General features: G+C 34.4%; 2 protein-coding genes, 1 non-coding gene and 3 pseudogenes across 3 annotated transcripts; 1 reads left to right on the top strand and 5 right to left on the bottom strand.

The window, feature by feature from the left end:
• Positions 1–3,993: 3,993 nt before the first annotated feature.
• Positions 3,994–8,419, bottom strand: LOC121391091 (annotated as a pseudogene).
• Positions 8,420–8,759: 340 nt separating this feature from the next.
• LOC121391092 lies at positions 8,760–10,588 on the top strand (annotated as a pseudogene).
• An 8,340-nt stretch (positions 10,589–18,928) lies between these two features.
• On the bottom strand, positions 18,929–21,870 carry LOC121391093 (annotated as a pseudogene).
• A 3,058-nt stretch (positions 21,871–24,928) lies between these two features.
• On the bottom strand, positions 24,929–25,012 carry Trnas-uga. The gene has a single exon. It is a non-coding gene; the product is annotated as a tRNA-Ser (tRNA).
• Positions 25,013–28,785: 3,773 nt separating this feature from the next.
• On the bottom strand, positions 28,786–44,388 carry LOC121391094 (ankyrin-3-like). The gene is given in 8 exon segments (XM_041522841.1): positions 28,786–28,900; positions 28,902–29,029; positions 31,090–31,286; positions 37,219–37,399; positions 37,672–37,941; positions 38,064–38,237; positions 43,642–43,860; positions 44,233–44,388. Coding segments are annotated over 8 exon segments (1,440 nt in total).
• Positions 44,389–46,129: 1,741 nt separating this feature from the next.
• Positions 46,130–51,281, bottom strand: LOC121391095 (ankyrin repeat domain-containing protein 29-like). Its single transcript, XM_041522842.1, is given in 5 exon segments — positions 46,130–46,701; positions 47,094–47,100; positions 47,103–47,698; positions 48,009–48,161; positions 51,113–51,281. Coding segments are annotated over 5 exon segments (1,497 nt in total).
• Positions 51,282–52,888: the final 1,607 nt, after the last annotated feature.

Below are 52,888 nucleotides of genomic sequence, written 5' to 3' on the forward strand. Positions count from 1 at the left end.
GAGTTCAAACTACTATAATGATTACATTTACCTTTAGTGTATAAAAATATACAAAATATGGCAAAAATGCCAACTCATCATCAGAATAATTAACATCACGAGGGAAAGTAATCTTTTGATTGATAATATTCAATCCATAATGATAAAATCTCCCATTAGTAGTACCATTGAGGAGCTCCTAATAATAACAGTTAATATAATTATAACAATAATATTATTGAGTTACCTTCCTGCTGTGAGGTAGTCTTCTTTTTTTTGTTATTTTATAAGCTGATAATAAACCAGTAAGTATTTCAAGAGAATTTAATCCATGTTCGTCAGCCCATGATTGGTTCAAGTTGAGTACCTCAGGTGACCACACACCCCAACGGGTTGAGTGGTTAGTGACATCCACTAATGTATAGTTATTAGCTTTGATGTAACCTTATATGGAAGATATATGTGTATAGTTAATACATAATAATACATAAGAGTATACATGAAGTATGTTTTTACTTACCAATAATACTGTCTATATTTTTGCTACATCATCCTTTTCTTGTTGTGTTGTGGCAACAAGATCATAAACTATTGTGTATGCAAATATATGACCTACAATCTGAGAGAGAGAGAGAGAGAGAGAGAGAGAGCGGGAGGAAGGGAGGGAGAGGAGAGAGATAGATACTAACTATAAAATGTCACAAATAATCTTACTTCATCAGAGCTGTATCTCCCTTCCACGACCAACCAGGACGACTGGTAGACACATGCCACTCATCACCTGTACTAACATTTCCCCTTACTACAGACCGAGCAGGCAACCCATCGACACCAGTCACCTCAACTAAAAACTTCAGTCTTCATATAATGACCATGCATTATGCCAAGCTCTCATATCTCTATGACTTGATATCGAAATGCTTCAGCAGCTAAGACCCACGATGTCCATAGTCCATCATTATCAGTAGAACAAGGCTCACAAGTAGATGATGTGAAATAGCAAGTGGACAATCAGCAACCAAACCTGTTATAAAAATAGTACATCATCATATTAGGTAATGTACCGTAAACGTCAAAATTTTTGAGATAGTTATAATTTCGTGGTTGAGTGACATCGCAAAAATTAGACTCGCAAATAATTAATAATTAATAATCAAGTTTTCACGGTTGACACAAAACGCAAAATTATGAGTTCGGGAAAATTTTACGCACAAAAAGTTTGAGTGGCGAAAAAATTTGACATTTACAGTACTATTTAAAGTGATATATTAGGACCATATTGAACTCCATCAGCATTACATTAAAGCATAGAATTACAAATAGATATGATATGTGAACATAGAAAATACCTAACCCGCAACAAATTTAGACGCTTGCGTATAAATTGTTGCTATGCAGCCTCTTAAAAAGAAAGCTATTAAATTCATCTGTATAGAGATCACTGATTGACCTTCATGAATACCAAATAAATTGACTTCCTGCTCAAGATGGATCGTAGGTTTCTACACAAGCATTTGTTCAAAAATTCACTTGTCGCTTAGGTACCATTTTCGTAATAATCATATGTTTTAGTTACTCTAAAAGTAAAGTACATAGCTGTTTACCTGGAATCAAGGTTCTATCAAAGGGGGTTACCTCTCTCCAAGGTTTTCTATAATCATATGCAGTAAAGTGGTTGTTACCTGTTTCTCTGTTCTTTTTCTGCTGATAATGATCTGCCTTCTTTTAGTCTCCATTTCTTCTCTCCTAAGTACAGCTAGTCCTTCCTCAGTCATCAACAAAAAATATCAAGGCCAATATTAGCTATATCTAACACACTCTCTCCTGGGAGCCAACGTGGACCATAATGATAGGTAAGTAAAATGAGAGGTACCCACGTCAAATAGACTGTATCCTTTTTCTGTACCTATCCATAGAAGTGCCATTAGAAGACGATAAGTGGTGAAAGAATGGCTGAGTTAGGGGTGGAGACAAGGGAGTGAACCGTGAGAAATGAGAGATAAAATATGATGATAAGGTAACCTTCTAAGGCCCCAGGCGATCAATGTATAATTAATATTCAATCGACTTAATGATACTTGTTACCGATGTAGAGTTCTCCAGTTGGAACAAATGTCAATGTAACAGGTTGTCCATCAACCACACCCCCTAAACCACGCCCCCACACAGACACCCATTCAAACCACCACAGTGGCCATCATAGAAATGATCTTTTTCTTCAGTAGTTACAACCAATAAATCCAAAACCAGGACCATCTGCTGTACCAATAGATACATCTTGTCCAGTACTTATAAACTGATGTCTTGCAGATATTGGAATGAGTCATTGGGGGTTATAAGAAGGCGTGGCTATTCAAGCCCCACCCCTTTGGTCCACTAATCCAGCTCGCCAAGCTATTGAGAGAATAGTACCTTTGACTTCTGATACAAAATTAATAGCAGTGTCATTCTCATCAGCGTGGGTGGAGCCTTATATCAAGGCTATACAATCCATCATTAGTACCAATCAGAGATATTTGTTAGAGAGAGAAACTGCAGCTGTTAAGACTTGCTCACATTCTTGAGTTATCCCAAGTTACTGAAACATCACAACTGAAACAAGAGAGATGTCAAAAAATAACTTTAAATATAATGTTCATAATAATATGTGTATTTTACCTCCTTTATACAATAAATGCCATAGTGGTTGTAACATGGGTCAGTTAAAGAAGGTATGTGTATTAAAGTACCCATATTAGTACATTACATATGTACTAATACAAATACATCTATTATACATACAAATGCACAATGTGTTTATTGTATGGCACATCAAACAATGTATGGACATGTTGTTAAACATGTGTTTCACTTACTAGTCTAGAGCTGAATGAGTGCAATTCAACAACACAATCTCTTCATTAACAATATAAACAGATTATCTTGATCCAACATCGCTAGTCTGCTAGAATTAGTAATATTTTAAATCTAAATAGTCGCTGATATTCATGTAATGGACCTGTGTGAAGATGTTTTTCCAAAACCATTATAAAATAAAGATTTGTTGTGCAAGAAGCCACACCCCTTCTGTACCATCTACTCGACCTGTCACAACTTGTTGATAGTTTGTGAGATAGTCAGTGTAACACAACACCGTCAGCAAACTCATTGTCAGCGTAAGTCCATTTCTTGTGTGATCCCATTCAGTGTATGGATTGTCGTAAAAATGAATTGGAGGTGGTGCCTTTTGTGATGCAGGCTATAAGGAAAAAGATGTGCTAACAACTAACACTTTAAAACTACAATTCTCAACATTAGATTTTCTTTAATTCAACACTTCACACCTGTCTCTACTATAATATTGACCATTTCTTTTTGTCTGTCCATCATCTATCCATCAATAATCTATTAATCTATTAAAATTTTACTCACTATATTGGTTTAGTGGGAGGTAATTCGTGCACTAAATACAATTTCATTTGGCACCATAATAGCTACATAGAGTGCAGACACAAGGACACACACGAGAAGATACATAACAACGAATAATTTACAAAGTACAGCTACCAGTTACTTTAATATTACTTAAACAACAGCCTTCAATTCCAACACTCATCGTCCAATTTATCTTCATCTCTCCCTCGTTGTTTAAACTTCAGAAAAGAAGAAGGATGAGATGCCAGCCATTTTCGATATAACATAGCCCGCTCCCAGAGCGTTGTATCCTTGGTAACAGTAACTGTTCCGGATTGTATTTATGTCCGTGTCTTCAAAACTCGTCGTCTCCGCTATATCTCCAATATGTACAAACTCTTCTTGTGGGTTTCCCCTTCTTCTAGAAGCTGGAAAAACTCTAGCAGCCTCCTGCAAAGCAATTGAATCCGCCATGATACGGAGCTTGATGAAATAACGGCGTGGTTACATTTATGGGTGTGGCTCACTTATTTTGAGTTTTGATAATTAATATAAATAACAACAATAATTAACTTTATTATCAAGACTTATGGCTTCTATAAAATTTAGTTATTAGTTGGTTTATTTTGAGTCTTCTAAATTTTTGCGGTTTTCTCGTTTGATGGTTTCCTCATAAGATGTGACAATGTTTTGATATTCTATTGATAAATCTGACAGCTCTGGTAACTATATGTCAAAAACATTAAGAGAATTATAATGACTCATGTAAAATATTATTTTTTTAAATTTATTATAGTATGCAATAAATGAGAGTTGACCTCAGGTAGTGCAAACTATTCTATTAATATGATAATCTATTTAGCCTGGCAATTATTGGCAGGCTTTGATACAAACCAGTGTCTAAATCATTATATCCAGGAATGTCAAGTCAGATAGTTTCTCAGTTATAATAGACTATTCCAAAAATCAGAGTAGGGAACAAAACTGTTTCTAATATAATAATATTATTATAATAATTACCTGATAATTTTGAGCTAAATACACACCACATAGACCTCCTAAACTAAGTCCTACCTATATTAATTGAAATAAAAAAGACCATTATTCTTAGCACAACACTATCTTACCAACCAATGAACTAAACCCAGGCTTCACCATAGTTTATCTCAATAAACGGACATACACGGAGACGTGTCTAAAACTTGTATAGAAATGTAATGGGAAAAATTTTTCCGTATACTAAGCGGGCAGTGAACGAAAATATCCTGAACTTTTCCTTTTTTTTTCAGATCCGTACACGTGTTGCCAAATGTATGCATCAAGATTTCACTGGTTTCTCAACCAAATATATTCCTGTTATTAAGAGATATGGTAACAAAATTTATTCTAAACCAACTGTCCATCCTTTTTTATTATTACAGGTAGTAGCTCTGGCTAAAGACGATTGAAATTGAGCGAAATAAAATATTGAGAATCAATCGACTATGATCCACAATTAGAAGCTGCAAGACTAAATCAATTAATAAACTGTTTGATGTAGGTGTGTTAACTTTGTATGTCCTCCCACAGTACTGATTGCCACTAGATGTAGTGCACTGTGAGTGGCAGGATCAGTTAGGATCCCCCGACATTTACAAACTGCTGCAGAGCACTTTTATCTTTTTCCAGGATCTTTATTGTACATCTTTTCGACCTCTACGTGGATTTATGGGGTGTGACTTATAGAAGAGTGGATGTGGTGGTCAATCAAGGAAATAATCTGTACCCACGGCAGGTCAATTAAATTAATGTCTTGTATTACTTAAGAACTATGTCATACATCTAGGTATTAGATCCACCCACTGTAGTATTACCTTCATTGTTAGAACGGGTGTGGTCAGTCTAAGAGTAAACCCCTGTATTGGACATTAATAATGATAATCCTGAGGGGACATATCTATATAATACATAAATTAGAATTATTACATTGATGATGTAATTTTGAACCAAACCCTTTAATTACTTGTTAAAATAATACTACTATTTTAGTGGAAATATTCCTGTCAATGGCCCTTATTAGCCGGTCACACTTTCTCTCTCTTATCTCCCTCCTCTTCCTCTTAAGGGACAGGAGTACATAGAATTGTCTTTTTCTCTTTTTCTCATAATGAGCCTCTACCAATTACACCCATTAACGCATACAGGATCATGGTAAGTATGACAGTCACATGATTTCAAGACCAAGTCATGTGATTAATCTTGATTACCTCATTATAGGTTAGATCAACGACATTAGCATGCATCAATTTTCTCTCTTCATTCTGATCTTTCTCCTTTAACTTTTGCTTCTTTCAAACATTATGGGATGAAACAGTTCGTTGTTTATGGATACATTAGGTAAGGGATAAACTCAGAGATATAGCTGTACTCTCCCTCTCAAATACACACACACACATAAGGTGTTCCTGAACCAGTTTACCGAAATGGAAAAGCTACCTACGTCTCGTCAGTTGGTACAGAAAGCAATAAAAGAAGCCCGTAAAAATCGTTTCAAAGATTTACTAACTATAAGTCATTTATTGAAAACAAACGTACATTAATAATTGGTCATTAGTTTCTGTGATATAATTTATAATGTTGGTGATAGGGTTGTCGTCATGGTAACCCATTTACTCAACTATCTGTTACAGTTTTTTCATCCTAGTTATATTATAAAAATAAATAACTTTATAATTTATAACTTACTACTTTGGATGCCGATATCTTCACAGTTACCTTTCTCCATTTTGTCTAACAACTTTATTAGAAATAGGGTCTCTCCTCTTCGTTAGTACTAGCTATTTTAATCTCTTCTTTCTCACAGTGTGCTTTATTTCTTTTTATTTCACTTGCTTTGCTCTCTACTTTTTTTTCTCCAATTTGGAGGACAGCTCCTAACCTTAAACTAACCTTCTTGTACCTATTGACATAGCAGCACAATTATGTTAACATTAAATTAGAGCCTGTTAAGATTGCATTAACTACAAGTTATAATGGTGTTAAGAGATGCGTTAACAATGTGTTACCATTACCTCAGGGTCAGTATGTTGTTCAGTTGAATTTCTTGATTTGGTTTGAAAGAGCACAAATGTTTAGCAGCTGCTTTAGTTTTATTAATATTATAAAGAGCTATAGCATATTGAGATGAACTAGAGGATTGTCACTAAGGAAATAAATGGATGCATAAATTAATATATGGACATATAAAATAGATAACGGACACATTAAATAGTATGACTATAATATTCTTACTCATTTATTTCTATAGATTGTTCATATGCTTTAAGTGAATTATCTGTGTCTTGTAAATGTGCTAGACAAACTAAATAATAGATAGATACATGAAGATTATGAACAAATGATGACAGGTTTACCGCCTAATAGCATTAATATATCTGAATTTTTTGGCTGTAGTTGTTGACCTGCTCTTAGAAAATGAAATGCAGATGCATATCTATTCTTTATTAAGAAAACTAAATGAAGAGTAATAGTGGGAGGAGCTTGTTATGGTTGCTAGGATACTGAAACATTGCCAGGTGGACAAGACTAAATTATAAAGAATTTTCCACTCAAATGGAGCAAGATAGTTAGCTCGTTTCAGACAGCTAATAGCCTGTATAAAAATATTTCAATATTACAAAGTTGTTCACTGAATTAGAATACATTCTTACTGCTACGAGCTTCTTTTTGCCATAGAAACACAAACCAACATTGTTCCAAATGATGAGGTGATTCAGGACTAGTCTGAGCTGCTAATACGATATATTTGGATAATGCCACATCGTAATCACCATGTAACTGAATTATAGAACCAGCTGCTAAAATTGCCTGACATAATTAATTTAGAATGTAATTTTGTTCATTAAATAAACAGGTGTTACTTTGGTAATTGGTAGGGTCAAAGGTCAGTGCACTGCCAAGACACTCAAATGCTTTTTGGGATGCCCCCATCTAAATATAATTAATATATTACAATATAAGAGGAGTTGACTCTTTACCTCTAGATGTAGTAATCCTAATGTTGCTAATAATTCTGAGTCTTCAGGATAAGGTCTGATACAATAGATGATATTTTACTCTATAGCAGTATTAACTAAACTTTACTGCACGGACGATATATATCAGTTGCTTTAGGTAGATCTTCTAATAGGAGATAGACACGACCTAATTGTGTGTATGTAATAGACTGTGGACTATTTGTAGAAGCTTGTGAGAGAAAGTCTAAAGCCTAAAGAGCAAAGGAAAGAAAGTTCCCATTTATTTATTTGAATGACAATATCACCTTCTCATAATCCTTTAAATGGAATATAACATACTCCTTTATTGTGTATACCTCCTATTGTAATATAATAACTATTAATAACTGGAAAAGAACCACACCTACCCAATCATTTGGTTGTAAAGATTCCACTTCTACATAAGCATCTAGAGATGCTTTATATTGTCCAAGGAGAAATCTATATATAAAACATATAGTTACTATAGCACAAGCAATCCTGATTTCCATAGCAACAACAGTAGTCAGTGTCATGACAAACTTAGCAAGATATTCTTACAATGATCTTGCAACTTGTTTTTGTTTGATGTTGGCAGGATTATTTGGATTAAGATGAACAGCACGTTGGAAATGTTCGAGGGAGTCCTGGATGGAACCTTCTTGTCGCAAGATAAGACCTATATTATAATAGTATATAACCTGTATGAGAGGATGTCCCTATATTACCTTGTACATAAACTGCATTTCACAGAATCCATTTGTCTCTAATAATAACTCTCTGATCAATACCTGTAATGGGAAAATGTTAAGTTATATAGTATATTAGGATATTGGACCTTGCATGTCTCAAAATCTTTACGTATGTAATGAAGATGAAGAAGCCAATTCTTACGCTCAAATAATGGAATCTCTGGAGCTGCAAAATAAGGACAAATCAGCTCCACCCACTTACGATAAGTTTTAATTGGATACCTTTGCTCCCTGTAATAACTGTTCTTGTCTTCTGTTGATCCAGTGATCTCTTTTGTGCATGTTGTGGTGATTGTACTTCTCCTAAATTCTGGAGACCTTCCTCTCTGGTACCGAAGTAAGTGCAGTCTCTCTCTTCATTCATGTTTATTATTCAGATCACGTGAGCAAAGTATTGGAGCGGGAAAATTGGAAATATAAAAAGCGTTACACGTGGGGTACATTGTAGAATGGAGAAGACAGGGTTACAAGAGTTGTGTGAGGCATTGCCTCCATCTTCATCTTCTCTCGTAATGTAGAGGTCTATCAAAAATCCTTGCAGGTTTAGATTTTCTATACCATATTGTTTTTTCCCAGTGATGTCTTTTCTTCAGTACAATGTCATCATCAATATTGAAGACTCATGTTTAGAGAACTGTTACTTCAAAAAGGTGCTGTTTTTGGAGACTTTATAATGACAGAATTTTCAGACCCTATTTTACAAGAGCACATTTTATCTGTCTCAATAACAGATAATCCACCAGAACTTCAGGTACATCTACCATTTTGTACACACAACATTCTCTCTCCTCTCTCTCTCAGCTGATAAATTTCTCATCTATGCGATTGTTAATTCACATCTTTCAGTTAAATGAGGATGGACCAGCTCAAGAGGAGGTAGAGGGAAGAGAGTAATGTTTACAGCAGCTACACACTGGTTCCTACCAAAACAGTTGAGAAATGGATGAATGAATGGATGGATAGACAGAGACCAGATAGATAAATTGACACATAGAATATTATAATAGATTTTATATAGCTGAATTTCATGGATTATGGGAGAATTTAATTTATGACTTGGACATCAAACTCAAGGTAAATTATTGACTATACAAATATCATTATTGTATCTCATAGCTATTATGTTATGCAGAAACAACACTGCTCTTCTCAGACAAGTTAGAAAACACACACGCACACATATTTATTAAATGTTCTTCCTCCAAGAGGAGTAGATGCTAATATTATTTCATGGAACAGAGTAGTTCTTCTCCATGGTCAGTTTAGTCTATCATCTCTCCTATAAATCACTATATATAATTAGTCCTCCTGGTACTGGGAAAACTTCACTCTGTAAGGCATTAGCACAGAAGTTGTGCATAAGATTATCTGAAAGGTATTATATATATGTGTGTGTGTGTGTGTATTAATAATGTATTATATCAATGTATTAGGTATCCATATGGTCAACTGGTTGAGATTAATAGTCACAGTTATTCTCTAAATGGTTTTCAGAAGTAAAAAGAATATTTGTTAATTTATTTGTCTATCCCTCTAACGTATGCATCTATATGTCCACTAATTCATCATAATAGAGTGGTAAGTTGGTTCAAAAAATGTTCCTCAAAGATTCAAGAATTAATTGATGACCCTGACGCATTAGTGTGTGTACTTATTGATGAGGTCAATACAGTAAAGTCCCATGCTGACTGTTTATATCTCATTTTTTCAGGTTGAGAGTCTAACAGCTGCACGTACAGCTGCTATATCAGGTGCTGAACCCTCTGATGCTATCAGAGTTGTTAATGCCGTTGTTTAACAAAATTGATCAGATCAGACGTTATCCTAATGTGATTGTACTGACTACATCAAATGTAAACTGGTGCTATTGATCTTGCATTTGTAGACGTAAATAATAGAGTATAGATGTGAATGTACATAGAGTATACATGTAAGTAATGTTGGTTTCTGTCATAGAGCCGATATTAAACAATATATTGGAATGCCTTCAGTAGCTGCTATTTTTCAAATATATCATTCCTGTATTAAAGAGTTAATTAGAGTGGGAATCATTACACCTGTACAACAGACATTGGATTTGAGGTCAGTACTTACCACAGGTGACCTAGGATAGCTACCATTAATAAGCTCTAGACCAGTGAAGATCATACTTTTTAGAGCTCTTGAAGTGATGCGTTTTTGTTGAAAATGATGCCACAAGACTAAGTCTACAATTGAGAGATATTGCTCAACAAAGTCAAGGACTTAGTGGCAGAACTCTACGCAAAGTTACCATTTTTAGCTCATGCCCTTTATAGTCAGGTATACTACAGCAATAGTAGTATATATTGTAATGATAGTTATTCTATGTAGAGAAGAACTTTGTCTCTAGAGGAATTTCTAATTGCATTAAAGAAAGCTGTTTTTAAACAATTTTCAGAGAGAGAGGATCTTAAAAAGTGCTCATGTTAACCTTCTCTCTTATTTAGCCTTTCCTAGTTCGAATAAGTCCAATTAAATTGTGACTTTAAAAATTAATACATGTACAATAATTATTATCGCAATGAGTTTTAAACCCTTAATATACTCAGTTAATTACAGTACAGAGTATAGATTAATGCTATCATGCACCAAACAGCACAGAGGTTCTCAGGATACACATAAACTCTTACTCGAACAGCCATACGAACATTGTCACCACGGCAACTAATGATGTCTCCACCCACAGTAGAGCTAAGGTATGAAAACATATCATGACCATATTTGGAAGTTATCATTCCTACTTGAGACATGTTACGAATATCTTGTGTCCACAAGTATGAGCAAATTGAATGGGAAATCCTTTAAAGGTGTGGCCCTCAGGAACATATCGTCTTATAGCTTCTTGGAATTCCTCTACTCCCATATTTTTACCCTCTCGCCTTTCCAGTTCATATGAGGATAATGCAGGTCCTAACAGGTAACTGAGATTTAGTGTCCCATTGAGTCGGTAATCCACAATCCTAAGAAGGTACAATAATATATAAATTTATGATGTCTATTTGTAAGTGGTCTTTGCATGAAGTAAGAGTAACTGTTGTGTGCATACTTGTGGGTGTGGTCTACTTACCATTCGGTGTTGAGTAATCAAAGCTTGTAGTTCTTGTTCCAATCTGAGCTTATTAAATCTCCATTGAGTTTGACTTGATAAAATAGGAGGGATAGATTGATTCTGGTCCCTAAATAATCAACCATTAATTAAATAGTTATTGATAGTTATTAAATAATGTACATGTTTCCGTTCAATGATTGTTTGAAGAGCATCTCTGTTCAAGATTTCCACAGTGCTCTGTGATGTAAATCAAATTGACATGTTAATATATTATCTGATGGTTGAATATTAGCGTAAAACGAACAATGGTTAAAAACACATCCTATAGTACGATATGGATGTGTGGGCGGAGTCACAGCAGTCCCAGCCTGTATATCAGGATCATAAGCAGGATGAAAAAATCTAGTAAAATATATTGTAGTAATGTAATGTATTAGAAGTGTCTTTTGTGTCACCTTGCTCCTGTTAAACTCTCCCAGAAGACAACGGAGCCATCCATGTTACAAGTCATTACCCATGTATGTGCTAATCCTTTGACCTTTGTCCCCATACAAATATAGGCATTTAATCCATAACCCAATAATAGGGAACATAATAGGATAGCATGATCTTCACATGACTGAATAGGAAAAGGAAGGAATTCATATGTTTATCAATTTATCTACATTCTACTCTTACCCCAGATCCTGTAGCAAGTACACTATGGCGACTCCTCCAAGCATCCTCACCCACACTTTTCTCCTCCTACACTGACAACATTATGATACTTGATCAGACTCACAAACCTTGCAGCATGACGTGGACCGTCAAGCAATCGACCTACTCTCAATGGCTCAACAAAGTCACATACCAACTTGACTCTCTCCCTTCTCATTCTCTGCAAATATTTTCACTAATCTTTGTGAATGTTCTGTCTCATACTAATGTACTCCTGCCACCATTGTTTAGCATAAAGCAACAAAATAACCGTTTCTTCTCCTTGTTTTCTGATGCTCCAACTTCAACTGAGCTTCTACAATATCTTTATCAATACAACAACCTTTCCCCCGAGGGAACAACTCCACTGCAGATCAAGGACTCCTGGTGGTACCCGCCCATCCACTTTCAGTCCTGTTAAACTCAATTGATTTGGATATTCTGCCACTAGATGATCCCAGTACTGGACGCCAGTCAATTTCTGCTGTACCTACTAACTCAGTATCTCCTTGAGGTGATGTTTCAGTGAGTACCAATTTGTATGGGATCAGCTAATATCAACATATCAGGAGGTGTTTTACCCTCAGCTGAGTCCATAATTCCAACAAAATGGCTTCATTGAATTCTGGTTCACATGTGCATGGAACTGGTGCTGAATGGAAACGCTGACCACAAAAATGTATGTGTAATTTAAAAGTGGGGTGTGGCGGTGGGAGTGGCTCTGATTGAGACGTAAGGTGATCTATAAACGCTTTTCCTTCCTTGATTTGTAAATAAATATATTGCCCCAGGTTTACCTATGTAATAAATGTAGTAATTAATTAATATATTTAAAAGTAAATTACCATTTCTAGTGTGCTTTATAGAACTACTTTCTCCTTCAGTTTTAATTGGAGGACTTGATTGATGTCTTCTTCCTTTTTTTCAATTGAAGTCCTGCCATTACCTCATCCACTAAACCTTTATCTTCAAGTAGCTGCATGAGCAACTCTTCTCTTTGTTTCACCTCCTCCTCTCTCTATCTCACTCACACACTCCTTCAATTTCTCTTGTATTGGGTCAGAAATCACATGTGCTCTTATTAATTGTCGTAGATCACTTAGACCTTCTCCTGGTGACTCCATGTCTTGATTGTTTTGAGGTTCAAACAAACCGCTGGATTGAATGGGGGTGTGGTCATAAAGAGACCACCCCATTTCTTTAGCTTGCATTAAGATGGGGAATAAACAAGAAACATAAAAGTAAGAAGCACAAGAGTCATTCTTACAATATTGAAGAGAGAGGTAAATTGCTCCTTATCTGAATTAATATATAATATAAAATGTGTCTTTGCAATAATGCATGTACAGCCTCAGGCAGGTGAGAAAGTGCATTATTTAGAATGTGCAATGGCGGGTTACATTTAAAATTCAAAGCAATTTTTGTATACAGGAATTAGTGATGGAATGAAGGTCATTCTACGTGTTCCTCCACCAATGAGTAAAGACCAGTCTCTTCTCATAAAATATCCTTTAGAACAATAGCTCAGGCGCACCTTCAAACACAAGATGTTTCATAAATCACATCGAAGTAAAAAATCCAAGCAAAAAAAAATCGTCTCAGTCCATACCCACCTCCATTAGCGACAAATGTGTTACAAGCAGCTGGTTTAGTTGATATTAGTGATGATGAAGAGGATGCTGAGACTAGTATGGAATTTGATGCCCGCAGAGATTATCATCAATTGAGTGAAGCATTACCTCATTCGAGACACGCCCACAACACAATATTGCCTGAAGAAACTGAAGTCAATAGTAAAAGTCTCAAGTGGAAATTGATTTAGAAAAAATAACCCTTTCGAAACAGCCTTGTCATCATATGGAAGCCCTCATTCTCTAAAGGCACAAAAGACAATAGGAGAGTCCACACCCCATTCAATTAATACCTACAGAACTAACCACACCCCCATTTGTTCAAGCTTCTCCAACCATTCCTTTACATTCTGAAAAGAAACGGAAAAAGAAGAAGAAAAAACACAAACATCGTCGTCATCACGAAACTCCACCCACTTCATCAAAGGAGAACTTATTGAACCACATGAGAGAAAATGGAATGGGAGAAGCCAGTATCTCCTGCATCAATGGGACAAGCACCCTCCCATATGAAGTGGCATCTATTGAAGAACCACCAACTAAAATAACAATAACTGAAGAGACTCCATCTTATCTTGATGAAGATGAAATGACAAAGGACTCAGACTCATTCTCTCTGAAACCATCCTTCAATCTCAGTCCAAGTGGAAGTTTTTATGTAAGTTAATTTACTCTTTAATTACACAAATTTGTGAGGGGGAATTTAACTTGACCCCCCTCACGTGCTCCATAAAAACATCATAAACTTATATGTTTTTAAACACTTCATTAAGTAGTTAGGTGTGTGTTTTCAAATACCAGTTTAATGATGTCCTTTGAACAAAATGCTAGCAAATTGTTCATATAATTAAATAAAGAAAGAAATTAGGCTTCTCATAAATTACAAAAATGAACCAAAAATTATTATTTAATTATCTTTAGATCGTTCACTCTCCTTCATCGACATGTTCCATCCTCTCAACTAACAGGACTTAAGTTACCACGACAGCTCTTAAACTTTTTCTCAGACACCTTCACAGTCAAATATGTCGCAATGATCCAGAAGGTGTCTTCACTGAGCGGTCACAGATGAGATAGCTCCCCTGGCTATTCTCAAATCATTAAGCAACCAATGGATTTACAGACTATGGGTCATAAAATTGAGAATAGCGAATACCCAACTGTAAAAGAGTTCAAGGTACAGCTGGTAAATATGATGATGTATTAATATTATAGTTTATGTATTAGGAGGACTTTACATTAATGTGGTAACAATGCTATGACTTATAACTCACCAGAAACTCTATATTATCAATCTGCTAAGAAGCTACTTAATTTTGGACTGAGAATGATTCAAAAAGTAAAACTATTACTTCTTAAAACAATATCATTTCCTATACTATGTCCTTTTTAGGAAGTCTCCTTTCGTCCTGATATTCGTCATGGACTGATTCCTACGCTCTCATCTCCCCAACCTCCCTCTTCTGTGTCGACTACCAATCTTATTCACTGGATTATTCTAGTCCCTATATTTGTAAAATAGATATAATCTATTACAAAAACAACGACTAGTCCATCAATAAATGAAGATATGCATTAATTGATGTGGGTGGTGGTGGTGAGGTGAGTCAAGAGTGGGTGTGGCACTATATTAATGAGTGGACATTATATTAGTTTGACTATATTTGCATATTTATTATTTATATATTACCACACAGTCTCTCTCTCTCATCTCATAGACACAGACACAGAGATATTGAACCAGTAGTAGATCAATCTCATTTAACTCAAGTTCAAATTGGATTTGATACACATAATCCAATGTCTACCATGTTCCCAAAGTGGAGATCAACAAGTAGAAGAAGAAGAGGAGGATATACTTACTCAAGTTGATGAGGCTACAGAGATATTAAGAGAGACAATGATAGATCATGTACCAGCTGAAGTGAGACGTGTATTAGGATTAGGGGTTAAAAATAAGACTATCCTATCATTATATATTATTTAGTAGTAATATTGTTCAGTCATATTATGACAACAGTGTTAGATAGTATTTGTTCTATTGTGTATATATTAACACTACCACAATTGTATAGTAATTAGTAATACTGCTCTACTGTTACTAAATAGTGAGGTTGTTACTGTTAACATCCTTTCTGTACTTGTTATGTGTTTATTTTGTTTTTCTCATATAATAATTTTATTTATGTGTAGTTGAGTTTCTAAGTCAAGGTGAAGATGGTAAAACATCACTACATATTCTCAATCCTCACTCAGGTATAACAAACCTCTAATGTACATTAGTGAAGTCAGATCATTTTAGTCTCGTCATGTCCTGTAAATCTCCACATCATTATCAGAGAAAATACGTGCTGGTCAAAGTGCAAGTACTGTACTTAACAGTGAGCTTCCCGTGTTTTAAGCAACACCAGGTAGGGAAATGAGACACACAAAGATTACTATAATATATAGATTGTATGTGACCTTATCTCTACAGTTTTAGACACACTTAACTACATTTATTTAAAATATGTCTACTCTTTTGCTAGTATGATGTATAAGTGATAGACTTAATAGTAGGCATTATTTGTAACTTGGTATTAATGGTATGCTATCCAGTATTGGTTGACTGATCACTATGAGTATGTTATATGATATGATATAATTGAGGATGTAGTCCTTTTCTAAACAGTGACATGATAGTCTTAATATGGTGAGTAGTTTGTTGTTGTCTGCATTATGTAATATGTGTGTGCTGTAATTCCACTACTGTCGGGTAATTATCTTCCATGTCTTACAAATGAGTATGGTATATGATGTTTACTGCTAATGAATGAACTACTTAATATATGTAGGAGTTATCTCTTCCTAACTGTCTCTCTGTCTGTCTCTCTGTCTCTGTCCTCTCTCTCTGTCTCGCTCTCTGGCTCTCTCTCTCTGTCTCTCTCTCGTGTCTCTCTCGCTCTGTCTCTCTCTCTCTCTCTCTGTCTCTCTGTCTCTCTCTCCTTCTTCTCTCTGTCTCTGTCTCTCTCTCTCTCTCTCTCTCTCTGTCTCTCTGTCTGTCTCTGTCTCTCTCTGTCTCTCTCTCTCTCTCTCTCCCTCTCTGTTCTTTTTTCTCTTCTCTATCTTCTCTCTCTCTCTCTCTCTCTCTTTCTTTCCTCTCTCTTGCTCTCTAGTCACTCAGTATCATATGTATGGTCCATTTGGCATTTGCCACGCTGTTGCCACACTCCAAAAATGACTCCGCCTTCTTCTATCAACTTACGGCAGTGAACAAGGAGTCAGTTATGCTAATAGGTGAGTATAATAGAAGGGATGTCTCCCTCAATACATTGTCGTTTATTAGCTTGCAACAATTTGTGAAACGGATGTGGTAGTTTTGCTACTGAAATGGGGGATGCTATTTTGAACAGTTTAACTAATGGACGTCATGCCAAGTTTATGGAAACTCTTCGTCAAAAAGAAGAAAAGGAAAGCAAGCCAATTAAAGCAACTATAGTAAGTAATATTATATTAGTAAACTCTAGACTATCAGTACTTACCACAGTGTGGATATCATTAGTAAGCTCTAGGTACTTACTACAGTGACCTAGGATAGCTACCATTAGTAAGCTCTAGGTACTTACTAGAGTGACCTAGGATAGCTTATCAGTAGTAAGCCTAGGTCTTACTAGAGTGACCTAGGATAGCTACATTAGTAAGCTCTAGGTACTAGAGTGACTAGGATAGCTACATTAGTAAGCTCTAGGTACTTACTAGAGGACCTATAGTCGCTATCAGCTATAGGTACTTACTAGAGTAAGCTCTAGGTACTTACCACAGTGACCTAGGATAGCTACCATTAGTAAGCTCTAGATTAGTGAATATTAGTGCTTACCACACATTAAACTAGCTTGACTACAGTAGATTCCAGCATTCCAGTCTGTTGCCATGGTGACAGTTTTATTGTTTCTTTGTCTTAATTGTTCTCCCTTTCAAGGTCACTTTCAAATGTATCTGAAGAATTACAATGGGATATTACTTAACATTTCATACTACAGAATACTGTCCAATATAGTTGATATAATGGTGGTTAAATGATATAGAACAAGGTTACAAGTAACTATATTAGGTCACTGTAGATATTACTAGTATAGAAACTTACCAATGATAGCTAGGTCACTGTGGTAAGTACTATTGTCAAATATAATAAACATCTCCTCAAAACATATTTGACTGTTAATAGTTACTGAAAGTCTTAAGAAAATATGTTTTATTATAATAGGAGGTTGTAGCTGGTTACTTCCTTTGCATACTAAGACAAATGTTTATTATTTACTGTAGAAAGAGGAGATTCAGTCATCAGAGAAAGAGAAAGAGAGGTAGATGAGATTAAAAGTGGAAGAAGAATCAGAGGAGAAAGAAAGAATCCATGATAAAGAGGATATTGATATGGAGACTCATCTCATCATTCTATTGAACAAGATGGAGAAGAAGATTCCATACCTGTAGAGGTACAGTCTAGATATATGGGAATGAGTCTAAGTGAATGGAATCATTCTCAGACAGTTTGGAAATGAGTCTATTAGTAAAACTACTTGGCTATACATTAAATTATTTTGGGAATGAGTCTAATAGCTGTGTCCCAGCTGTGTACATCAATAATAAGGCGACACCCACTTCAAATGGATAGTTTGTTTTGTGGTAGCTTTGGAATGTAATAGTGGGTAGAAACCACAAGATAGTATTTAGCTACAACACTCTGTATATTTTAGTATATATCTGTATATTAATAGTATAGAATGTAATGTAATGTTAGTATTGAGTATATAAGGAAGTCTTTGGACCTGTATAAAAATGTAATTAATTTCTGTTTGGTTATGTATTGTGGTCTATTTAGAATTTGTTGTAATTGTAATTTAAATATAATCATGTTGGCAATTCTAGTTCTTTGAGTGAATTATCACACTGACAACATTGGTCAGCTGTACACTAGCTCTACATGACCATATAAGGACAAGAAAGCTTGTTTTCAATCAATCTCAATAACACATGTAATATACTTGTCAACTAACACATTTTTCTTACATATAACTTATTATACTCTTACTCTTGAATGCTTTTTCTTCACAGGAGTCTCCAGGGATTCCTGAGACTCAGTAGGTATGAGAGATGTTTACATAGACTCAGTGTTTAGAGTATATTGACTAGTAACTTCACACTATTACTGTACACTCTATACTCACAACACAACAGATGGCAACATTGTAACTAAATTTGTGTGTCACTTGTCAGATCTGACTGCATAACTATGCTAACTTTGTATACACTTTGTATAAATATTGATATGTTGTTCTCTTTATTGATAGATATAAACAATGCAATGGAACACATGTCAATTGATAGTGTCATTGGAGGAACAGCAAAAAACAGCGACTAGCTCATCCACCCACTCTGAGTCTTCCAGCGGACATTTTGGACTCCTTCTCCTAGTGAACAAGAAGTTGATACAGGTATAAGTTAGAGCCGACTAGGACATTTTATTATTTTATTCATATTAGCTACCCAAATCACTTCAGAGCTTGTCTCTTTGGCCTCTAAAGTAAGGTTCACACAACCCACTCTCTATAATAACTCATTTTACAGGTAAAAACTGGCGATCTGGTTTCTGTAAACTAGTTTACAAAATGCTATGGGTGTTCGGCAGCACCCTCGTCAGGCACACCTACTCTCTTCCCCTCCCATTGCCTGTCACTTCCTCAGCTGATACCTCAATATATCATAATATTAATAATCAAATCTCTCCCGTTAATAAGATCTATGAATGCTATGAATATAGTTAACAAAACTACCACTTATGCCCAAATATGGTCAAAAATTTAAGCAGTTTCTATTTAAATAATACAGGAGTAATATCAAATAAGTGTTTAATTATTTTAAAATGTTATTACTAATCTAGTGTTAAAGAAAATAAGATACACTAATGACACCTTATAACATAAATTCAAAATTTTGCTAGAACTAAAATTAAATTGCACACAAACAATTCTGAAGAAGAAAAAAATTGCAATTATTTTCATAAAATTATATAACTGGCAACATGGACTCATTTCCATAGAAACAAAGCTGAGATAAACTAACGACCAGTTCCATATGCAGCACGTAGCCTTTCCAAAATATTCTAATTGTATCGTATGTACGTCTTTTTTTCATCAGCTAGAATCTCTTTACCAAATGTCTAAAGAAAATCAAAAATAATACTGTTTATAACTACTTTATTTAAACTTACAGGCCAAACTTCTTTGACAAAGGCTTTGTCAGTGGAGACAGCTGCTTTCTTTAAGGACTTACACTAGGTCAATCCATGTGAATGAAAGCAAAATTTGGCACGACGAACTCATCTCATCACCAGTTTCAAAATCGAACATAAGCATATGCTCTATCATATCTATTGTTGAGGTGAGTGAAAATGTATTTCTTGAGTGATATGAGAATTTAGCTCACCTCCAAACTGATCCAGCAATTCACTGTACTCAGTACCCATGATTGCATCTCCAAGTATCTTACCTTCGTATTTATAACATACCCTCAAAAGGTGAACGAAGGCAATGAAATCCGATCAGAAAAAATAGCTTACCATTGAGTTTCACTGTTGTCATCTCTGACATCCTCGTAGGCTGCCTTGCTCCTGCAGCATCACCATTAAACAATCTATCTGCCATAATTACTGTCGTTACAAGGATACGATGAAGTGAATGGCACACAACAATATTCTCAAACTCGCAGCAACTAACTTAGCGAGGAGGGTATTATGTGGCATACAACCACGTGCTGCTTAGCGACGTCATAAATTCTCTCGCGAATATATGAGCATGCGCAGATCGGTTTATTAATATTAACATAATAATAATAACACTAAGTCTAACAAGAGATGTTACTAAAAGTCATAACTATGAGGGTTCTTTCATAATAGACGATCTTCTGATTTAAGTAGATTCCATTTTTTGTCTCTCCAATAATATATAACAAAGCCTAATATTGACAATATCCATTATTGTCTAAATTGAAAAAAAAACAGACAATAGATGATTATAATTATCTTGTCAACTATGTACCTTCATGCCCATTTTTTTTTCTGTCATCATGTTCTGGTTCTATAAAATAATATAGATATTATTATATATAAAGTTGTCTTAGTGGTATTAACCAACTCTCCATTTATCCATTGTGTTGACAAGCCAATCACCCATCCATTTGTCTAATCATTCATCCATTAGTACATCTATTGGTAACAAACTTACAGTTGCCCATCTCAAAACACACAGACATCTTTTGCATTTGACTCACAACTAGCAGGTGTACCTACATTAAATCAAATAGAAAGTAATAAACTGAGGAAAGCACAGGGACTTACCATCTTCATATTCTATTCATTCATTATACAGCTGTTGTGGCATTCCAATAGCACCACCGGAAAATATGGATAAACGTCAATCCTTCACGAAGTTCGATACCAGCAGGAGGATCATAATAGCCAGGTTAACAGAGAAAATACATAATCCTCTTCACCATGTCGAGCTAAAATTACAGACTAAGATCAGGTGGTAGAGCACCTTTAAATTTTCAGAACAATAACATTAATTTATAACTTGTAAGATTTAATACCATTGTTTGCAAATCTAGCAGCTTCTTCATTGGGATAAGGTTCAGGAAAAATGTCCACTGTAAGTTTACCAGGTCGAGTTGTAGGGTTGCCCTCTTCATCAGGATCACCAGGATTATTCATACTACACAGAGGATAACCCTAAAATTAAATACTAATTAAAAGAACTTACTTCTTCTGCTAGAGCTCTTGCTTCAGCTCTTCAGTATGAGACACGCCCACTAGGTTTCTAAATGCTAATTGTTCCATACCATGACAAGCCGAACACACTCTTATAAACTTGATAACCTCGTCTGTACTAATGATGGAGTCAGATAATTAGGGTGTGGTTTATGTATCTTCACCTAGTGATCCTATCTAATGCTGAGAATGGGACCGTTATGACTCCATGGAAATTTTGGTGGGTGGAGTACTTCTTCGTCAGCTGAGATGGTTGTAAAGAGTAGTCCAGCACCAAGTCCAGCTGCTGCCACACCCCCTAAAAATCCACGAGACTAGAAATGGTTAGTTATATGCAGTAAATACAGTTGTTAGTTACTTACGTAATCTATATGTTTTATATGAAGTTTGTTGTAGTCTGTAAGCAAAGTGTGAAAAATAAACATCAGTGTTTTAAAAGAAAGAAAAAAAATATATTATTTTTGCTACTTACATTCCAACCATAACTTGAAGAGAATCGTTGAAAGCTTAACACCCGCTGTAACCGAGCAGCCATTTTTTACTTCTTATTATTGTTATGCAAAAAACTATACATAAGTCTATGACGACATAATTAATGAATAATAATGATCATTGATGTTCAAGATGGCGACCTCTAACTAGTCATGAAATGGCCTCATTTGCAGAGTCTAATCGTGCAAAGCAGTTAACACAACTGCTACTAAAGAGAGGAAGACTGTTGGGGTACAGAACTCTCATATGACATTGTAACATTAAGTTATAATATAATAATACTTGTATGTACAGCATGATATTATAAATTTTTAACAGTTTTTCTTGTTTTTTGTGGGTGTGGCTATTTATTTGATGCTTCCACAAGAGCAATTCTGTCGGTATAGATTTTTTGATGAACACGCCTTGCTAGAAGGACAGTTAGGGAGAGAATATACAGACTCCGCCCACTCTAACACACCCTCCTAACTGAGCATTCTAATCAAGGACCCAATACGTATGCTACTAAAATGATTATAATGTCATTATGACATCATTGCAATAGGACTCATATTTGGATCGGAGATACTGTTAATTGAATATGGATTAGAGGTTTTTACTCATAATTTCACAGCTGCTAGTGGAGACTCAATTATAACAGGCAATAATATTTATGGAATATTACGAGCAGGGAGATCCCCTCTACAGAAGCATTAGTCCTCTAGCTCCTGACCTACTTCAAGATACATCACCAATTATGGAGTAATTGTATTGCTAGGATTAGCTAAATATTTTAGCAGTAAGGGGTTTAATTTTCCTTCATATTGTAATGTGTGTATTATATAGCAAAGAATTACTGGTCAAAAGATTTAATATTTTTAGTTTACTAGTGAAGGCCTATTGAGCCCAAGCATGGATTGGCTTACTTAGGAGTACACAATAAAGGTTTGTAATAATGTCATTTTATTTATTAGTTATTTTATTTGATAGCTATTAAATCAAGTTTTATATCAGGAAGAGCAGGGTCTATTCAAGTATGGTTAATTTAGAGGTTGCTAGTGGTAACAATATCCATTATGTCAATGTGATAGCTGGTAGGAGAAACATGTCACTAAAAATTGAGATGATTATCATGTATATTTTTTTTTTTACAGAGGGAGTCAATGCTATTTTACCTAATCTTGATTTAGTATTTGTTGGTGCAAAAACATGTGAACTTGAAGGTCTTAATACTGCCTTTCATGTTCTGGTAATGTTATTTATACTCCATAACTGTCAGTAATGTATATCATTTTCTAGTGGAACAGTCAGTACTCTTCTGGTAGCCATCATCGTCAATCTTTAATCACAGGAGCTGCGTTCTTAGTCACCAAAGCAATGGGACTACCTCTTAATAACCACGCCCCTTTTCTCAAGTTAGTATGATGTTGTATGTTGTCATGTGATTGTCATGTGTTGTTAGACATCGAATTGATTCATTGACTCTACAAGTCCCTCCCAGTAAAGGGAGAACTGAAGGACAAACATTATTACCCTCTAGCAAGGTAGTCCATTTGTCTATCCATTTCTTTATCTGTCCATTCCTTCAATCTTTTTGTCCATCCATCTATTAATCCATTTAGGTCATTAGAAGGAATTGTGCGTAGTCTTAATAATCTGTTAGAAAAGATTCCATCATTCAGAATTCTTTTATATAACAACATCTCCATTTACTTTTTTCTCTCAATTGGTCAATATTCTCCATTCTTTGCTCTCCTATTAGCTCCATTAGCTATTGAAGTAAGAAACACTTTATATAATAATATCATTATATGATGACATTAGTTTAATAGAGTGTGAGACAATGGTTGCTAAGGAACAAAGAAATTCAAGTCCATCATCATCCGCCAAATCATACTTTGACAAAATGGTAAATGCACTATTACCACATGGTATATTATTGTATCTCTTGAATACTAGGGTATTCCTCCTCTTCTTACAGTCTCTTTTAAACCATTTCTCTTCTCTTCTTCTTTCTTCTCTCTTTTTAATGGTTGTTGTCTCTACTTCTTACCCTCCTCTCTTGTCCTTTATACTTCCTCTCTCATCTATCATTTGACGGAGGAATGGTTCTCTTTAGTTTGTTAATAGCATTTGGAATAATGTTGACCAGGTATAGTATACATGTACATATGTAGATCTACTCATAAAATATTATATATCTTCTATATTGAAGATGTATCTATAGCGATAAAAGTTTGTAATGTCTAAAATTGTATTTATAGAATGTTTTGTTTTAAATTCCTTAAAAAAGCATTTATACAAATTATTATTACTAATAATACTATGTTATATTGTATGTGTGATTGTCAATTTACTAATAATAATATGTTATATTATATGTGATGTCAATATTACTAATAGTAATATGTTATATTGTATGTGATGTCAATAATGTTAATGTTAAAATGATCTGTTGTTTGTTTTATCTATAGACCATTTTTTTCAAAGGAGGAGTGGCACGTCTCATGTTCATTGACATTACTATTAATAGCTATCAGTTTTGTATAGTCTCTCTCTGTTACATTTTGCTCTCTCACTCTTCTAACTCTGTCTCTCTCTATTTCTCTCAGTCTCTCAACATGTAATAACTGGAGGTATATACTGTATTATAGATCATTTTATTACTGAACATTAACTTATTATCTCTATTATATCTTGTAGGAGTGGTGTTTGTTTTGTTCCTTTGTCTTCCTCCATTAATTCCTGTTTACTTTTGTTTTGGATATTCTCTTCTTTTTGCATCATCTGTGCAGTCACTGTTGCCAATACTTCAAGATGCTGTTACCATGACGACAATGGTCTTCTGTTAGCTTATAATTCCTATTATTTATCAGGGGCATGGTTATATCCTATTGGTACACTGTATGTATGGCCAGTCTGGATTCTATGTTGGGTCTTGGGATGGGCACGAGTCCAAGACACTCAAACAAAATTACATTCAGATTAGTAATTATTAATTTTCAATTTCAATAATCAATAATACAAGTAAAATAATAAATTATTAAAGAATAAAGTATTAGGTATTATATAGAAGAGCAAAAATATGCAAGAAGCACGAAGAAAGAAAAAAAAAAAAATAACGCTGCGAGTAGGGTTTCGAACCTACGCGGGGAGACCCCATTGGATTTCAAGTCCAACGCCTTAACCACTCGGGCCATCGCAGCTCTTGAATGTCAGAGGAGGATATTCCAATAAAGTTTATTACACATTAGTCGTTGCATCATGGCTGCAGCAAAAAACAGGTGTGTAATATAATTTTAAAATCAAAATAAATGTTCTTTTAGTATTAGATACTTTCTGATTTTTCTAGATTACTCTAGTGACAATGAAAAGGTGGGTGTGGCCATAATAATATACAAAGTGTCCCTCACATTATAGTCATATTATAATCATGATTTTCAATTCACACAGGAGGAGACAATAGAGACACCACACAATTGACAAAGTCTTGCAACAATATCGTAATCATCTTGGGAAAAGGGCAGTCCTTCTAAAACTAATGAAACAAAAAGAGGTGTGTCTGTATCCTTGTATCCTAGCAACAGTGAATATGATGATAAGGTTGGGTGCACTAGAACGTCAATTAACAGAATTAATGCAAAAAAATGAAGTAAGAAATAAAATAAATTCCATACTTAGATAATTATAAAGGGTGTGGTCGAGTCTACATCGTCAAAGAAACCTAACAAAACTAGTAATTGATAACTATTAATGGGTGTGGTTTATGGCAGTTATAATTTTTATAAGAGAGAGAAAAGTTATTGTCAGTGATTCTGAAAGTAGCCATCACATCATGAGAATATAGAGAGAAACAAAGGAAAAACAAAGAAAATGACTAAACCCATGGTATGTACATTGTCCTAGGTGATCATCTTAATGTGTTCATTTCTCTATAGTAAGTAGTGTCCTGAAGACCAAAAAAACTAAATGCCAACTTTATACCACACCTACTGACCATACCTCACTCTCATATTAGACCAGAGCCACTACAAACTAAGGTATCTTCTTATCAGATAATAATACACCCCACATTATTTATTGCATTAAGAGAGGGACGAGAGAGAAGTAGATGAAGAGAGAGAGCGAAGATGGAAGGCTGAACAAGCAGCTGTAAGACTAGCTGAACACGTCAGGAACCTACAGTTACAAGGTACAGTAAGAATTTGAAAATAACTGTTTTTTTTAAAAATAGGTCTAACTACAAAATATAGAATGGTTTTAAGTGTAATATATATTGTTATTTTTATGTAGTTGAAGAGTGGCAGAAGAAACTTGAAGTGTCCGTTTCTCGTGGTAATCAGTTGGAAACAGCACTTATAAAAGAGAAAGAAAAAATAGTTAGACTTAATGAGGAGAAAGAAAATTTTCAAGTATGTTTGTTGAAATATTGACAAAGTTATCACTTTATTATTTCAGTCTGTACAAAGTGACAAACAAAATGAAATAGAACGATTACAAAAAAGATGTGAAGATCAGAACAAAACAACTTAGAAATTTAGAGGAACAAACTGACAAATTAGAGAAAGCAAGATCACAAGTTTATAATGATATGGTATGTCAGTTTTATTTGAAGTACTTAGAGCACTCATCCACAAACCAAACACATTATATGAGATATTGTTATTTTCAGAGTGAGAAATTACGAGAGGTTGAAGTCAGAGCTGGTGCTAGTGATCGTGAGGTTGCTCTTCAACATCAGGTGGTAAGAAAATTACAACAACAACTTCAAGAACTACAAGAGTTGCTGGCTACTAGAGAACAAGAGCACCAGTAAGATGTCATGTGACTGTCATGTGATGTGTGTACATTGTATGTGATTTTAGCAAAGAATTGGAGCGATTGAAACCTCCCGATAGTCGAGATGTACGTGAGATAGTGGAGAAGGAGATGAGAGGAGAGATGAGATTAGAAACAATAGTAGTACAATACAAAGAAAGGTGACGATAATTCTTTATTGAGTACTTCATTATTATAACTTGTTAACAGATTAGATCAACAACAGAAATCTTATCATGACCTTGAGGAAGAATTTCGAACTGCTTTGAGAATTGAAGCAGCTCGTTTCAACAAGTGAGTACACGATATAGAGTATGGAAAATAGAATGACTCACACACAACACTTCTCTTTCTCTCTCTCTGCAGTTAGAATCAATTCATGACAAGTTAACTGATGATCTCACTACATGTCAAGAAGAACTAACAATATTAAGAGATAAAGAAACTAAAGCTACTAAATTAATCAGTGAACTCTCTACAGTTAAGATATAGCAGCTGTGACACTTTATTTAGCTCCTCCCATTTTAGATTGTTAAGAACAAAAGAGTCGTATCACAGAATTAACAACAAATCAACAACAATTACATCACAATATAGACGAGGAAGACAAGACAGTTAGACACTGAGATGACCAACAAGAAGTAAACTAGAATCAAGAGTATCCACATTACAGAAGTTAGTGATAACTAGTTTAACATTGGACATGTCAGAATATTGTCTAGGACAATCTGGTCTATTGGCTAAGTTATCAGCTCAAGAATCTCTTGTTAGGGTCTTCGTGAAAGAACGAAAACTTTGGAGTCAAGAACTAGCTAGTCAAGGAGCTAGTTTAGCTCAGGATCGAGGCAGATGGAGTCTCAGATTGAGTCTTTGATGAGAGAAGTGTCTGAGCTTCAGGAATTATATATCAGGTAGGTGAAATATTACATGTGATCAAATACACCACAATAGCACTACCCTATTAGAATATATTACTATATATTTTGTTCAAAAGTGGTCATTATCTCTCATAGTGTCTTTCTATAATAATAACTAAACTAATAACCTGACATTATTTCCCCTCTCTCTTATCGTGAGTCAGTAATGACACACCTCCTTTTCCCTATTTAGAAAAAGAACTGCAAACAAGTAAATATATTTTTTTCAGATTTAGATGTAGTATTAGTTAACTTTATAGAAAAAAAACAATGAAAATATCACAACAATAGTAACGTCATCTCTACGTAATAAAATAAGGACTGTTCAAAAGGGACTACAAACAAGTACATTAAAAAATGTTAACATAAAAGATACACAACATATTATGATATAATAGGAATAAGGTAGTCCTCTTGACCTTTTTCTGTGTTGTCATATTTATTTCTTTCTTGTTATCTGTTTTACACTGATATCTTTAAATGTACTAGTAGGATTTGCAATGCGTGAAGTGAATAAACTAAATATGGACTTGAAATCTGTCAATCTTTTTCTCTTTGTCTCTTTCTTGTTAACTTCATTTCTCAATTCACTAGTTGTTAGTGAAGATGTAGGTGTGGTCATTGTCTCACTAGATGTTTGTGATGATGACTTTATAGTCTGTTTCTGATGATTGCTTTTTCTGTATAGTATGATGCTGTTTGACCTCCATATTTATTAATAGCTTTAAAATGGTGTCCTGTTCTATCTTGTTAGCCTACATCTAATGGAGTTTCATTGTTAACAATAACAATGGGATTGGCACCATTTTCTAAGAGCATCTCTACTATTGAAGTGGATTTCTACCAAATATTGCAAAAACAAAGGAGTGAACCCATAATAACTTTCTTGTTTATTGATATCAGCTCCAGCTTGTATGAGAGCATCCACTATATCAAATATGTCCACATGATGAAGCTATCATGAGTGGAGTAAGACCAAGTACAGTGGAGTATCTGTGATTATCTAATGTTTTCATTATAACTTCACCTAAATCTCCATTGACACATGAGTCTAGTAGTTCTCTTTTGATCATTATTGAGGTGTGGAAGTTTGTTTGTGAGCAAAGTAAGTAGACCAAGATGACCACCATAACATAATAGTACTACTGCATCTTCGATCTCATCAGGAGTGGGTTCACTTTTGTCTACAAGTCAATTTAACAATGTCTCTGTTTACCAGTAATAAACTGCTAAAATAAGTGCTGTTATTTCAAACCTTTAATATATGCTACTATATGAGGATCTGCTTTTGATTGTAGCAAGAATTCAACTACTTCAAGATGTTTGTTCATAATAGCTCCCATTAGGGCAGTAAATCCTTTTTGTTTTGATGTTAACATCTGTATTCTCTTTGAGTAGTAGTTCAACAACCTGTGTATGACCTTTTAGACTAGCTATCATTAGCGCAGTCTCTCCTTCTTCATTCTGACTATTTAACATCTGCATTCTCTTTGAGTAGTAGTTCAACAACCTGTGTATGACCATCTTCACTAGCTAACATTAGTGCGGTCCATCCTTTTTTCAGCGACTTTGTTAACATCCACATCTCTTTGAGTAGTAGTTCAACAATCTGTATATCACCATTTTCACTAGCTGCTATTAGGGCAGTTGCCCCATCTTCCTTCTGAATATTAACATCTGCATTCTCTTGAGTATTAGTTCAACAACTTGGTTATAACCATTTTTGACTAGCTATCATTAGGGCGGTCCATCCTTTTTCAGTGTTTTTATTAACATCTACATTCTCTTTGAGTAATAGTTCAACAACTGTGTATGACATTTTGACAAGCTAGCATTAGGGCAGTCACCTCCATCTTCATTCTGAATGTAACATCTGCATTCTTTTTGATTAATAGTTCAGTAACAAATACTTGACCCTTTTACTAGCTATCATTAGGGCAGTATCTCCATCTTTGTCTTGAGTATTAACATTTTCAATCTTTTCCAGTAGTAGTTCAGCAATCTGGGTATGACCACTGTCAACAGCTAATATCAAGGCATTTGCTCCATTTGTAGCCTGTACATTAATATCTATGTTTTCTTGAAGTAGTAGTTCAATGACTTGGTATGACCACATTGACTAGCTATCATTAGGGTGGTCCATCCTTCTTTAGCAATTTTGTTAACGTCTGCATTCTCTTTGATAGTAGTTCAACAACTTGTGTGTGACCATTTTCCACTAGCTAACATTAGAGCAGTCACTCCATCTTCATTTTGAATATTAACATCTGCACATTCTTTTGAGTAGTAGTTTTCAACAATTTGGGTATGACCATTTTTACAAGCTAGCATTAAGGCAGTATCTCCATGTTCATAGTCTGAATACTAACATTCTGGCTTCTTTTTGATTAATAGTTTTCAGTAACCAATATTTGACCCTTTTTACTAGCTATCATTAGGGCAGTATTCCAGCATTTTTGTCTTGAGTATTAACATTTTCATTCTTTTTCAGTAGTAGTTCAGCAATCTGGGTATGACAACGGTCAACAAGCCAACATTAGGGCTTTGTTCCATTTGTAGCCTGTACATTAATATCTATGTTTTCTTGAAGTAGTAGTTCAATGACTTGGGTATGACCAATTTGACTAGCTATCATTAGGGCGGTCCATCCTTCTTTAGCAATTTTGTTAACGTCTGCATTCTCTTTGAATAGTAGTTCAACAATCTTTGTATATGACCATTTCCACTAGCTAACATTAGGGCAGTCATTCCATCTTCATTCTGAATATTAACATCTGCATTCTTTTTGATTATAGTTCAACAACAAATTGTTGACCCTTTCTACTAGCTAACATTAGGCATTATTTCCATCTTTTGTCTTGAGTATTAACATTTGTAGTCTTTTTGAGTATTAGTTCAGCAATCTGGGTATGACCACTGTCAATAGCCAACATCAGGGGCATATGCTCCATCTTCCCTCTGTATATTAACATCTGCATTCTCATTGAGTAGTAGTTCAACAACCTGGGTATGACCATTGTGACTAGCTACCATTATGGCAGTCTCTCCTTCTTTGCTCTGAATATTACATCTACATTCTCTTTGAGTAGTAGTTCAACAACCTGTATATGGACCACCTCCACTAGCTATATATAGGCAGTTGCTCCATGTTTTCATCCTGAATATTAACATCTGTACTCTCTTTGAGTAGTAGTTCAACAACCTGTGTATGACCATTAGATTAGCTAACATTAGGGCAGTTGCTCCAATTTTTTTTTCTTGAATATTAACATCTGCGCTCTCTTTGAGTTAGTAGTTTGACAACCTGTGTATGACCATTTAGACTGGCTACCATTAGGGCAGTCAATCCATCTTCATCTGAATATTAACATCTACATTCTCTTTGAGTAACATTTTAGTAACCTCAATATCACCTATTCTTGCAGCTTCAATAATTGGGATGGTGAATCGGCTACTGAGTTGCTCCTCCTCCTTTTCTTTTCTGTTATATTTAAAACATTAAACTGTTCTAACAATTTACAGATATCTTCTCTTCCTTCTTCTCTTACTTTATCAACAATACTCTGGTCATTAATAAAGACATTAGGTTGAGCACCAGCTTTAAGTAGTTGTTCAATAACTTGAAGTGACTTGTGTCCTGTTATAGCATATACTAGTGGACTGTACCCATCATTGTCTGTACTGTTGACATTAGCTCCACCTTGTAAGAGGACTTCTGCTGTCTCTATATGTCCACAAGATGAGGCTATCATAAGAGGAGTAATACCATTGACTAGTGTACAGTTGATATCAACATTAGAGTCAAAAATATGACTTGTTGTAGAGATGTGATCTCCTTCAGCACATAATACAAAAAGTTGGAATTCCTCTTGTGTAAAATAGTCAAGTAAGAGCATTAATAATCTAATAATAAGTTGAGAGTGTCCATATTGACATGCTATAGTGAGAGATGTTACTACTAAACTTGATTTCTGGTCTCTCTGGCTGTTTATCAAGTAACATTTCCACTATCTCAATGGAGTTTACATATACTGATACAGTGAGAGCTGTGTCATCATTTCTTGTTGTAATAAGTGGATCAGCATTAAATTGAAGTAATAACTTCACAATATCTGAGTGATTATTTCGACATGCTATTATGATAACTGTGTCACCATTATTCCTTTGTATATCAGGATTAGCTCCAGTCTGGAGTAGGTAATTGACTATATTGTAGGAATTTGTATCACATGCTATCATCAATGCAGTATAGCCATTGTTATCTTGAATGTTGGATTAGCTCCAGCTGATACTAGTGTTTGTACAACGTGTTCATGTCCTCCTTTACTACCTAACATTAGTGCTGTACTACCTTCTTCATTTTGATAATTGATATTATCAATAAAATCAAGTAAGAAAACTGAATAGCTTCATCATTACCAAATCTGAAGCATTTTGTAATGTTTGGTTAAAAGAAAAATTGAATTTTCTTCTTTCTCTTTCAAGATAGTTTGATCATCAATAGTCAGTTCAAAGATACCAATGAGTGATGCAAATTCTTTTCTTTAAGTAGCAATTTCCAATATGAAGTCTAATCTTGATCTAGGTACAAGTAGAGTTATATATATTGATCCTTCCTCTATTCGTATATGAGTCATTCTCTGATGAAACATATAGTTAATTAGTTTTTAAAGTTCTCTAATGTCTTCTTTCCCATTCACGATTAAGTTTGATAACCACTTCACATGTAATTGATGTGACTTCTGGATTGGTATCAATGCTTCTATAACTGCATTCTTGAATTTTTCAAGTGTTGTTGATTGCTTAAATTCTTTGAGATGTTGTTTGTAAGTACACATGTCCTTCTGTATCCTCTCATCAATTAGAAAGTCCTCATTGTTAACGATAACTTCTAATACCTCAACATCAAGGTAGCTATAATATGGCCAAAGTTGCTGAAATAGTTTTGGAATATCTGTAGCATCTGTTAATCCTTCTATTTCTATAATATTCTCCAAGATAATCAGAAATATCAATAAGTTCAAGTGTTCCATTATCAATTAGTTTACGTAGGACACTTTTAATATTTTTAACTAAATTTGTATATTCTTTTTGAAGACTTTCTAATTCTTCAGCTACAGGATAATCTGGGGAACTGTCACTTCTTGATTTTTAATCCCTACACAAATGGAAAGTACTAATGAAGCAGAATCTTTTTTCAGCCTAGATTAGCAACTTTAAAGAGGATAACAAAAGCATCAAAAAGTAATCATAATACTATTTTCATTACTAATATACTACTGTTTATGTAGCTATATAAAATCAATTCATAATATATTAGTAATCCAAAATAGTGTTATGTTTACAATTTGGATATGTAATGAAAATGCACTACAGTGCTTAACCTCGCTGCAGTCTTATCCAGAGACTTTCTTTATTATTTTTAGCCTCCTCAAGTGACCTATACTCATAGAACACACAGACAAGAGATATTTTAAGTGATGCGCAAAGATTCTTATTGATAACTCAGCATTTCTCTTCAATGTATCGACAAAGATAACTGTTAGTAAAAACTGTCATAACTTTCCAAGAAGTATTTTTGCAAAAATTCTCACTTTAAAAAGTTGAAAATGTCATAAGCTGTATGCAGGAAGTTTTTATTGAATTCTCGAGTCTTCACTGAAAGCTGTGCTTTTTTTTCAAAGGTTTTCAGACTTTTAAAGCTTTTTGTTCGTTTTAATGCTCCTTTTGGCAGTATTCTTAAGAAGTACAGAATTTTACTACCATCCACTATAGTTTGGTGGATACCAGTGCCGTGTTTGCCGAGTTAAAGCAGTTCAAAGCAGGTCAAGTCATTTGCCCGGATAACAGACATACACACCCATGACAGACTACAGTAACCCTCACTATGCACCCACGCACAGTGAGGTTAACCAGTATAACCATGTATTAGTCATTCAATTTTTACAGTGTAGTTTGTTTTAACTGATACAGTCATTGTTTCATACATGTCTACCAATATAATAAAAAGTGTTAACAACATATACTGTTTTGATTACTGATACTATGGAATTGACAGTTTGTGTAGTTAGATAAATGACATCTGGTCTAGCTATTTATAAAATCATCATGGTTCTAACAATTAGTTCATGAACAGTCAACTCCATTAGTATTAGTAATCAAAACAATCTGGTCTAGCTATTTATAAAATCATCATCAGGTTCTAACAATAGTTTCATGAACAGTCAATTCCATTATGTATTAGTAATCAAAACAATCTGGTCTAGCTATTTATAAAATCATAGTTTTAACAATTATATATCAGTAATCAAAACAACATAATGTTTACTGATTTGTATCTATTGGTAATTTATCTATAATATGGATTAGCTTCAACCATGTGTTCTGGAACATGTGGACTTTATTAATCAATTAATTATTATGTACTCTTGAATAAATAATATCATGAGTTTGTTCAGATAATCTGAGAGTTCAGATTAAAGAAGTCCAGATATATGAGGACTCATTGTAACATGTCTTAACATAATTTTATTATAGTAGTAAAAAGAGAGAACAGCACACATAATTTGTGCTTCATTTAAAAATTCAAGTGCCTGATCATTTTTATAATACTGACCTTGTTGTTTTATATCCTGTTGTATAAGATCATCACATGTAAGATCTAGTGAGATATCACATGTCTCTTTTTAACTTTATCAACCCATTCTTGACATAACTTTTGAGCAGCTAATTTAGTAGGACCTCCTTCACTGGAGAGACATTGTAAAGAAAAGTTGACAATGTTCTTGTAACTTTGAAATGTTGTTTACTAATTTCATTCCACTTTCAAATTCACCAATACATTGTAAACAGTTGGAGAATCTCGGACTGATTCACTTATCAGTCTTTTAGAATACATTGCTGCAGAAACTCGTGATAAACATCTACTTAACTGGCTATGTAAGTCAGCAAATGATTTGTCAATACACTCTTCAACACTTTATGAACTTCATCATTTTCTGTAGCATTGGTATTTGCTATGTTATTAGAAAGATCTACAGAGTTACCACCAGGAAGGCCTTCTATCTTGGTCACTTGTACCTTCTGTCTGTCTTTCTATTTCCCCTTGTTAAAGAAAGAAAGAAGGGACTATCAAGTCAATTCCACTACTTTCTGAGAGTAAAGCTTCATATCTACTATATATTTTACTAATATATTATACTACATTGATAATTATTATAATGAACTATAAATAGTGAATACCTTCATCTTTAATATCTAGTTGTCCTCTCAGTGTAGTAGCTACATCCTTGTCACCACAACTTTCAACAGCTGAGATAAGTTCTTCCCAAGAGGGAGCAGTACCATTTGTAATCCACCATTGTAAACCTTCCTCTAAAGCAAAGTGATAATCTGATCACTGCTGGCCATTGTCTTGAGTCGTCTTCTCTCCTCGAGTGACACACCAAGAAGACTAGTGAGTTCAGTCCATTTAGCTTTAACAACAAAACCACTCTTAACAAGAAGTCGTAGAGCATTGTTTGATGTCAATTCTATTGAAATAAATAAGACGTCAGTTATATAGGTGTATTAATGTTTACTGACCTGTTTTAGGTCCAGGATTAAGTTCAATATCTCCTGATAACATGAGGAGAAGTAGGAGAAATAAAACTAGAAGAATATCAAGTACCACCACCCTCATCTCCTAATGTCAATAGTAACTTTATCCATCCAGGGGTATCAGTGGTAGAAGGAGTCTTTTTAGTAGTATATGGTATATGATGACAATACCATAACCCAATACTAGCTCTCCATTGACACGTATCAATCATTATGAGCTACAAACAATCTCTAGACAACTATTGTATAACTGGGAGTGGTGACTCCCACGCATTATTACTTTGTCCTGGAATAAAAATCAATTCTGTAATGGAGCTATTGCAGTAAACAGTAATTAGCTAAACTAACACAACAGTACCTTTTTCTTTCACTGCCACAAGTTTCTAGAGTCCCAAGAGTATTTCAGCAAAACTCTCCATTGAATTTTGCCATAATTTTATAATTTAATAATATAAACAAAAAATGTATAAATAACATGATAATCAATAGAAATGAACTTGATTCTTTAAGTAGTGTATGAACGTCTGCTTCAAATGTGTTCACTTCACACTGCAAGGTATAAAACTTGTAAGCATTTTTGAACAGATTACTTGAAATTGAAATATATACACATGAAGACAATTATGAGGACTGAGTGTTTTCTCCTAAGTATTTATATCAGTTAGATCACAATCTGTCTGTCCACTTATTATGGTCTAAATGATTTTGGACATAGAGTGTAGAGACAAAGATTTAACTAACATATATACTCCAGATGTATGCTATCTAGTTCATAACCTCATAATCAGGTATTTGATAAAGGAAAAGAATACCAAGATATGAGACTATCAAGTTCAAAGAAACTATCTATTATAATATTAATAATATGATATAAAACATAAGGAGAAAGTTAAAATTGATACCACCTGCTAACAACTGAGCCTTCTTTTTTTACTATAATAGAAATATATGTAATGATTATCAATTAATATAAATCTGTTACGACTATTTTACTGTAATAATTGTAGTAACATTGATGTCATTATGATGTCATGATCTATATTATAAGTATTATGTCTCAATTAGTGGATCCAGAAGGTTGTCTAAATATGTACAAAATATCTTGAACCACAAATACAATATACTAGTCTTAAATTTATACATTTATAATATAAAAAGTAATTAATTAAAGTTTCCAAGAAAGTTAATAGAATAAAAAATATTGTAGTAATTAAACACACTATAGGACTACCTATTAAACTGTATTACTAAATACTTTGCCCCAAAAGTGATCATAATCTCTCATACTATCTTTCTATAATAATAACTAACTAATAACTGACACTATTGGTACTGTCTCTTAACACAAGTCAGCCATGACACACCTCCCTTTCCTATTTAAAAAAGACTGCAAACAAGTAAAAAAAAATCAGATTTAGATAAAGTGTTTGATTAGCTTTATAGAAGAAAAAACAATACAAATAAGATAGATGATAATAGAAACATCATCTCCGCATAACAATACAATGATTACTCAAAAGGGACTAAAACAAGTACATAAAAATGTTAACAAAAAAAAAAATACACAACATGACAACATGTTAACATATAATAGGAGTAAGATAGTCTTCATGAGGTATTTCATTGTTGTCATGTTTTACAACAAAACTTTTTTTGAATGTTTTACAACTTTAAATGTACAAGTAGGATTTGAGATGTGCAAAATAAATGAATTAAATATCGACTTGAAATTTGGCATTCTTTGTCTCTTCGTCTGTTTCTCTTGTTAGTTTCATTTCTCAATTCACTAGTTGTTAGTGAAGATGTAGGTGTAGTCATTGTTTCACTAGATGTTTGCAATGATGAATTTATAGTATGTTCTGAAGATTGCTTTGTGTTCTGTAAGTGTGATGCTATTTGACCTCCATATTTAATTAATAGTTCAAAAATGGTGTCCTGTTCATTCTCATTAGTGAAATCTAATGGAGTTTCATTGTTAACAATAACATTAACATTGGCACCATTTTCTAAGAGCATCCCTACTATTGTGGATTGTCCACCAAATATTGCAAAGAACAAAGGAGTGAACCCATAATAACTTTCTTGTTTATTGATATCAGCTCCAGCTTGTATGAGAGCATCCACTATATCAACATGTCCACATGATGAAGCTACCATAAGTGGAGTAAGACCAAGTACCAGTGGAGTATCTGGACTATCTAATGTCTTCATTATGACTGCACCTAAATCTCCTTTAACACATGAGTCTAATAATCCTCTCTGGTCATTAGTGTGGTGTGGAAGTTTGTTTGAAAGAAAATTAATTAGAGCAGGATCACCATGCCAACATGATTGCACTACTGCTTTTTCAATTTCATTAGTAGTCAGTTCACTTTCATCTATGAGCACTTCAACAATTTCTCTGTTACCAATAAAGCTGATAAAAGAAATGCTGTCATTTCAATCCCTTCAATATATGTTACTATATGAGGATCTGCTTTTGATTGTAGCAAGCATTTAACTACTTCAAGATGCTCATTCCCAATAGCTACCATTAGGGCAGTAACTCCTTTTTTGTTCTGAATGTTAACATCTGCATGCTCTTTGAGTAGTAGTTCGACAACCTGTGTATGACCATCACTACTAGCTAGCATTAGAGCAGTCCATCCTTTTTTGGTTTGAATGTTAACATCTGCATTCCCTTTGAGTAGTAGTTCAACAATCTGTATATGACCATTTTCACTAGCTGCCACTAGGGCAGTCGCTCCATCTTCCTTCTGAATATTAACATCTGCATTGTCTTTGAGTAGTAGTTCAACAATCTTTGTATAACCATTTAGACTAGCTACCATTAGGGCAGTCACTCCATCTTTATCCAGAATATAACATCTGCATTCTCTTTGAGTAGTAGTTCAACAACCCGTGTATGGCCATTTTTACTTGCTAGCATTAGAGCAGTCCGTCCATCTTCTTTCTGAGCATTAACATCAGCATTCTCTTTGAGTAGTAATTTAACAACCTGTGTATGACCAATATAACTAGCTAACATTAGGGGAGTCCCTCCTTCTTCTTTCTGAGTATTAACATCTGCATTTTCTTTGAGTAGTAGTTCAACAATCTGTGTATGACCATTTACACTAGCTATCATTAGGGGGTCCATCCTTTTTCAGTGTTTTTATTAACATCTACATTCTCTTTGAGTAATAGTTCAACAATCTGTGAATGACCATTTTGACTAGCTGCCATTAGTGCAGTGTATCCATCTTCCTTCTGAATGTTAACGTCTGCATTCTCTTTGAGTAGTAGTTCAACAACCTGTGTATGACCATTTTGACTGGCTAGCATTAGTGCAGTGTATCCATCTTCCTTCTGAATATTAACGTCTGCATTCTCTTTGAATAATAATTCAACAACTTGGGTATGACCTTTTTGACTAGCTATCATTAGGGCGGTCCATCCTTTTTCAGTGTTTTTATTAACATCTACATTCTCTTTGAGTAATAGTTCAACAATCTGTGAATGACCATTTTGACTAGCTGCCATTAGTGCAGTGTATCCATCTTTCTTCTGAATATTAACGTCTGCATTCTCTTTGAGTAGTAGTTCAACAACCTGTGTATGACCATTTTGACTAGCTGCCATTAGTGCAGTGTATCCATCTTTCTTCTGAATGTTAACGTCTGCATTCTCTTTGAGTAGTAGTTCAACAACCTGTGTATGACCATTTTGACTGGCTAGCATTAGTGCAGTGTATCCATCTTCCTTCTGAATATTAACATCTGCATTCTCTTTGAGTAGTATTTCAACAACTTGTATATGATCATTTTTACTAGCTAGCATTAGGGCGCTATATCCAATTTTGTCTTGAGTATTAAAATTTTCAGTCTTTTTTAGTAGTAGTTCAGCAATCTGGGTATGACCTTGGTCAACAGCCAACATTAGGGCATTTGCTCCATTTGTAGCCTGTACATTAACATCTGTGTTTTCTTGAAGTAGTAGTTCAACAACTTGGGTATGACCTTTTTGACTAGCTATCATTAGGGCGGTCCATCCTTTTTCAGTGTTTTTATTAACATCTACATTCTCTTTGAGTAATAGTTCAACAATCTGTGAATGACCATTTTGACTAGCTGCCATTAGTGCAGTGTATCCATCTTTCTTCTGAATGTTAACGTCTGCATTCTCTTTGAGTAGTAGTTCAACAATCTGTGAATGACCATTTTGACTGGCTAGCATTAGTGCAGTGTATCCATCTTTCTTCTGAATGTTAACGTCTGCATTCTCTTTGAGTAGTAGTTCAACAACCTGTGTATGACCATTTGACTGGCTAGCATTAGTGCAGTGTATCCATCTTCTTTCTGAATATTAACATCTGCATTCTCTTTGAGTAGTATTTCAACAACTTGGTTATGACCATTTGACTAGCTGCCATTAGTGCAGTGTATCCATCTTTCTTCTGAATGTTAACGTCTGCATTCTCTTTTAGTAGTATTTCAGCAACTTGTATATGATCATTTCTACTAGCTAGCATTAGGGCACTATATCCAATTTTGTCTTGAGTATTAACGTTTTCAGTCTTTTTTAGTAGTAGTTCAGCAATCTGGTATGACCTTGGTCAACAGCCAACATTAGGGCATTTGCCCCATTTGTAGCCTGTACATTAACATCTGTGTTTTCTAGAAGTAGTAGTTCAACAACTTGAGTATGACCTTTTTGACTAGCTATCATTAGGGCAGTCCATCCTTTTTCAGTGTTTTTATTAACATCTACATTCTCTTTGAGTAATAGTTCAACAATCTGTGAATGACCATTTTGACTAGCTGCCATTAGTGCAGTGTATCCATCTTCCTTCTGAATGTTAACGTCTGCATTCTCTTTGAGTAGTAGTTCAACAACCTGTGTATGACCATTTTGACTGGCTAGCATTAGTGCAGTGTATCCATCTTCCTTCTGAATATTAACGTCTGCATTCTCTTTGAATAATAATTCAACAACTTGGGTATGACCATTTAGACTAGCTATCATTAGGGCGGTCCATCCTTTTTCAGTGTTTTTATTAACATCTACATTCTCTTTGAGTAATAGTTCAACAATCTGTGAATGACCATTTTGACTAGATGCCATTAGTGCAGTGTATCCATCTTTCTTCTGAATGTTAACGTCTGCATTCTCTTTGAGTAGTAGTTCAACAACCTGTGTATGACCATTTTGACTGGCTAGCATTAGTGCAGTGTATCCATCTTTCTTCTGAATGTTAACGTCTGCATTCTCTTTGAGTAGTATTTCAACAACTTGTATATGATCATTTTTACTAGCTAGCATTAGGGCACTATATCCATTTTTGTCTTGAGTATTAACATTTTCAGTCTTTTTTAGTAGTAGTTCAGCAATCTGGGTATGACCTTGTTCAACAGCAAACATTAGGGCAATTGCTCCATTTGTAGCCTGTACATTAACATCTGTGTTTTCTTGAAGTAGTAGTTCAACAACTTGGGTATGACCTTTTTGACTAGCTATCATTAGGGCGGTCCATCCTTTTTCAGTGTTTTTATTAACATCTACATTCTCTTTGAGTAATAGTTCAACAATCTGTGAATGACCATTTTGACTAGCTGCCATTAGTGCAGTGTATCCATCTTCCTTCTGAATGTTAACGTCTGCATTCTCTTTGAGTAGTAGTTCAACAACCTGTGTATGACCATTTTGACTGGCTAGCATTAGTGCAGTGTATCCATCTTCCTTCTGAATATTAACGTCTGCATTCTCTTTGAATAATAATTCAACAACTTGGGTATGACCATTTAGACTAGCTATCATTAGGGCGGTCCATCCTTTTTCAGTGTTTTTATTAACATCTACATTCTCTTTGAGTAATAGTTCAACAATCTGTGAATGACCATTTTGACTAGATGCCATTAGTGCAGTGTATCCATCTTTCTTCTGAATGTTAACGTCTGCATTCTCTTTGAGTAGTAGTTCAACAACCTGTGTATGACCATTTTGACTGGCTAGCATTAGTGCAGTGTATCCATCTTCCTTCTGAATATTAACATCTGCATTCTCTTTGAGTAGTATTTCAACAACTTGTATATGATCATTTTTACTAGCTAGCATTAGGGCGCTATATCCAATTTTGTCTTGAGTATTAACATTTTCAGTCTTTTTTAGTAGTAGTTCAGCAATCTGGTATGACCTTGGTCAACAGCCAACATTAGGGCATTTGCTCCATTTGTAGCCTGTACATTAACATCTGTGTTTTCTTGAAGTAGTAGTTCAACAACTTGGGTATGACCTTTTTGACTAGCTATCATTAGGGCAGTCCATCCTTTTTCAGTGTTTTTATTAACATCTACATTCTCTTTGAGTAATAGTTCAACAACCTGTGAATGACCATTTTGACTAGCTGCCATTAGTGCAGTGTATCCATCTTCTTTCTGAATATTAACATCTGCATTCTCTTTGAGTAGTAGTTCAACAACCTGTGTATGACCATTTTGACTGGCTAGCATTAGTGCAGTGTATCCATCTTCTTTCTGAATATTAACATCTGCATTCTCTTTGAGTAGTATTTCAACAACTTGGTTATGACCATTTTGACTAGCTGCCATTAGTGCAGTGTATCCATCTTTCTTCTGAATGTTAACATCTGCATTCTCTTTTAGTAGTATTTCAGCAACTTGTATATGATCATTTTCACTAGCTAGCATTAGGGCACTATATCCAATTTTGTCTTGAGTATTAACATTTTCAGTCTTTTTTAGTAGTAGTTCAGCAATCTGGGTATGACCTTGGTCAACAGCCACATTAGGGCATTTGCCCCATTTGTAGCCTGTACATTAACATCTGTGTTTTCTTGAAGTAGTAGTTCAACAACTTGGGTATGACCTTTTTGACTAGCTATCATTAGGGCAGTCCATCCTTTTTCAGTGTTTTATTAACATCTACATTCTCTTTGAGTAATAGTTCAACAATCTGTGAATGACCATTTTGACTAGCTGCCATTAGTGCAGTGTATCCATCTTTCTTCTGAATGTTAACGTCTGCATTCTCTTTGAGTAGTAGTTCAACAACCTGTGTATGACCATTTTGACTGGCTAGCATTAGTGCAGTGTATCCATCTTCCTTCTGAATATTAACGTCTGCATTCTCTTTGAATAATAATTCAACAACTTGGGTATGACCTTTTTGACTAGCTATCATTAGGCAGTCCATCCTTTTTCAGTGTTTTTATTAACATCTACATTCTCTTTGAGTAATAGTTCAACAATCTGTGAATGACCATTTTGACTAGATGCCATTAGTGCAGTGTATCCATCTTTCTTCTGAATGTTAACGTCTGCATTCTCTTTGAGTAGTAGTTCAACAACCTGTGTATGACCATTTTGACTGGCTAGCATTAGTGCAGTGTATCCATCTTTCTTCTGAATGTTAACATCTGCATTCTCTTTGAGTAGTATTTCAACAACTTGTATATGATCATTTTTACTAGCTAGCATTAGGGCACTATATCCATTTTTGTCTGAGTATTAACATTTTCAGTCTTTTTAGTAGTAGTTCAGCAATCTGGGTATGACCTTGTTCAACAGCAAACATTAGGGCAATTGCTCCATTTGTAGCCTGTACATTAACATCTGTGTTTTCTTGAAGTAGTAGTTCAACAACTTGGGTATGACCTTTTTGACTAGCTATCATTAGGGCGGTCCATCCTTTTTCAGTGTTTTTATTAACATCTACATTCTCTTTGAGTAATAGTTCAACAATCTGTGAATGACCATTTTGACTAGCTGCCATTAGTGCAGTGTATCCATCTTTCTTCTGAATGTTAACATCTGCATTCTCTTTGAGTAGTAGTTCAACAACCTGTGTATGACCATTTTGACTGGCTAGCATTAGTGCAGTGTATCCATCTTTCTTCTGAATGTTAACGTCTGCATTCTCTTTGAGTAGTATTTCAACAACTTGTATATGATCATTTTACTAGCTAGCATTAGGGCACTATATCCATTTTTGTCTTGAGTATTAACATTTCAGTCTTTTTTAGTAGTAGTTCAGCAATCTGGTATGACCTTGTTCAACAGCAAACATTAGGGCAATTGCTCCATTTGTAGCCTGTACATTAACATCTGTGTTTTCTTGAAGTAGTAGTTCAACAACTTGGGTATGACCTTTTTGACTAGCTATCATTAGGGCGGTCCATCCTTTTTCAGTGTTTTTATTAACATCTACATTCTCTTTGAGTAATAGTTCAACAATCTGTGAATGACCATTTTGACTAGCTGCCATTAGTGCAGTGTATCCATCTTCCTTCTGAATGTTAACGTCTGCATTCTCTTTGAGTAGTAGTTCAACAACCTGTGTATGACCATTTGACTGGCTAGCATTAGTGCAGTGTATCCATCTTCCTTCTGAATATTAACGTCTGCATTCTCTTTGAATAATAATTCAACAACTTGGGTATGACCATTTAGACTAGCTATCATTAGGGCGGTCCATCCTTTTTCAGTGTTTTTATTAACATCTACATTCTCTTTGAGTAATAGTTCAACAATCTGTGAATGACCATTTTGACTAGATGCCATTAGTGCAGTGTATCCATCTTTCTTCTGAATGTTAACGTCTGCATTCTCTTTGAGTAGTAGTTCAACAACCTGTGTATGACCATTTTGACTGGCTAGCATTAGTGCAGTGTATCCATCTTTCTTCTGAATGTTAACGTCTGCATTCTCTTTGAGTAGTAGTTCAACAACCTGTGTATGACCATTTTGACTGGCTAGCATTAGTGCAGTGTATCCATCTTTCTTCTGAATGTTAACGTCTGCATTCTCTTTGAGTAGTATTTCAACAACTTGTATATGATCATTTTTACTAGCTAGCATTAGGGCACTATATCCAATTTTGTCTTGAGTATTAACATTTTCAGTCTTTTTTAGTAGTAGTTCAGCAATCTGGTATGACTTGGTCAACAGCCAACATTAGGGCATTTGCCCCATTTGTAGCCTGTACATTAACATCTGTGTTTTCTTGAAGTAGTAGTTCAACAACTTGGGTATGACCTTTTTGACTAGCTATCATTAGGCAGTCCATCCTTTTTCAGTGTTTTTATTAACATCTACATTCTCTTTGAGTAATAGTTCAACAATCTGTGAATGACCATTTTGACTAGCTGCCATTAGTGCAGTGTATCCATCTTTCTTCTGAATGTTAACGTCTGCATTCTCTTTGAGTAGTAGTTCAACAACCTGTGTATGACCATTTTGACTGGCTAGCATTAGTGCAGTGTATCATCTTCCTTCTGAATATTAACGTCTGCATTCTCTTTGAATAATAATTCAACAACTTGGGTATGACCTTTTTGACTAGCTATCATTAGGGCAGTCCATCCTTTTTCAGTGTTTTTATTAACATCTACATTCTCTTTGAGTAATAGTTCAACAATCTGTGAATGACCATTTTGACTAGATGCCATTAGTGCAGTGTATCCATCTTTCTTCTGAATGTTAACGTCTGCATTCTCTTTGAGTAGTAGTTCAACAACCTGTGTATGACCATTTTGACTGGCTAGCATTAGTGCAGTGTATCCATCTTTCTTCTGAATGTTAACATCTGCATTCTCTTTGAGTAGTATTTCAACAACTTGTATATGATCATTTTTACTAGCTAGCATTAGGGCACTATATCCATTTTTGTCTTGAGTATAACATTTTCAGTCTTTTTTAGTAGTAGTTCAGCAATCTGGGTATGACCTTGTTCAACAGCAAACATTAGGGCAATTGCTCCATTTGTAGCCTGTACATTAACATCTGTGTTTTCTTGAAGTAGTAGTTCAACAACTTGGGTATGACCTTTTTGACTAGCTATCATTAGGGCGGTCCATCCTTTTTCAGTGTTTTTATTAACATCTACATTCTCTTTGAGTAATAGTTCAACAATCTGTGAATGACCATTTTGACTAGCTGCCATTAGTGCAGTGTATCCATCTTTCTTCTGAATGTTAACATCTGCATTCTCTTGAGTAGTAGTTCAACAACCTGTGTATGACCATTTTGACTGGCTAGCATTAGTGCAGTGTATCCATCTTTCTTCTGAATGTTAACGTCTGCATTCTCTTTGAGTAGTATTTCAACAACTTGTATATGATCATTTTTACTAGCTAGCATTAGGGCACTATATCCATTTTTGTCTTGAGTATTAACATTTTCAGTCTTTTTTTAGTAGTAGTTCAGCAATCTGGGTATGACCTTGTTCAACAGCAAACATTAGGGCAATTGCTCCATTTGTAGCCTGTACATTAACATCTGTGTTTTCTTGAAGTAGTAGTTCAACAACTTGGGTATGACCTTTTTGACTAGCTATCATTAGGGCGGTCCATCCTTTTTCAGTGTTTTTATTAACATCTACATTCTCTTTGAGTAATAGTTCAACAATCTGTGAATGACCATTTTGACTAGCTGCCATTATGCAGTGTATCCATCTTCCTTCTGAATGTTAACGTCTGCATTCTCTTTGAGTAGTAGTTCAACAACCTGTGTATGACCATTTTGACTGGCTAGCATTAGTGCAGTGTATCCATCTTCCTTCTGAATATTAACGTCTGCATTCTCTTTGAATAATAATTCAACAACTTGGGTATGACCATTTAGACTAGCTATCATTAGGGCGGTCCATCCTTTTTCAGTGTTTTTATTAACATCTACATTCTCTTTGAGTAATAGTTCAACAATCTGTGAATGACCATTTTGACTAGATGCCATTAGTGCAGTGTATCCATCTTTCTTCTGAATGTTAACGTCTGCATTCTCTTTGAGTAGTAGTTCAACAACCTGTGTATGACCATTTTGACTGGCTAGCATTAGTGCAGTGTATCCATCTTTCTTCTGAATGTTAACGTCTGCATTCTCTTTGAGTAGTAGTTCAACAACCTGTGTATGACCATTTTGACTGGCTAGCATTAGTGCAGTGTATCCATCTTTCTTCTGAATGTTAACGTCTGCATTCTCTTTGAGTAGTATTTCAACACACTTGTATATGATCATTTTTACTAGCTAGCATTAGGGCACTATATCCATTTTTGTCTTGAGTATTAACATTTTCAGTCTTTTTTAGTAGTAGTTCAGCAATCTGGGTATGACCTTGTTCAACAGCAAACATTAGGGCATTTGCTCCATTTGTAGCCTGTACATTAACATCTGTGTTTTCTTGAAGTAGTAGTTCAACAACTTGGGTATGACCAAATTGACTAGCTAACATTAGTGCAGTCCATCCTTTTTCAGCGACTTTGTTAACATCCACATTCTCTTTGAGTAGTAGTTCAACAACTTGTGTATGACCATTTCTACTAGCTAACATTAGAGCAGTCTCTCCATCTTCCTTCTGAATATTAACATCTGCATTCTCTTTGAGTAGTAGTTCAACAACTTGGTTATGACCATTTCGACTAGCTCTCATTAAGGCAGTCACTCCTTCTTTGCTCTGAATATTAACATCTGCATTCTCTTTGAGTAGTAGTTCAACAACCTGTGAATGACCATTTTGACTAGCTAGCATTAAGGCAGTTGCTCCATCTTCCTTCTGAATATTAACATCTGCATTCTCTTGAGTAGTAGTTCAACAACCTGTGAATGACCATTTTGACTAGCTAGCGTTAAGGCAGTCGCTCCATCTTCCTTCTGAATTTTAACATCTGCATTCTTTTTGATCAATAGTTCAACAACAAATAGTTGACCCTTTTTACTAGCTAGTATTAGGGCAGTATTTCCATTTTTGTCTTGAATGTTAACATTTTCAGTCTTTTTCAGTAGTAGTTCAGCAATCTGGATATGACCTTGGTCAACAGCAAACATTAGGGCATTTGCTCCATTTGTAGCCTGTACACTAACATCTGTGTTTTCTTGAAGTAGTAGTTCAACAACTTGGGTATGACCTTTTTGACTAGCTATCATTAGAGCGTTCCATCCTTTTCAGCGACTTTGTTAACATCCACATTCTCTTTGAGTAGTAGTTCAACAATTTGTGTGTGACCATTTTGACTAGCTAGCATTAAGGCAGTCGCTCCATCTTCCTTCACAATATTAACATCTGCATTCTCTTTGAGTAGTAGTTCAACAACCTGTGAATGACCATTTTGACTAGCTAGCATTAAGGCAGTCGCTCCATCTTCCTTCTGAATGTTAACATCTGCATTTTTTTTTATCAATAGTTCAACAACAAATAGTTGACCCTTTTTACTAGCTAGTATTAGGGCAGTATTTCCATTTTTGTCTTGAATGTTAACATTTTCAGTCTTTTTCAGTAGTAGTTCAGCAATCTGGATATGACCTTGGTCAACAGCAAACATTAGGGCATTTGCTCCATTTGTAGCCTGTACACTAACATCTGTGTTTTCTTGAAGTAGTAGTTCAACAACTTGGGTATGACCTTTTTGACTAGCTATCATTAGAGCGTTCCATCCTTTTTCAGTGTTTCTATTAACATCTGCATTCTTTTTGAGTAATAGTTCAACAACCTGTGAATGACCATTTTGACTAGCTAGTATTAGAGCAGTCCATCCTTCTTTATCCTGATCATTAACATCTGCATTCTCTTTGAGTAGTAATTTAACATCCTCATATTACCTATTTTTGCAGCTTCAATAATAGAGATGGCCAATCCGCTACTAAGATGTAACTGTTGCTCCTCCTCCTTTCTTTTTGTCTTATATTTAAAACATTAAACTGTTCTAACAATTTACAGATATCTTCTCTTCCTTCTTTTCTTACTTTATCAACAATACTCTGGTCATTAATAAAGACATTAGGTTGTGCACCAGCTTTAAGTAGTTGTTCTATAACTTGAAGTGATTTGTGTCCTGTTATAGCATATACTAGTGAACTGTACCCATCATTGTCTGTACTGTTGATCTTAGCTCCACCTTGTAAGAGGACTTCTACTGTCTCTATATGTCCACAAGATGAGGCTATCATAAGAGGAGTGATATCATTGACTAGTGTACAGTTGATATCAACAGTAGAGTCAAAAATATGACTTGTTGTAGAAATGTGATCTCCTTCAGCACATAATACGAAAAGTTGGAATTCTCTTGTGTAAATAGTCTAGTAAATGGACTAATAAACTTATAATAAGTTGAGAGTGTCCATATTGACATGCTGTAGTAAGAGCTGTTACTACTAAACGTGATTTCTGGCTCTCTACATCACCTCCTAATTGGAGGAGGAACTTCACAGCTTCATTATGACCAGCTTTCGCTGCTTCCAGAAGAGCTGACTCAAAAGTGAAGTTATATTCTCGTCATCTTTGAGGATGAGTTCACCATTAATTGTTAGACCAAAGATACCAATGAGATGCATAAACTGTAACTTGCCTTGAGCATGAGCTATGAGGCTATCAGCTTTTGACTTAAGGACAATGTATTTGATGATAACTGAGCCTGTATCAATCTCTATATACTTAAGGATTGATTGATTTGATTTGTGAGGTAGTAATGTCCTATTAATAGATAAAGTCCTCCAATAGTAGCATCATTCCATGGATTAAGTAACATGATTTGAATTGTAGGCATGTTTGATAAATTTATTAGTTGTGGAGAATAGATCTGTCTTAAATTTAGTTTTGAGTTCTTTATTGTAGACGAGTGACGAAAGTGTCTCAGCTTTGAGCATATGTTCTTTAAGTTCATTGACAAGGTTTTTCTTGTCTTCTCCAAAGCATTCATCATTCAGAAACTGTTCACTCATATCAACAATTAATTCACAGTCTATGAAGTCAAAATATGGATGTAGTTTCTTGAAAACCTCATCTAAATCATCATGTCTTTTAGTTCTCCAACCCATTTCATTCTATGTTCAATCCATCTAATAAAGTCCACTAGTACTAGTTGTTGGTGTTGTAGTTTATGATCAAGAGATGATCGAACAGCTACCATTAATACACTGAAGGTTTTGTTTAGATTTTCCAAAGTAGTATTAATTTGTTTTTCTTCCTCTTCACTTTGTAATGTTAGATTTTTTACAACTTTTTGAGAACCCTACATGAAATGATAAATCATTAAGAATTGTAGTGTTTAAAATGGTTTCCTCACTCACTCTACGATTTAACTATAATGCTTTTTCAAATAACTGTTAAAATTAATTTATAGGCTTATTTAACCACATGCTTCTTTTTATCAGTTCTTTCACAGTTTCTAAAGTTGGAAACCATGAACTACTAAACTGATTATTGCAGCCAAATTGTTTTTCTTCTAAACAAGTATCAAGTATTCAGTAATCACTAATCAGTACTGTGTCTTGTACATGCAATGCCTAAATTGACCAATCAGATTGTTCAATTTCAGGTCAATAAATAGTTCAATACACCTCACAGAGATGGTGTGTATGTAAGCTTATATACTCTTTTCTAAGGCTATGGTTTCCATGGTTACAGCAAGCAGCAATTTAGCTAAAATTGCTGCTATATGTTTCTATTCTATACAGATGAGTAAATTTTTTATGACAAACAAATTTTAATCATTGCAATATAGATGACATCAACTGATAATGCTTGAAGCATCTTACTATATAGCTTGCTTCCTTTCCGACACTATAATATATGTCACTGTTAATTGACTAATTCATAGCTCTAGGTTCCATTCATGCTTACAATGAAAAGTTATTTACAATATATATTGTTTTGATTACTAATTACTATAACTACTATAGTTTATATAGTTCAACAAATGTGATCTAGTGACAATGCTGCACTGTAAAAAATAATTGAATAATTTAACTAATATATAGTTATACAGGTTGCATTTACAAAATATAAACATAATACTATTTTGTTTACTAATATATTATGAAATTGATGTTTATATAGCTACATAAACAGTAGTATATTAATAATGAAAACAGTATTATGATTACTTTTTGACAAAAATAATTTTGCAATTGTAACCTATGTAACCAAAAAAATGGTTAAATTAACCAATCAATTTTTACAGTGTGGGTATATATGTGTAGTATGAATTCCATAGTAACTGTACTGCCCTAGCAGCTTATTCAAAACAAAATCATCATAATTCTAACAATTAGTTTCAGTCAATTCCATCATGTATTAGTGATCAAAACAATATGATGATACTAGTAATTTAGCTAGTGTAGATCAGCTTCAACCATTGTTCTAGAGTACATGGACTTTATTAATTATTAAATACTCATGAATAAATAATATCATGAGCTTATTCAGATAATCTGAGTTTGGGCTGAAGAGGTTAATATGTGAGAATCCATTGTACCACAAACTAACATAATTTATATTATAATATAATGGTATAAAACCAGACAGCACACATTTTGTGCTTCATTCAAAATGCAAGTGTCTGATCATTTTCTATTACTGAACCTTGTTGTTGTATATCCTGTTGTATAAGATCATCACATGTAAGATCTAATGAGATATTACATTTCTTTTAACTTCATCAATCCAGTCTTGACATAACTTTTGAGCAGCTAATTTAATAGGACCACCTTCACTAGAGAGACATTGTAAGAAAAGTTGACAATGTCTTGTAACTTTGAAATACTGTTTAGTAAATTCATTCCACTTTTAAATTCACCAATTACATTGTAAACAGTTTGAGAATCTCGGACTGATTCACTTATCAATCTTTTAGAATACATTGCTGCAGAAATTCGTGGCAAACATCTACTTAAACTGGTTTGTAAGTCAGCAAAATGACTTGTCAGTACACTCTTCAACACTTTATGAACTTCATCATTTTCTGTAGCATTGGTACTTGCTTTGTTACTAGAAAGACCTACAGAGATTACCACAGGAAGGGCTTCTATCTTGGTCACTTGTACCTTCTGTCTGTCTTTCTATTTCCCCTTGTTAAAGAAAGAAAGGACTATCAAGTCATTTCCATCACTTTCTGAGAGTAAAAACTTCAATTTCTACTATATATTTTACTAATATATTACACTACATTGATAATTATTATAATGAACTATACATAGTGAATACCTTCATATTTAATATCTAGTTGTCCTCTCAGTGTAGTAGCTACATCCTTATCACCACAAACTTTCAACAGCTGAGATAAGTTCTTCCCAAGAGGTGCAGTACTGTTTGTAATCCACCATTGTAAACCTTTCTCTAAAGCAAAGTGGTAGTCTTGATCACTGCTGGCCATTGTCTTGAGTCTTCTCCTCTCCTCAAGTGAGACCCAGAAGACTAATGATTTTTAGTCCATTTTTCTTCAATGACAAAACCACTCTTAGAAAGAAGTCTTATAGCATTATTTTTGATGTCAATTCTATTGAAATAAATGAGACATCAGTTATATAGTGTGTTGTAATGTGTTACTGACCTGTTTTAGGTCAGGGTTGAGTTCAATATCACCTGATAAAATGAGGAGAAGGTAAGAGAAATAAAACTAGAGAGAATATCAAGTACCACCACCCTCATCTCCTGATGTCAATAGTAACTTCATCCTCCAGGGGTATCAGTGGTAAAAGGAGTCTTTTTAGCTTTGGTATATGGTATCTGATGACAATACCATAACCCAATGCTAGCTCTCCATTGACTGGTGTCAATCATAATGATCTAGAAACTATTCCTAGCAAATGAGCACTTAGGTTGTCCCTTTACTCTTGTGTTCTATTTCCTGTATATTTAGACCATATGGTTATAATAACTAGTACTGTGAATGTTATTATAAAATATCATGTGACATGTGTCATTGAATGAAAAAATGTTATAATTCTGATCAACTGCTCAACTGTTTTGCTATATATAATTATGATCTAGACCTTTAGTGATTATATGTTAAGACTATAAATTGATCTATCCCAGACATCTTGTACTGTTAAATAATATAATCATAGTCATCTACCTGTCATTGTACATAGAATTGACAGTAGTTACATAGTAAAACATTAAGTTACAACAACAAACATCGAAATCAGATCTTGTTGTTTATATGGTTACTATGGTTACTATATAAGGATTATTGTATTCCATTTGATAGTCAGAAAATTGTTCATTTTAGACTACTTAACAAATACAGTGATGATGTAAACAGATAAGAGTAATAGCTACATTATCTTCACTATGATGTTATAGTAGTGATGTTTTATTTAGACCAGTAAGACTACAGTACGTGTGAGAGAGAAAGTGATTGAAGATCAAACTTCAACTATCAAACAATTAAAAGAGGTAGGTACCTTGTATATCATTGTTAAACTAATTTAACCAATTAATTGATTAACTACTTTGTATTCTATAATAATAACTATAGTTCTTATCACAGTTACTATAAAGGAATTATGATAAGTAACTAACCACATCTATGACAGGTGTGTACTCCCTCAGAGACATATATATATGATATTTGCCTTAATTAAACATAGTTCATACTTTATTATATTGTGTATATTAAATTATATACCAGTTTATTAAATGTAAATATCATATATGGTTATCAATGAGGGAGTGTTCACTTACTGTAGTGTTCAGAGTATTGGTTTGTTTCTTGTCATAACTTCACTCGCAATCAGCTATGACATGTATGTATCTATATATTATATATATATTATACTTTGTTATTATATCCATTATTGTATCGTATTGATAGGAAATATCCACTTTAAAAGTTGAGCTCTCGTCAAACCGTCTGACTGGTTAAACAAACTTGATGTACTACATAATGATTTAGAGCAGGAACAATCATGTAGACAAGATCTTAATGAACAACTTGATATTATTACTGAACAAAAAATGAAATGTGAACAACAATAA

Source organism: Gigantopelta aegis, unplaced genomic scaffold (assembly GCF_016097555.1).
Source record: "Gigantopelta aegis isolate Gae_Host unplaced genomic scaffold, Gae_host_genome ctg1716_pilon_pilon, whole genome shotgun sequence".
NCBI classification, from domain to species: domain Eukaryota; kingdom Metazoa; phylum Mollusca; class Gastropoda; order Neomphalida; family Peltospiridae; genus Gigantopelta; species Gigantopelta aegis.